The sequence below is a fragment of the Lactuca saligna genome, chromosome 5, assembly GCF_052625555.1.
Source record: "Lactuca saligna cultivar CGN05327 chromosome 5, ASM5262555v1, whole genome shotgun sequence".
Classification (NCBI taxonomy): Eukaryota; Viridiplantae; Streptophyta; class Magnoliopsida; order Asterales; family Asteraceae; genus Lactuca; species Lactuca saligna.
The window spans coordinates 133,531,164-133,603,252 of record NC_136421.1 but is presented as its reverse complement, the minus strand read 5'-3'; the positions used below and the strand labels follow the sequence as shown (position 1 = coordinate 133,603,252).

Sequence of the window (72,089 nt, the reverse complement as noted above, 5' to 3'; positions counted from 1 at the left end):
ATCAAAGTTAGACTCACTCCTGCTATCCTTTATCACTCTTTAGAGTTTTTTTGAGTGTTTGGAGCCCAATATACTCAAGGAGTGAGTGTTAGGAAGTACATGCTAGAGCCATTAAACAACATACATGCCTTAACCATCACCACCAAGAGTTCACGGCCACAACACTTAGACTTTATGGTCATAAACTCCAAGTGGGCCATAAACTCACCCCTATGTATATAAGATCACCTCATTTCTTCCATTCTTTCTTTCCTTGGCCGATTTTCTTCAAATCCTCTCAAGTATCATCCAACTTTTTCATCCTAGATCTTCATATATGTAAGTGTTCTATCCTTGATTAGTTAATACACCTTCTTAACTAGCTTCATTCATTGATTTCATCCATGGAAATCAACTTTTGAATAGATCTTCAACATTCACCAAGAAAACACACTAGTGTTTTGGCCCGAAATCAACCCTTTTAGCTTCCATATCGTAAGTATCCTTTCATTATACTTCATATCTTTTAGCAAGCCTTGAAATACACCATCTAAACATGATTTCCCCATCAAGATCATGAGTTTACGACCCAAGATCTCCCTTGTCCGTAAACTCCATAATGATTCATGTTTGGACTTTAAACTCTTGTAATAACCGAGCCTTAGACCTTGGACCCTCATTGGATGTTGTAGGATCTTAAAACACACATATGTATAATTGACCATGAGTTTACAGCCATAAACCCATGGCCGTAAACTCCAAGTTAGTTCCATTCACTTCCTTTTTGATGAATCACATATGATTCAACACTTCAAGCCAATGTTCCTTAGTCCCTTAGGTTGTTTCCTTCATGATTAGTTGTATAATACACTAATTATATACATATATCTACCAATATATGTCATTAGGACTCATTTGTGTTCCGAAACTTCATCCATGGAACTTCTCATCCTTACTAGACTCATTTGGATCACCAATCATAAGGTGAGTTCATACCCCTACATTTTTATCACTTTTCACTGTTTTAAGGGGGGAATACAAGTCTAAACACAAGTAATTATGTTTATAATAAACAAAGCTTTTTAAATGTTGTAAATGACATCAAGTCATCAAAATGCTTTTAAATTTAAATAAACTCTTTTGAATATTGTAAAATGCTTTTAAAGTCTTTTAAATATTGGAAAATGCTTTTAAATGTTTTATAAAATCTTTTAACTTATATTATGTATAATTGATGTATATGTAGATATACTTATATAAGTAGTGTTCAAAGGACTTAGGACTGACTACCACCTCTACTTACTTTCCTTGTTTGGATGTGGGCTTAGAGTGAGGTTGTTTGTCTGAATGTCGTTTATATATTAATTATATATTATGTATATGTATGTTGATATAAAAGTTCTAGAACTCAGTTTAGTACCTTGAGTAGCAATGGTATTCTTTCATGTTAAGTCAGTTCATTTCAGTCAGTCAATTAAAGAGAACTTACTAGTAAACTATAGGGAGTATAGTTAGAGAGTCAAAGCTCATTACTTGGTAGATCAATACTTATCACTTGGTAGTTCATTGAAGTCATAGCAATACATAGAGATCTAATACTTGGTAGTCTTATCTATTCAAAAAGTATGAACAATAATACGAACTAAACATAAAGAACTCAAAAAGGTACATCTTTCAATGTACCATACGTATAAAAGGGGTACCCAAGCACGGTATTGTACCTTCAGTTAACATGGGTATGCGAGCATAGTATCACAAAACCAATCATAGGCGGGTACGCACGCATAGTACCAACACCCAAACATAACAAGAACATAGGTAGTAGTTTCTGTGATTGCTTAGTATATACATATAAGTTATGTACAATGAGAAATTGATAGACGGTTGACCGTGTGAACTCTGTTTTGCTTTCCTTTTCCTTGTTTGGATGTGGGGGTACGACAGGATCGCAGAATCAACTGTTCGCCCATTTCTGATTATGTATAATAATTATGTACTAAGTGAATCATAGCATAGTCTTTTCAAATAGTATTCAGAGTACTATTCAGAGGAACATAACAACCGCACTATAGTCTTTTCATAGCATATTTATTATACTATGAACTGAGACTGAACTTGCTATCTTAATAGCATAATATCCAACACAAGAATGGTTTTATGAGATCTAAGTATACTATTCCATAGTGTATTTATACATTCGTTAAGTCGTACTTTTGGAGAGTTACAAGTTAACTATTCCAGAACACAGTACGCCAACCTTCAGTGTAACGGTTTTCGGAGATAAAACCATAATTCGATAACAGTTAGAGAATATGGGTTTTCCTAGGTTCAAAGGTAACATTTTCTAGGTATTCTAGTAACATTAACTAGGCATTCTATTTCATTATAAAGGATTCATAAGAAGGTTATTGTTATGATTTCCTCACTTATACATTCTCGAGTTATATATAACGAAGTTCTGGTAGAAAATAGAATGTGAGATTTCTAACTTAGTTTCTTTTCCCTGTTTGGATGTGAAACTAGGGTAAAACCTCACAATTTATTATCTGCTCCACCTTGATTATATCATAACATTTATAAGCTAAGTGATCATAGATATTAACTCATCTCTTAGTCAGAATCAGTATAACATAGATTACTTTTAATTATAAATATAATCCTTCAGTTTATACGAAAGGTTATATATAATGAAGAGTATATAGATTGGAGATTGTGTGAACCCAGTTTCACTTTCCTTTTCCTTTTTTGGATGTGGTGGTACGACCGAATCACACAACCGACTATCCGTCTTGTATTGATTATATGCAATTAGTATAAACTAAATGATTATAGAGGAGTTTGTTTCGGTATTACTTTACTTTAAGGAAACATATGGTTTTCTTGTCATTCTTTCAAACTTGTTCAATAGTCAAAGAAGTTTCTTACCTTAAACTAAATCTTATGCACTCACCAGCTTTATAGCTGATACACGTTTTCAAAATACTTGTATTCTCAGGAATATATTAAGACAGGTAGCCACCCGGAGTTCATGAAGACGGAGCAGTAGTTTCTCATCTTATCTTTTGATACTATTATACTATAACAACATGTAATGTTTTGAACTCGATGTAAACACTTTTACATTTATACTAAAGAATGTTGTTTCTTTGATTAATATTATTCAATTGTTGTGATACTACATATGACGTCCTCCACCCCCGAATGTTTCCGTCGTTCCGATTTTGGGTTGTGACATATGTGTTGAGTGAGAGTATCCAACAAGAATCCTTGTAGAGAGGGATTTGAATAGATGGTAATCTGGGAAAGATACCTAGATGAGCATTTGTGGAGCCTATCGAGAGAGTAGCTAGATATCTGCGAGGGGTAGAGTTGCAGAGTCGGTGACATCTTTTGAGTATGAGTAAATCAAGTGGAGTTATCACCTAGAGTGGGTTTTACGTGTTTATTCGATGCCCAAATGTTGCTTGCTTCATGCTTTGTGGAATTCCCGATGATGGGAGTCAGCTACCAAGTCAATGTGACGATATTCAGGAGGTAGATGACTGGCATCATAAGGAATTTCTCAATAACTGATGGCGGAGAAGTGTGAAAACCTAGGAAGTAACCTTAGTTAGATGAGTACGCTGACAGAGTAGAGCATTTCACTGGGGAGCGAGCACGCGTGTTGTCACACCCATCTAAAGCGGAAACGCAAGGTATGACAGCGATAACGGTTTCATTGCAAAAGATAAAGATGCATCACCATAACAGTATTTAAAGTTTACAACCCATAGCTTCAAAAGAAACAAAATACAAGTTTTTCAAAATAACATTGTTCAAAATATAACTTCATAATAGCTTCAACACGTTGCAGCATGCTCTATGATGATGAATCTTTACATCCACTTACTAATTATTTCCGGAAAAAGCATGTAAAACGAGCGTCAACTATGAAAATAGTTGGTGAGTTCACAAGTTTATAAAATCGAGCGTACAATAAGGCTTTTCGTAAATACAAGTAAATTGCTTTAATGATAATCAAGTTGATTGCTATTAATGAATACAAGTTTATTGCTATAACGAGAAATGAGTTTGTATGTGTATGAGCAAACAATGAGTCTCAACCAAACCTATGACTGAAGCCCTATCGAGATCTATGCTTATCGTTTCATAGATGAATATGGTATCATGCACTCCAACGATTCGGGCGAGTGAGGAGTTGTCAATTCCTAATAGCGCTATCCATAATGACCATTGGCTCAAAGAGTTAATGGTTAGAGATAAGGGAAGGACCTTAGTACGATAAGTTCTCGTGTTCCGTGTTGCATAAACATACACAAAGATACATAGCAATACAATAGAAATCATGTTTGATAATAAACAATTTAAATACATCATGCAAACAATAGTTTTCTGGACATGCTTTTCCACCCCAAAACATAAAAACCGAAAATAGGGGAGTGCGTGAATACTTACGGTATTTCGTGTAGGCACAAGCGGTACTTCGGGATGCACCATCGTCTTACTACCGGGATCCTACGACATCAAACACACACTAGTGAGTTTCCATGTCGATATCTAATGCTAATATACTAAACTCTACATATAGGGAAATGCCAATTTATGTTTTAGTATTGGATTTTATATCAATTGGTTACACTTTTTCTGAAATATTGAAATTTTACAAGTCATGCGATTAATTACAACCTTGGAAGGTTAATTTTCCAAATTTTAAGTCTCTATAACAACATAAATTCACGAAAAATAGCATTCGAGGGATAAAAATTCTCAAACTTTTTATTTACTGTTATTACACAATACTAAGCTGGGAAAAATATAAAAATGGATTTCCAAGCTGTTTAATTATATTTTATGATTTATGGGCATTTATTCCAATAAAAATTAAAATAAATAGAAAATAGTTTCCAAAATTACCCAAACTTTTTATTTAATTGTTATTATACATAACTAGGCTGGAAAAAATATAAAAGATATTTTTCAGTGGGTATTTCTATTCTTCTTTGTTTTATTCCTTTAAATAGTCATTAATTAAAGAAATAATATTAAACAGTTAAAATAAATCACCATAAATTTTTGTAACATCATTTACAGTATAAATAACCTGTGAAAAATATCAAAAGTGGTTTTCATAATGTATAAACTGGTTTTGGGTATTTAAGTGTATTTTAGTGTAATTAACTTTAGAAAATATATATAACCTCCTACTGTATAATATGATATCCTGGTAAATTTTCATGAATTTTGGATAATCATAACTATTTTTCCCATTTTTAGACCATTATAATTACCAAAAAATTGGGAAAAATAGCTAGACATGATGAAAAATCTTGAAATTGTTTTCTGGAGTCACCCATCACAGGTAAGGTATGCGAAAATTGTTAGATACAATTTTCACATCCTCTAAAGTGGTTTTGAAATTTATCATGCCCTAAACAAAATAAAATTAGAAATCATATGAAACGGTAACAAAAATTGCTGAAATTTGGTGAGGGGTCATTATTCCCCATAAGGATCATTCATGAATTTAGTTAGGATTTATTGACCTCTGGAAGTATTTTATACGATTTATGCCCTTGGTTTTAGCAATAATTCTAATAAATCAAAGAAATAACAAAAGCTCTTGAAATTTTCCAGATTATCTCATGCATGCAAGGGCTTTCAAAAGGAAAAATGTTAAGAATGTATTCAGAAGAGAAATGAGGGTAATGATTCCAAACAATTTAAGAAAAGTTGCATGCAATAATGCATGAAGTGTAAATGTGGCTGAAGTTCATGAATTTGTGTAGCCCATATAGTGAGGTTTTAAGCCATGAAATTTCAACCATCATTCACTAGATATGTTAAGTTTCTAAGGTATTTTTCCTCATATTTATGGTTGGGTTTAAGGCCATTGTTTAAGCAAGATAAAAATAGTGATCACAAAAAAAAAAAAAAAAAAAAAAAAAAAAGAGCTGTATGCGCAACTTTTTTGTAAAATCTTCCAAAAATCGGATATTTAATATTTTACAGTGAGACCAGTTGGGTTTGAAAGTTAACTCGTGGAACTAACCAATACAAAAAGAAGATCATGATTTGGTTAAGAAATGACTGAGTTATGGCCGTTCAAAGTCGAACAAAGTAATCTGGCAGATTGCATGTTTGTTTATGTGCATTATTAGGGTATTTCAACAAGAACATCATGCATGCCTTTGGTAAGGTCCGATTTCTAACACATGCATGGAATGAATGAGCATCCAAGATGTACTAGAAATGGTTTAAATGCTTTTGGTCATGCATGAACACAAAATAAATGGAGAAGAACATGAAATATTAGATTTTGATGTCACATGATCATATGTGCATCTTTTTCACTCCTTGCATGGGTTTAATCCCGGATTTTCACCATTTCAAACACATGCATTGTGTTATGGTGAGAATCTACAAACCACAAGGGAAGAATAAAGATTTCTAGCCATGGAAAGGCATAGAATCCGAAAAGTAGAGAAAACTAAGAAGAAAAATAAGTTTAACCATGAAACTATCGAAGAAGATGTTGTTGTTTACCTTGGTTTTGACCTTGAGAGAAGTAAGAACACTTCAAGGGCTTCAAAATCTCGAAATTTTGCAGAGGATTGAGAGGATTTTCGTGAGTTTAGAGAGAGAGAGAGAGGAAGAGAGTGAACTGTGTAAAGAGTGGAGTGTAAGAGAGTGAAGAGAGAAGAGGTGGGGTGAGGGAATAAGTTTAATGATTGAATTTTGGGGAAGAGAGAGTGCATGGGGAGAGGGGATGGCCGGATCTTGCATGCATTTAGGCCTCCTCTCTCCTAAATTTTAAACTTTATAAACTTCCCTCCTATATTTTATATAAAAACATTCATTTTTATAAAATGTTTATTAAGCAATTTGATTTATTTAAAAATCTTGTTTTCAACAAATAAATTATGATTAATACTTGTAATTTATATTTCTATTTCATTGGTATAATCCATAATTTGATTAATAAAATTTGATATTAGGAAGTTTATAGCCAAATTTTATAAAGTTTTTAAGCTTTAAGATTTATAAATTTGGATTTTTGGCTCTTTAGGGTTTTTGGAATATTGTTTGATATTCAACAACATGTTGAAGTATAATTAGAATGTTTTAATTTATTTTTAGAGTTTTATACCCTATTTCAATTATAACAAAGCTTGAAGCTTTATTCTAATTATAGTATTGGCATTTCCTATTGTAGCTAAGCAACTTACTAGAATTGTAAGTATCAAGTATATTAGTCCTAGACCTTAGTTGGATCCTAGTTTATGCAAGATTTTTGACCTAATTTATACTACTAGGTCATGGCATGTTATGCATGAATGGTTTTTATAAAGATGCATGAGTCCGAGAATGACCTGAATTGACAGTTGTCACACGTGTTGGGATTAGTGATTGAGGAGGTGGAGCAGCTACTTAGGGAATCTGGGATGGTCCGTGTAGAGAGTATAGGTAAATGTGGTAGGTAGTATGGGCCTGTACTACTAAAAGCAGAGGACCCACACTCGATGTAGGGAGTATTCTGGAGGATCTATGTAGTAGGTCAAAAGGTGATGTCATGGTTCGAGTACCATGATAAGTAGCAGATCGAGAGGTGACATCATGGTTCGAGTACCATGATTTTTAGCAGATCGAGAGGTGATGTCATGGTTCGAGTACCATGATTTAAGGCAGATTGAGAATAGAGAACATGGTTCGAGTACCATGATTCGTAGTAGATTAAGAAGAGATAACATGGTACGGGTACCATGATTCATAGCAGATAGAGAGGTGGCCACATGGTTTGAGTAACATGACATGTGGCGGTTAGTGCTTCTGGTTTTACCGGTTATTTCGTGGTGATTGTCCAGACTGACATCGGATATGAAGGAGTATGGGGCCAGAAGGCCATGATGAACGAGTTTTAGTGAAACATCCCTTGAAATGGAAATCAAGTTAGCTCTAAGGGATTGTTGGTGATATGCCAATTGGAGTCGCAAGACTCAGGGATGAGTAGGGATGGTGTGTTATGGAAGAATACGGTCTAGGCTGGGCGACCGGCCGATAGTGGAGATATCACTTTCTGTGACCCGAGTGGTATTATTTCTGTTTCCTGTGGGAGATGTAAGAGGTATTGAGATTTCGGTTTCTGAGTTTGGGGGTGAGCCCTATGGGATTGCAATGATGGTGATATTTAATCAGAGTATATGGAAGTAGGTCTCCTGTGAGGTAAAGATATAGCTTGAACAGGTCATCAGTAGGACTTAGATGGTCAAGGACCAGGATACACCATATTTAAGTATAGTAGGGCATGTGTTAGCTACAACATCGGACGATCAAGAGGAGTATATCAGGGCAGCGGCTCTTATGGTCTTTGATGGGTATCGAGAGGGGAAATGTGGGTTCTGCTCTTATGATAAGTGACATGATGTAGCGTTGGTTGAGGAGTCAAGGATGAGGAGAATGACAGTTCATTATTTCCAGAATAAGAGTCAGGGTTAATATTGGACAGTTGGGAGGTCCGGTGATGGAATGGTGTGAGATTCTGAATGACTAGAGGCAGTCATGATGGGAAGTTCTGAGGATTTCATCTGAGATTCGGGGTATTTGGAGTTGCTTGATCTTTGTTGGGGAGATCATTAAGCATTGTGTAGCACCTTCCAAGTGTAGGTGCGATGTTACTGGTGGAAACAGTTTGTGGGATAGATTGTTGGTGCGCCAATTGGTGATGGTTCGAACCCTGAGTGGGGGAGAACTGGGTATTTTATTGAGGGGATCAGAGATTTGTTCAAGAATGGTTAGAGATCTGGATATAGAGACCTTAGGTGCGGATTCATGAGTCCAGGGTTATTGGTGATCGAGGCTAGGCACAGAGCAAGATGATGTATGTTGTATGTGTTCAGGAAAGGATGAGAGTCCCTATGACAAGTGGTCGTCGGTCAGAGACCTTGTAGTGGTTAGGAACTCTATGAGGTGGTGATAGTGAATTCAAGATGGTTGGCTCGTCAAATAGTTTCATTGGTTGAGAATTTCTAGTTCAGCGTATGAGTTGTTACATGAACTTTGAGAACGGAAGAAGTCGTTTGGGCAACCAATTTCAAAGTTGGGAATTGTTTGAGAGGAAGATCAATGATGAGATTCTGAGAAGGGGTTGTGATACTACAGGGAGCCGTAGTACTCACTAGTCAGCAGGAGGGTGTAGTGATACTGTGGGGAGCCGTAGTACTTACTAGTCAGCAAGAGGGTGCTGTGATACTGTGGGGAGCTGTAGTACTCACTAGTCAGCAAGAAGGTGTTGTGATACTGCAAGGAGCTGTAGTACTCACTAGTCATCAAGAGGGTGTTGTGATACTGCGGGGAGCCGTAGTACTCACTAGTCAGCAAAAGGGTGTTGTGATACTACGGGGAGCTGTAGTACTCACTAGTCAGCAAGAGGGTGTTGTGATACTACGGGGAGCCGTAGTACTCAATAGTCAGCAAGAAGGTGTTGTGATACTGCGGTGAGTTGTAGTACTCACTAGTCATTAAGAGGGTGTCATGATGCGGCGGGGAACCGCGTTATTCATTAGTCAGAGTATGACGCAGGCGAGTTCTTAGGCTTGAGTAGCCTTATTGGATTAAGTATTCAGGAGCCTGGTGGCTAGATCAGGAACGAGATGGAGGTCTCCATAATGATTGGGAATCGTTATACTCTGATTCAAGTCGTGGTTATCGCAACTGAATGGAATTGGAGAAGTGGTGTATGTGTGGATTGCGATTCTCGGGTTATTAGTTGAGTACCAAATTGTAATTGAGTGGTTCCAATTCTATTGTTGAATCCAACCCTAGAGCTTGAGTCCGGATTCGTTCATGTATTTAGTAGGCAAGATGAGGTTTCAGATTCATAGATGGATTTCATTTTGAGTGGTAATGGTTTCCATATGATGTTTTTAGACCCGAGGGGGTCAGTTTGTTGATTGGGAAGTGTGACAACCCGAAGTTCGTTCCATCATTTGTAACCCTTTCCATTAATAAAGTCGTCGTTTTTGAATTCGTTTCCGTTTACGTTATTTTATTTAAGTCATAAATTTGAGATTTCTATTATGACTTAATGGGTGTCCAAACATGTTTAGAACTCATATTATCACTCCATATTAGTAAACAGAAAAATTTTAGAATAGACCATATCGGGTTACGGCAACTTAATCGGGTGTGACCAAAAGCCACGTCTAACGTCGGTATCGGGTAGAATTCCACCGTGTCCCGAACTTAGGACCTATTTAAAGCTCAAAAGACTTCATTTGAAGCTTTTTCTCTCTCTCACTAATCTCTCTCTTACCTCTCTCCTCCAAGCCAACTTTAGGTCTAAAAATCATCAAATTTAAGCTCCATTTCATCAAGGTAACCTCCCTACCTTGTTGTACAACCTTTCTAGCTTCTAAATCCGAGTTCAAACTATGATTTAGGACCATTTTCATGTGTTAACATCCCTGGAAGATGTTTGGGTCGTAAACACACATATAAGGGGTTTTTGAGCCTTAAAACCATTCCAATCGAACTTTGGAGCTAAGATATGGCTAAATGGCTTAATGGACCGTACTTAGAAAACCTTAAACTTAAATTTTGAGGATTAAACATGAGTTTACTGCCCAAGAACATGCTTGGTCCGTAAACGCATCTTCATGGGGAGTAAACTCAAATCTGAGTGTTTAAATGCCACTTAAACACACCAATAGCCTTGGATTAAATTCTAGAATCAACCTCAATCGATTTAGGGGCCTTAAACATGATGAGAACCATCCCTTTGAGAGTTCACGGCCGTAAACCCCCCTAGAATGGGTTATTGAGCCGTAAACTCACATACACGTCAAATGATGCCCTAAATTCATTCTAAGGCTTGTAAAATTGGTTTGAATCACATAGGATTAATCTAGGGCCACCAAATCATGTAAGGAATGGTCACATAGGAGCTTACGGCCGTAAACTCCTATTTTATAGTCGTAAACTCCATTTGGTAATACCTTTGGTGGTTTAGCTCATTCCAATACCTTAGATTAAATCATAGCAACCCTTCCCAAGTGTTATTTGACCGTTTGACACCATAATACCCCATATTCATGAGTTCACAGCCGTGAACACATATGGTCATAGTCTTAGGGCTGTAAACTCCCTAAGGAGTTTACTCTTGAAGAGTAAACACATTATCCAAAGTCCTATACGTCCATAGATGTCACCCGGGTCACTCCAAACACTTGATTTGAAGTGTTTTCTCGTATTGGAGTGTATAATCATATCTAATTAGTGATTTAAAGTCTAATTAGATACATTTGTATTCCATTTCATATTACATAGGAACCTCACACATTATTAAGCCCCGAACCGACACATAGAATACCAAAACAACACGTTTTCTCGTCTGGTGAGTTCATACCCCTTCCCATTTTCAATGTTTTCACTGTTTTCAGGAGGGAATATAAGCAAGGTACAAGGGATACTTGTACTGAAAAATGGTTTTACATATGTTATGTTTCATATTTCATTTGCTTTTAACATTGACAGTCGTAACCAACAACCGTTTGAACTTGCAGAACACATTATCATATTATTTGTGAAAAACATTATAAATTGTTGTATTTTATATTTTCACAAATGGTTTCCCACATTATAACAGTTAAAAGCATAACATTTGAACTTTGAACATGAAATTTGTATATTGTTTTGTCCTCGGTAACACTCCACAGAGATACGCGAGTGGAGGATCGTCATTTGATCTTTCTATATTATTACTAGTAAATTTGTTATTCCTATAAATTGGAGACACATCCTCGGAGAACACTCCATAGATATACGTGAGTGGAGGACCGCCCCTGTAACCATAATCTCTTAGATAGGGAGCGTGACTTGAGTGTCTAGATCTATACGAGGCTGACTACCCCGCACCTGGCTGCTAGCTACAGCCGAACCGAAAGGTTCAAGGGTGACGAAAGTCATAAAGTGTGATGGATTACTTATTTCCATATCTAATCTATCGTATGGTTATGGAACTCGCAATTTGGATAACAGAGATTTACTATATAGTAATAATGGATTCAGTAACTAGTTTGCTTTGTAGTTATTAGTTTTATATACGTGCTAAAACTAATACATTTCAGTATACATCTTTTACATTACATTTCGGATTGGTAAACTAACATACACTTCACAAGGATAACCAGGTTTTCAGTATGCATCTTTCACATTACATTTAAGATTGGTAGTCAACTTTTAGGAAAATATGGGATTTTCCTGGGATAACAATTGTACATAACCAGAACCATGTAACATAACATATAACTAAACTTACATAAAAGAAAATATGGGATTTTCTTGGGTCGTAACTTTTTCAGAAACCGAAAGGAAACTCGTACATTTTCAGAAAACAAAACCACTTATGAACTCACCAGCTTTATGCTAAATTTTAAAAGCTTGTATTCTCAGGTCCGCATTAGACAGGTACTCGATGATCCTTTTGTCGAAGACGGAGTGCGTTGAAGACACGCCTTAACTTTTGTTCATATATATACATATGTATCACACTTGTACAACTTTACTTTTGAACAAATGTAAATTTTCATATGTAATGTAATGGTTGTTTACTTTTCTTACTATGTGCATTGGATTTGATACTCAACGTGCAGTCCGCCCCAGAAATATTTCCGCCTTGTTTTTCGGGGTGTGACAGATTGATATCAGATCCCTTGTTTATAGTGAAGTAAGTATACCAAACCTTACATGGTATAAAATTATAAACACTAAGGGGCCTAAGTGCTCTCAACTAAAAGTATACTTCAAATTATAAGTATTTTCAAAAGTATACAAGTATACCTAACCGTCGAGATCTGTAACTACAAGTAGAACAAAACATAAGTAAATGGGTGTTGTGCGTTGCGGTTAAACCTAGGCAGTTATGTAGTCGTGTCTAGGATCAATATAGCCTGGCCAACTATATTCATTCGAGACACGGCCAACATGTGCTTGGGAGTGACTGTGGTGTTCAGCATGCTTAAAACTTACCCTATTACCCCAAACATCGAACCATGGTCATAGCGAATCATGAAATACTATGGGAGTATTTCTCGAGCCAATCCTTTGTAGACATCCTCATTCAAGCGTTGTTCCCTGATCATTCCTTTAACGATAATTTATCTGTTTTGATAACTCTTTCCTGCTTTATCGCTTATTCGGAATATATATCTGTCATATCTCTTGATTCAATTCGAAGGACTTATCATCCTCTCTTTCCTGATCTTATTAGATCAAGATGCCTCCAAGAAAGAGACCCAGCTCAAAGACCAACAACCCTCCACCACCACCTTCTCCTCAAATTGATCTTGTAACGCTTCAGGAAGCTGTTACTGCCGCAGTGACAGCCGCCATGTCACAAATGAACCCCGGTAGTTCAGGAGGTGGTCCCCAACCCCAAAACCAGGAAGGTAGCCAGGGACACCGAAAGGAGGGTTCTTATAAATATTTCATGAGCGCAAAAACTACGTCCTTTGATGGCATTGGAGGTGTAATTTCCCTCACTCGATGGTTCAAGAAAATTGAATCTATCTTTGAAATTTGTGCCTGTTTGGAATATGACAAAGTGAAGTCCGCAGCCTGTACCTTTATCGATAAATCCCTGACTTGGTGGAACGGCCAAGTCAAATCCCTAACTCTACCTGTAGCCAATGATATGGGTTGGGAAGCCATGAAAGAACTTCTTCTAGCTGAGTACTGCCCTCGGGGCGAAATACAGAAGTTAGAGCACGAGCTTTGGAACCTGAAGATGAAGGGTTCCGATATTGCTGCATACACCTCGAGGTTTGATGACCTGGCACTACTCTGTCTAGGAATGGTTACCCCGCGGAGTAAGAAGATAGAGAGATTTATTTGGGGGTTGACCTAGCCGACTAAAGGAAATGTCCTATCTGCAAGGCCGGATACATATGACAGTGCCAAAAGCTTAGCCCAAACCCTGATTGATCACAGTGATGAGGTTGAGGAAACAACCACCACTCCTGAAGCGACCAAGAGGAGTGGTGAGAAAAGAAAGTTCTGGAAGAAGAAGAAAGGCCAACCTTCTCAGGGATCTTCAAAGAAATAGCAGACAGTAGCAGTCCATGCTGCTACTACCCCCGTTGCTGCTGCTTCTGTTATGGGATCTATAGCTCAACCACCTACTAGTAGATATGCTGGTAACCTTCCTCTGTGTGAAAAGTGCAAATACCACCATAACCCCGGCCCCTGCCGTGATCTGTCATGCACCAACTGTGGCAAAAAGGGGCACACGGTCCGATTTTGCAAGGCACCAGCCCAATCCGCAAATCAATCTTCTGGAGCAGGTGTTGGTCAAGCCTACTACAATTGTGGAGAAGTTGGGCATTTTAAGATAAATTTCCCCAAGAAGGCGACAGATGATAATACCGGGAGAGTCCTAGCCATGGGACGGGAGGAGGCAGTCGCCGATCCCACCGTTGTTTCGGGTACGTTCCTTCTCGATAACTCTAATGCTAGTATTCTTTTCGATTCGGGTGCTGTAAGAAGCTTTGTTAGTCATTCGTTCAAACATAATCTTAAACCTAATTCCCAAACATTAACCGAAACGTTTACCGTCGAGATGGCTAATGGTGAGAAAGAAAGCGCTCGCGATGTATTCATAGGTTGTACCCTTACCCTAAACGATCATTCTCTTCCCATTGATCTTATGCCAGTCTCCATAAAGAGCTTTGATATTATCATTGGCATGGATTGGTTGAGTCCCAATCATGCTGATATCCTTTGCTACAAAAAAGCCATTTGTCTCAATCTCCCTGCGGGTCAAACTCTCATGATCTATGGCGATAAGCTTAGTTCCAATCTTCGCATCATTTCCTGCATCAATGCTCAGAAACTCTTGCGAAAGGAATGTCAAGCATTCCTAGCCCATGTCACTAACGAGAAACAGGAGATTAAAGACCTCGCGAGCATCACCGAAGTCTGTAACTTTCCTGATGTCTTTCCGGAAGAGCTTCCAGGAATTCCTCCTGAACGTTAGGTCGAATTTTGCATTGACCTAATTCCTGGAGCTACCCCCATAGCCAAGTCTCCATATCGTTTAGCTCTAGCAAAAATGCAGGAGTTATCTAGCCAACTCAACGAGTTACTCAGCAAAGGGTTCATCAGACTGAGTTCCTCACCCTGGGGAGCTCCGGTATTGTTTGTAAAGAAGAAAGATGGATCCTTTCGGATGTGTATCGACTACCGTGAGTTGAACAAGTTGACCGTCAAAAACCGATATCCTCTTCCACGAATAGATGACCTCTTCGATCAACTCCAAGGAGCCAGCTACTTCTCGAAGATAGACCTTAGGTCAGGGTACCATCAGCTATGACTTAATGAGAGCGATGTTTCCAAAACAGTTTCAGGACTCGATATGGACACTACGAGTTCGTAGTGATGCCCTTCGGTCTAACCAATGCACCGGCAGTGTTCATGGACCTGATGAACCAGGTGTGTTGCCCTTTCCTGGACAAGTTCATCATTGTGTTCATTGATGACATACTTGTCTACTCCAGAAGCGAAGAAGATCACAAATAACACTTGAGGACAGTGTTGGAAACCCTTAGATCCGAAAAGTTGTACGCAAAATTTTCCAAGTGTGAATTCTGGATTCGGAAGGTGACTTTCCTTGGTCACATGTTAAGCGAGGAGGGTATTCATGTGGATCCTTCCAAGATTAAAGCGATAGAGAATTGGTCGGCACCGAAAACACCCACAGAAATCCATCAATTCTTGGGTCTCGCTGGCTATTATCGGAGATTCATCCAGAATTTTTCCAAAATCGCCAAACCCCTAACCACTCTAACACATAAAGTTGTACCCTTTTGTTGGAATGAAAAGAAAGAAACAGCATTCTAGACATTAAAGCAAGCCTTGTGCAGCGCACCAGTTCTATCCCTACCCGAAGGGACAGAAGACTTCGTTGTCTATTGTGATGCGTCTAATTAGGGCTTAGGTTGTGTGCTTACGCAAAGAGGAAAAGTAATTGCTTACGCCTCAAGACAGCTGAAGGCACATGAGGTCAACAATACCACGCACGACTTTGAGTTAGGATCCGTAGTCTTTGCACTGAAGATTTGGAGACATTATCTCTACGGAACCAAGTGTATGATCTTCACTGACCATAAGAGCCTGCAACACATCCTTGATCAGAAATACTTAAACAGGAGACAACGGCGATGGGTAGAGCTGCTCAGCGATTATGAGTACGAGATTCGCTACCATCCCGGCAAGGCCAATGTGGTAGCAGATTCCCTTAGCCGAAAGGAAAGTTCAAGCCGTAAAGTGAGGACACTGACGATGACTATCCATTCCCATTTATCCATGCAAATCCGAGATGCCCAGATAGAAGTCCTCAAATCCGAGTACAAATCAAGTGAAGCCTTGAGGGGAATGGATAAAAAACTTGAAATTAGAGGAGACGGAGTCTACTGTTTCATGGACCGAATTTGGACCCCAAAGTTCGGAGGATTCAGGGAGATTGTCATGGAGGAAGCACACAAGACCAGATACTCTGTTCACCCAGGTTCGGACAAGATGTACCTTGATCTAAAGAAACAATACTGGTGGCCAAACATGAAAGCCGAGATCGCTACATTTGTGTGAAAGTGCTTGACTTGCGCCAAAGTGAAAGTCGAGTACCAGAAACCCTCGGGTCTACTCCAGCAACCCGAGATACCCGAGTGGAAATGGGAGATGATTACCATGGATTTCATCACCAAGTTACCCAAATGTCCAACTGGGTACGATACCATTTGGGTAATTGTCGATCGCTTGACAAAATCTGCTCACTTCACTCCGATTAAAGAATCGTTCAAGATGGAAAGACTTGCGCGGATCTACATCCAGGAGGTAGTTCGACTGCATGGTGTACCTGCATCCATTATCTCTGATCGAGATAGTAGCTTTACCTCCAAATTTTGGCAGTCTCTCCAGAAGGCTCTTGGAACTAAACTAGACATGAGCACGGCCTATCACCCTCAGACCGACGGACAGAGTGAGAGAACTATCCAAACCCTGGAAGACATTCTTAGGGCATGCATCATCAATTTTGGAAAGTCGTGGGACACACATTTGCCTTTGATCGAGTTCTCGTACAATAACAGTTACCACACCAGCATCAAGGCTGCTCCGTTTGAAGCCCTCTACGGTCGCAAGTGCAGATCCCCTTTGTGTTGGGCCGAGGTAGGGGACACGCAGCTAGCCAAGAGTCGATTTCCCGATAGCGCTCTCATTGGTCCTGAAATCATTCGCGAAACAACTAAAAAGATCATTCAAATCCAGGAACGATTGAAAGCTTCACGAGATCGCCAAAAGAGTTACGCTGATATACGACGGAAACCTCTGGAGTCCCAGGTTGGAGACCGTGTCCTGTTGAAGGTCTCGCCTTGGAAAGGCATGGTACGCTTTGGAAAGCATGGGAAACTTAACCCGAGGTACATTGGACCCTTCAAGATCCTCGCTAGGATCGGTCCGGTAGCCTATAAACTTCGATTACCTCACGAGCTTAGCAACATCCACCCCGTCTTCCACGTCTCAAATCTTAAAAAGTGCTTATCCGATGAAACCCTCGTGATCCCTCTGGACGAGATCGAGATCAAAAAAAACTTGAACTTCGTGGAAGAACCAATCGAAATCATAGATCGAGAGATCAAACGCACGAAACAAAGTCGCATCCCGATAGTGAAGGTTTGCCAGAATGCCAAGCGGGGACCGGAATTCATTTGGGAGCGTGAAGAATCGATGAAACAGAAGTATCTGCATCTCTTCCTAGATCCATGATTTGTATCTTAATTCTGAATTTCGGGACGAAATTCCCTTTAACGGGGGGATAATGTGACAACTCGAAGTTTGTTCCATCATTTGTAACCCTTTCCGTTACTAAAGTCGTCGTTTTTGAATTCGTTTCCATTTACATTATTTTATTTAAGTCATAAATTTGAGATTTCTATTATGACTTAATGGGTGTCCAAACATGTTTAAAACTCATATTATCACTCCATATTAGTAATCAGAAAAATTTTAGAATCCACCATATCGAGTTACGGCAACTTAATCGGGTGTGACCAAAAGTCACGTCTAACATCGGTATCGGGTAGAATTCCACCGTTTCCCAAACTTAGGACCTATTTAAAGCTCAAAATACTTCATTTGAAGACTTTGCTCTCTCTCACTACTCTCTCTCTAACCTCTTTCCTCCAAGCCAACTTTAGGTCCAAAAATCATCAAATTTAAGCTCCATTTCATCAAGGTAACCTCCCTAACTTGTTGTACAACCTTTATAGCTTCCAAATCCGAGTTCAAACTATGATTTAGGACCATTTTCATGTGTTAACATCCCTGGAAGATGTTTGGGCCGTAAACACACATATAAGGGGTTTTTGAGCCTTAAAACCATTCCAATCGACCTTTGGAGCTAAGATATGGCTAAATGGCTTAATGGACCGTACTTAGAAAACCTTAAACTTAAATTTTGAGGATTAAACATGATTTTACTACCCAAGAACATGCTTGGTCCGTAAACGCATCTTCATGGGGAGTAAACTCAAATCTGAGTGTTTAAATGCCACTTAAACACACCAATAGTCTTGGATTAAATTCTAGAATCAACCACAATCGATTTAGGGGCCTTAAACATGATAAGAACCATACTTTTGAGAGTTCACAGCCGTAAAACCCCCTAGAATGGGTTCTTGGGCCGTAAACCCACATACACAAGTCAAATGATGCCCTAAATTCATTCTAAGGCTTGTAAAATTGGTTTGAATCACATATGATTAATCTAGGGCCACCAAATCATGTAAGGAATGGTCACATAGGAGCTTACGGCTGTAAACTCCTATTTTACAGTCGTAAACTCCATTTGGTAATACCTTTGGTGGTTTAGCTCATTCCTATGCCTTAGATTAAATCATAGCAACCGTTCCCAAGTGTTATTTGACCATTTGACACCATAATACCCCATATTCATGAGTTCACAGCCGTGAACACATATGGTCATAGTCTTAGGGCTGTAAACTCCCTAAGGAGTTTACTCTTGAAGAGTAAACACATTATCCAAAGTCCTATACGTCCGTAGATGTCACCCGGGTCACTCCAAACACTTGATTTGAAGTGTTTTCTCGTATTGGAGTGTATAATCATATCTAATTAGTGATTTAAAGTCTAATTAGATACATTTGTATACCATTTCATATTACATAGGAACCTCACGCGTTATCAAGCCCCGAACCGACACATAGAATACCAAAACAACACGTTTTCTCGTCTGGTGAGTTCATACCCCTACCCATTTTCAATGTTTTCACTGTTTTCAGGGGGAATACAAGCAAGGTACAAGGGATACTTGTACTGAAAAATGGTTTTACATATGTTATGTTTCATATTTCATTTGCTTTTAACATTGATAGTCGTAACAAACAACCGTTTGAACTTGCAGAACACAATATCATATTATTTGTGAAAAACATTATAAATTGTTGTCTTTTATATTTTCAAAAATGGTTTCCTAGATTATAACAGTTAAAAGCATAACATTTGAACTTTGAACATGAAACTTAGTATATTGTTTTGTCCTCGGTAACACTCCACAGAGATACGCGAGTGGAGGATCGTCATTTGATCTTTCTGTATTATTACTAGTAAATTTGTTATTCCTATAAATTGGAGACACATCCTCGGAGAACACTCCATAGATATACGCGAGTAGAGGACCGCCCCTGTAACCATAATCTCTTAGATAGGGAGCGTGACTTGAGTGTATAGATCTATACGGGGCTGACTACCCCGCACCTGGCTGCTAGCTACAGCCGAACCGAAAGGTTCAAGGGTGACGAAAGTCATAAAGTGTGATGGATTACTTATTTCCATATCTAATCTATCGTATGGTTATGGAACTCGCAATTTGGATAACAGAGATTTACTATATAGTAATAATGGATTCAGTAACTAGTTTTCTTTGTAGTTATTAGTTTTATATACGTGCTAAAACTAATACATTTCAGTATACATCTTTTACATTACATTTCGGATTGGTAAACTAACATACACTTCACAAGGATAACCAGGTTTTCAGTATACATCTTTCACATTACATTTAAGATCGGTAGTCAACTTTTAGGAAAATATGGGATTTTCCTTGGATAACAATTATACATAACCAGAACCGTGTAACATAACAGATAACTAAACTTACATAAAAGAAAATATGGGATTTTCTTGGGTCGTAACTTTTTCAGAAACCGAAAGGAAACTGGTACATTTTCAGAAAACAAAACCACTTATGAACTCACCAGCTTTATGCTGATTTTTAAAATGCTTGTATTCTCAGGTCCGCATTAGATAGGTACCCGATGTTCCTTTTGTCGAAGACGGAGTGCGTTGAAGACACGCCTTAACTTTTGTTCATATATATACATATGTATCACACTTGTACAACTTTACTTTTGAACAAATGTAAATGTTCATATGTAATGTAATGGTTGTTTACTTTACTTACTATGTACATTGTATTTGATACTCAACGTGGAGTCCGCCCCAAAAATATTTCCACCTTGGTTTTCATGGTGTGACAGGAAGGAGCATGGGATGCATGCAACTACTAAGTGGTAGATGACAGAGGTCGGAAGTGGAGCGACAATAGATGGGTTAAAGTATTCCCTTGAGGTAAAGAGAACTTCGTGACTTTATGTTTCATATGATGGGCTGAGATAGCTATTGTGAGAAGGAGGATGGTAGAGTCATTTTATTGGGTATGCAAGGGGTAGCCCTTAGAGGTTCAACCGTTGGGTTGAGAGCTAACCTGGTACTCAGAGTTGGAAGTGTTTTATCCGAGTCTGTTATTCGATGAGCGATTATCAGGTTGATATTGTGCATGGGTAGTCTGTTAGGGAGACAAACCGCTATAGTTTCAAGTTCTGGAGAGTTAAAGCAAGTACTTCCACGGAAAAGGGGTTCGTCCTTCTTTGTCTTGGGAATTTCTATTTGGTTTCAGATGTCTTGAGAGAAGGATTGTTGAATGTTAAGAGATTTTCCGATTGTGCTTCTCGGGTTATTTGTTTCGATCCATGTGAAGAAAAAGAACGATTTCGAGGGCGAAATCTAATTTAAGTATGGGAGAATATTAACATCCTGTTTCGTATTGTTTTGTGATTTAAGGCCTGTGGGCCTTAATCCGAGTATGAGAAGGTTTTGAGGCTTTGAAGGATAAAGGTTTAGGTTTTTTTGGGATATGGGTAAGGTCGGTTGTGTAATAAAAGAGTTCGGTTTGTGATTTAGAGCCCAAATGAGTTGTTAAAGGCATTGGTGCGGGCTTTTTATGAATTTTGGATTTGAGTTCAAGTGGGCTTCAAGAGTAATAAAGTTGATAAGAGTGTAGAGCTTCTCGTTACCTTTTCGTGGATATAAGGATCATCGGAAACGGATCTATAACGAAGACGTTATGGCCTTCAGAAGTTTGGTGGTTGCAGGCTTAGCCAATTATGTTGGGCGTACACAAAGTGTACGTTGGGCGTACTAGTGTAGAAGGAAGTATGTTTGGCGTACTTTGGAGTACGTTGGGCGTACTGACCAGGGGTGGTCGCGAATATTCTTTGGAGTACACTGGGCGTACCAAATGTACGTTGGGCGTACGCTGATCAGACCTGAACCCTATTTTAAGGTCTTGAACCCTATTTATGCCCCTTATCTCATAGCCTAACCCTAATATCTTCAGCTTCCCTCCCTCTAAACCCTAGAAATCGACCTTAAGTGTCCATTTGAGTGATTCTTGAGCATTTTGATAATTTAGTGAGTTTTAGTGCATTTTGGTGATTTACATAAATGATCTCTAAACATTAGAACGTCTGTGAATTATTAATTAACTTTTATTATTATTAGAAAAAGAATTAATATTAGTAACAATTTGAATATTTGTCAAGTATTCAAATATCTATCTATTATTCAAGTAGTTGTATAAATTCAAACACTTGTATAAATCTGGACAATTCTTTGTATAAGACAAAAACAAATATTATAAGAAAAAAAATATTAATATAATAATAATAATAATGAAAGACAAAACCAAAAAAGTTAAAAAAAAAAAAGCCAAAACTGTTTTTAATGTGATTAATATTAGAAATAATCAAGGCTAATTAGAATTTTGGAGGATTCAACTAGTATTGAGAGGTGCGAATAAATTTAAAATCAAAATTGTGTATTGACATTTTATGATTAAGCCGCCGCAAGAAAATGTTCGAGTTTAAAATAAGGTCGCCACAAGAGAAACGAGAGACTAATCTATTTTAATTAGTTCAAGTACGTTATGCCTAATGAGAGCTAACCTTGCTCGGAGGGGGTGGGTATTCCAAGTACATTATGCCCGATGTCTAATGCGTTTGAGGAGAATGAAGATCGTATATTTAAAGATTGTTCAACCACTAGGGAGTTGGGAGCACTTCTATGTTTGTGGTGGAAGGATGCTCTCAAATGAAAATGACTCTTTGGACAACCTCATTATAGTAAACTCAATCCACAAAAAAGGCAATAGAAAGAAAGATATCATGGACGCGATCTCTAGGGCCTTCTTATGGGTTATTTGGATGTATAGGAACGATTTGATCTTTAATAGCAAAGTGAAAATTCATTCTCTTCTTACTTTTGATGTAAAAGCTTTAGGGTTTTTGTGGCTTAAAAATAGAGCAAAGTGGGGGAAATCTTTGTCTTGGACTCATGGGTTGATAACCTTATCTACTCTAGCTTGTAATTCCATTTTCTTGTATATATATATATATATATATATATATATATATATATATATATATATATATATATATATATATATATATATATATATATATATATATATATATATATATATATATATATATATATATATATCGACAATCAACAACCGAGATATAATAGGAATTTATATTTAACTTTAAAAAAAAAGGTTTTTCTAATAGGAAAAACATTATTTAATAAAATTTATATTTCACACAACTTTTTCTATTTTTGTGATAAAGATAAAAATCAATATTATTCAATATTGGTGTCAAGACAAATATTGTATTGACAAGATCTTTTATTAAATTTAGTAAGAAACGGTGTAAAAAATTCAAATTTTAAAATGTTTTGAAAAAAAAAAAAGTTTAGAAATGAAATAAAAGAAAAGTATGTAAAGTTTTCATGTAAAAAAATAATTTGAAAATTATTTAGAACTGAAGAAAAAAAAGTGGTAGGTAGGAATTGAATGGGTCACATGTGTATCAAGTACTTACGGTTGTAGGACTTTGATGTTATTTAACTATATACATCCCTTGCCCTTCGAAAGAGCTTGAACATCTTATTATAATCCAACTTATAATTACAACCCATTTGATCTCTATCAAATAATGGAGGCCTTTCTGGAAGCGTTTCATCATCTGAGACACTTCAACTTAGAAGAGATAAAGCCAATCACCAATAACTTTGATAACAAGAAAGTTATTGGAGAAGGTGGATTCGGGAAGGTGTACAAAGGAGTGCTCTCTGACTCTAAGGGGCAAACCATGGTTGCTTTTAAGCGTTTGGATAGCAACTGTGGGCAGGGAAATCCTGAGTTCTTCAAAGAGATCTTGATGCTTTCCCGTTACATACATGAAAACCTCATCTCTCTCCTGGGATTTTGTGATGGGGATGGTGAGAAGATACTTGCGTATGAGTATGCATCTCATGAAAGCCTTGATCGCCACCTGAGTAGCATGACTCTCACGTGGACACAACGTCTCAAGATATGCCTTGGGGCTGCAAGGGGGTTGTTCTACCTTCATGATCCCAAGGAGACACGAGAAAGAGTTATCCACAGAGATATTAAAAGTTCCAACATTCTGTTAGATGAGAATTGGAATGCTAAAGTTTCGGACATGGGACTCTCGAAAATAGGACCCGCTAATCGGTTGCAATCCTTTCTTGCCACAAATGTTGTCGGTACCTTTTTTTACATAGATCCGATGTATATGGAGACAAGTATCCTAACCAAAGAGTCAAACGTATACTCTTTTGGGTGGTCTTGTTTGAAGTGTTGTGTGGGAGCCTATGCTATGAAACTAAGACTAATCATCCTCAAAGTTTAGTGCGATGGTGGAAAAAGTGCTACAAGGAGAAGAAAATGGAGGAGATCATCTTTCATCATTTGAAGCAAGACATGGATTTGAGGTCATTAGAAACATTTTCAGAAATCGCCTATCAATGTTTGCAGAAATCCCGTTCAGAACGGCCAAAGATGTCTTACATTGTGGAAAAACTTGAGGTTGCGCTTGGGTTTCAGCACGAGATTTCTAAAAAAGAGAAGCTTTTTCAGGAGGGGGTCTCCAAATTCGTGGAGTTTAAAGAGATGGTTAACACTGTGGTCAACAAAGAGGAACTAGAGATGCTTCTCTCCGAAGGAATCATCATTAACGAGGGTAAAACGGTGATTAGCTATATCTATAAACCTATGCTTTAGATTATTACTTAGTATTTTTTTATGAATAGTTAATCGGGATCTATAAAATGTTAATTATATTATAGCTGTACAATATTGGACGACTTTTTTTTTCTTCCACAAGTTAGAATTAGATAATGCATGCTTGACGTATACATTTCAAATACAATGCATTGGGCCACCAATACCAGACATGACAACTTCAAAATCGACCCATCATACATATCTATTTACTCACATATGTAGATGATTTCCGTTTTAGTTTTAAATGTTTACAAACCATAACTTGAAAAAACAAGAAAATCTTGGCTCTCCAAATACTACCCTCATGATAAATGTACTGATCATAAACTTAACCTCTTAATTTTAATGGACAGTGGTTCTCCTTAAATAAGAATGGGGAACACATTGAAATGATATCAGCAGAATGTTTCGAACATACTGCGGCTTTTAATTGGGATTATGATCCATATGGTCGTGAAACTAAATCAAGGTTGATTGTCCTTCTCCTCCTAGCTTTATAGATTTTTTAGAGTACTATTTCATGTGTATATACTAATTAATTATATATATATATATATATATATATATATATATATATATATATATATATATATATATATATATATATATATATATATATATATATTCGTGCAGATTTGAAGGGCGCAAGCGAAGAGGATCGTATGGGGCATTCAAAACACACGTGAGAACACAATTATTGTCGCCATATATCACCTACAGGGTAAACCTGGTCTTCAAGTTTAGAGGCAAAAGGAGGGACTTCTTAGGCCTGTGGTACAAGTTGGCTGGGAGACAAGATTTTCGAACTCGTTTGTAGCACATGAGAGAGGAGATGGATGGTTTATGGTTGAATTTTGTCAGTTTATCAGCAACACGGAAAATGTTGATCTTCAAGTCAAGTTCTATTGCGTAACTGCAATTGAAGCAGAAGGCATAGAGTTTCAGCCCCTGGAGAGGGTAAGGTTATATAATTCAGATTGTTTATATTGTTTCAAACATTCTTGGAAGGCAACAATAATACTGTGTAAGAGAACTCTTACAATTTTAATTGTGGGAAACTTTTCAAGTTTTGGTTGTATCAAATAGAATACGAGTTTTCTTCCATTCTCGATCAAAAGGGCTAATTTACATGTAAGCTTTATATATAATAGGTGGAGGATGAGAAGGAGGACATGGACATGCAAACTATATCACATCCAGACACATACTGGGAACAAATATTGCCAAATGACTGGAAAGAGATACTTAAGTTGTCAAAGTACCATAGCCTCCGACTCAAAACCAAGAAGGAACTCTACTCTATTCTTTGCAAAGGGTTTGCAATCAACAATGATAAAGAGGTATATTAATATTATTGAGATATGAATGATTCATTCCTTTCGTTTTTGAGACATTCACAACTGTAGTTAGTTAAATTATTTCCCATATGATATATGAACATCAGTTCGAAGGGATCGAATAACTCCATAATTCGGAAACAAGTACTTACAAATTAATGTTTACTGATTGGCAGTGGTTTTTTCTTGCAAAAAATGGGAAGAAATGTCATATGCCATCAGCGGAACTGTTCTTAAGATATGCAGATAAGCATTTGGAGTCGCGATCTTTACCCAACTTAAGGTGCTTCCTCTATATGTCTCTAGATTTTCATATTGCATGAACATGTTGTCTTTTTCCATGTAACATTTTTATTAAACTCAATATGTCTTTTTGCAGATTAAGTGAAACAACTTTTGATCATGTTGACCTCTTTTGGATAGAATGCAGATCCAATATGCTATCACCTGAAACAACATACGCAGCTTACCTTGTTTACAAATTACAAGAAAACCATTCTCGTTTTGAACCTCCTGTGAAAGTGTATATGCCATTAACTTCGGGTGTGACTGATCCATGGTATATCTATTTACTTAGTCATCAAGCTCCACTTATTAGGGATCGGGTTTATCAAAAGAAACGCCTTCCACAGCAAAGGAGCGATGGTTGCATGGAAGTTCAAGTATATGAATTTCAAACTGACACTACCACCACTGCAAGGATTACGATACATTTTGAATCGATGCTATCTGATAACAGGTCATTTAAAGGGCTCACTGTGCAAGGCATGGAGTTTAAACCCATATAGCTTCTGTTTTTATGATTGGAAATGAATTAATTATAACAGGTTCTCTTATCTATCAATGAATAGATGAATTGGTTTACTTTTTGTTGAATTGATATATACATATAGGGTAAATAGGTAAAGGATTTGCTTTTCATCCCTTGACTTTGAGAATCATTGTTACTTATTCATAATAAACTAGGAGAATGCATATGCATTACACATGTTATAATTATGTAAGTTACAATTTTGACAAATATGTGCTCTTTAGATTATGCCATTAACACTAACAATGAAATTATAAGTTTTACACTAAGCTGATAGATAAAAATTTAAATATTTTAAGTATTTTGAACAATGTGATAACATAAACATCTATTAATTGAACTTATTTAATCGACAGTAATCTTCACTAAATGAGAATTAAGAACAAAGTGAAATGAAATGTAGAATAGAATGTTTGATTCAAGTTGCAATTCAATGTGACTTGTCCTCTTTTAGACTATTTCACATGTATATCATTCTTGGCTGTATCTTTATTCAGATTTCCAATGGGAAGCCATCCATCATTAAAAAAAAAAAAAAAAAAAAAAAAAAAAAAAAAACTGCATTCTGACATTGGCTTCAGTCTCAATATAACTTCTTGTGGGATGCTTAACAGGAAAACTATTTTAAAATATTTAGTGGTTGTGAGCTTCAACAAAACAGGCGCATGGTATATAAATGGTTATCCTAAGAAGGTAAAAATACAAATAATTTCACAAAATTGTATCAAAATCTTCAACTCTTGTTCCCTAATTGTCATTTGAATAAATGTCATCAGAGGGTTGACTTAGATCTCTGCTTTTGAAGCCACTTCACGTTCAAAGTGTTGAGTAGCTTCCTCACAAGACAGTAATTGTTGCATTAGCATTGTCAATTTGGCCATGTTTTCTTCTTTTATATGTTCCGGAACCTTCTCTTCATACCCTTTCGCACTCATCGCCTTATTCAAACTATCCTTTTGCCTGTTCAAAGTCAAACATTGACCCATACATCATTTGGTAATATATTTTGTTGGGGAAAATGACTTAAAAACACAACGAAGTTTTCAAACCGTTAAAAAAACCCCAATCATGTTTTGTCTGTTCAAAAAAACCCAACAAACTTAACATTTTATCTAAAAAGTCCAATTAAGTTACACTTTCTCGAAAGTCAAATAAGAGAAACAGATGACGTGGCTTATTACCGTATCGGAAAACTGACTTGTTAGACTAACGAAGTTTCCAAAACGTTTAAAAAACTCCAATCATGTTTTGACTGTTCAAAAAAAACCCAACGAACTTAAACAAAACAAAACTGGAATTTTCTGAACGGTTTGAAACATTGTTGGACTTTGTAGACAAAATGTTAAGTTCATTGGGTTTTTTTGAACAGACAAAACATGATTGGGGTTTTTTAAATGGTTTGGAAACTTCGTTGGGCTTTTAAGTCATTTTCCCTATTTTGTTGACTTAACAAAGAAAGTCAAAGAACAAGACTTCACAAAAAGTAAATGTTCAAGTGTTGTGCTTACTTTTGTAGTTCTGTCAACTTTGCATTGAGCTTTTCACGTTCCTTTTTAACATCAATGGCTCCTTGAAGCTTTAGATAAACAGAAAGTGATTGATTTACAACCGACACTGCACATCCAGCTGGAGCAGCATCATTTTCACTCAGAACCTGACAATTTTTAAGTTTTAACCCCAAAATGTCATAAAATATTACATGTTACATGCGAAGGGTATTTTCGTCTTTTTCACATACCGTGAATGAGGATAAGTTGGCTAAGGTTGAAACCTCCATTTCATGGCGTCTCAGAAGCTCTGTAGTTTGTTCGTTTCTAGAAACTGCAAATCCAGCACGCCTATCCAAAATATATATATATATATATATATATATATATATATATATATATATATATATATATATATATATATATATTCTTTATGAGAAAATACAAATAATATATTTACAATTATTGATTTTAATAAAATACCTTTCATTTCTTTCCTGTGCAGGGAAGTTTGCCCTAATTGATCTGAGTGATTTCACAGCAGACTCAACCACCTCCATCTCATATTCAATCTTTTCATTTCTCCATGACTATTTATATCCAATAAATAAAAAATAAAAATTAGTTACAATTATTTGTTTATTATTAATATATTTCAAGATCTAACCTCTACAACAGAAGGGTATTCACAGATCATAATAGACTTCTCTCTTTCACAATGCTTAGGTGAAGGAAGTCGTTGCCATAATTCTTCAGTAACAAAAGGCATAAAAGGATGAAGCAATCTTAACCCTGTATCCAAACACACCCACAAAGTATCTTGTGAATGAGCTTTTGAAGCTGCCATTGATGCATCATCACCAAAGAAGTAAGGTTTAATTACTTCAATGAAGATATCACAGAGCTGAAACTGCCACCATGAATAAACAGCACTTGATGCATCTGAGAATTCATAGGAGTTTAAAGATGATATGGTTTTGGATGTCGCTTTGGTGAGAACTGAAAGAATCCATTGGCAACTGAAGGGCATGTTCTTTGGGTCTATTGTTTTTGGAGGGGTATAATTGTCATTGAGTTTTGTCATGGCAAATCGAACTGCATTCCATAGTTTGTTACACCATTGTCTGTATCCCACCACTCGCTGTATGTCTAGATTGATTTTGTCTGACTGGAATCATGCAAAGAAACAATGTTATCAAGGGTATTTTAGACTTTTTATAAAAAAACAAAAGAACGAAATTGAATTTTGTTTATTGCATAGAGATAGTTCAAGTTTAACAATAATTTTTAGGGTTAATCTCAAAAAATACCTTCAATTTTGTGTTTTTTCCGGATTAAACCTCATTTTTTTGCCTGAAAAAGACCTTGTATTTTATCATTTTTTCCAAAAAAGCCCTCAACTTTGTATTTTTTCCAAAAAAATACAAAGTTGAGGGCTTTTTCGGAAAGAACAAAAAAATAAAAGGTCTCTTTCATCAAAAAAATAAATTGGAGGTTTAATCTAGAATTTTTTTATGGAATGGGATCTGTCAAAAGAATTGAAATTCTAACAATGCAAAATCTGTCAAAAAAATATAATGTTTTGAATTTTTTTTATTTCAAATTAGACGATAAGGGTATTTTGGTCTTTTTGCAAAAACAGAGAGTGAATTGAAGTTATTGAACTCCTTCCCCCATCAAACTTTGAAGGACTCGACCCATGTGGCAACCAAATAAACCATGGAATGGAATCTTGAATTCCAATTCCATGAATACAAAATCTTTTAGAGAATATATATATATATATATATATATATATATATATATATATATATATATATATATATATATATATATATATAAGGTGTAGAAGGGTATAATATAAAATAGATGATACCTGAGCAGTGTATGAGACAAGGGCAAATCGAAGGGCATCTGCCCCACATTCAGGAATACCATTAGGAAAATCCTTCTTTTGCCCTTCTTTGGCAACTTTTAATTCAGTAAGGTCCAAATTACCCTCCTCAAGTCTCTTATGAAGACCCTCTAGGGTTATTCCACATATTACTTCTATGGGATCCACCACATTGCCCAAAGATTTGGACATTTTTCTTCCATGTGCATCACGAATCATTGGATGTAAATAAACCTAAAGAACAGTTTTTAATATCAAGTATTATTGCATTGTTTTCAATAATATTAATTATTAAAGTTATAACTAACCTTTTGGAAAGGAACATCACCTCCCAATTTCATCCCAAGCATCACCATACGAGCAACCCAAAAAAATAAAATGTCATGTCCAGTTTCAAGAACAGCAGTTGGATAAAAAGTCTTGAGATCTTGAGTATTATCAGGCCACCCTAATACAGATAATGGGAAAAGCCCTGAAGAAAACCAGGTGTCTAGAACATCAGGATCTTGAGTTAACTGAAACTTTTTCCCTGAAAAGACTCTTTTAGCCTCCCCTTCAGCCTCTTTCTCATCCCTAGCAACCACCCAATGATCCTTGTATGCTCCAAGTTCCTTCAGTTTATCATCCTCCAATGTCACATACCATGCAGGAACCCTGTGGCCCCACCATAGCTGCCTTGATATACACCAATCACGAATGTTCTCAAGCCACCTGTAATTTATTTAAAAATGTTACAAAATGTTTTCAGGAAAAAAAAAAAAAAATGAGTGTTACTTTAAAGGTAAAGAAGGAAGGTGACCTTTTCCATTCAGCAGCATATTGTTTTGGAATGATATCAATTTTCTTGTTATTTTCATCCATAACAGCATCAAGAGCTTCTTTAGCAATACCATTGCAGTTAACATACCACTGAGGCTTAATCATAGGTTCAACCACATCATTGCTTCTAGAACAAACACCTAAACGCATCTCATTCTTTTCTTCCCCTTTATAAAGTCCCTGTATTGTATTGTATTTAATGCATACAGTTAACAGACAATGGATATTATGATGAGGATAAGAAGGGCATTTATGTCTTTTTTATACCTTAGACTTCAAAGCCTCGGTTACAGCCACACGAGCTTCAAAACGTGGTAACCCTACAAAACCTGAACCCCCATTACTATTTATCTTCCCATCATCAGTAAAAATGTTGATGAACTCCAGTTTATGACGCTTTCCAACTTCAAAATCATTCGGATCATGTGCTGGAGTTATCTGCATAAACAATTAAACACCATCAAATGTTTAGGGTTTAGGGTTTAGGGTTTAGGGTTTAGGGTTTAGATTACCTTGACTGCACCAGTTCCAAATTTAGGGTCAACAAGGATAGAATCACAGATTATGGGAAGTTTTCTTCCATTAAATGGATGACATGCAAATTTCCCATGAAGATGAGTGTATCTTGGATCTTCTGGATGAACAGCAATAGCAGTATCTCCAAGCATTGTTTCAACTCTAGTTGTAGCCACCACAATTTCTCCAAGATTTTCTTCTAAAGGGTAAGCAAAAGAGGTTAAAACACCGAATTCAACCATGTTTTTATACCCTGGGACCTTTAGAGGTGTCTTCTCTTTGATATCAACATAGTCCACCTATATAGGGGCAAAAATGTAAAATGAAACAAACTGCTGTATTGTATATAACTGTTGAGAAAATGGAAATGGCTTCATGGTGTACCTCAATATCAGATATTGCTGTTCTCAAGACACAATCCCAGTTGACTAGCCTTAGGTCTCTGAAGAAAAGTCAAAAGGGTATCCATGATGTTAATATATAAAATGAGATTTCAATTACCAAAAACTTGAGGGAAAATAAAGCTTTTGTTAATGATGATATTGAAACCTCTTGATGTGAATATTACCTATAAATAAGACCCTCCTTGTAAAGCCTGACAAAAGCTTCTGTTACAGCATTTGACCTTTTCTCATCCATGGTAAAGCACTGTCATTATTTAAGGAACATTTATAAACTTGTTATACATATATAAAATTAAACATAATGAAACCTCAGATAAAACTGATATCAAATATATTTCTTGTAGTTATCTTTTTTCTAGGTTTTACCTCACGTGACCAATCTAGAGATGCACCCAAACGCCTGAGTTGTTTCAATATTGTTCCACCATATTCCTCTTTCCATTTCCATACCTATCAATATCATCCATCATAAAATTAACACAAGATCTTTGAAGTTAAGTTAAACATATGAACTTCAAAGTTGATAAGCAAAGATATAACATGTGATGTGAAGTCAAACTCACTTCCTCTACAAACTTTTCTCGACCCACATCATGACGTGTCATTTTTCTCTCTCTCATGATTTTTTTCTCCACCACCACCTGTCAATGAATCTTTGTTAGATAAACATAAGAAACCTAACAGTATATGTATTATGTAATGAAAGAGAAAAGCAAGATAATCAGATTAAACCGTTCTTTCTGCATTAAGTCATATATAGCTAACAGGATTAGGTTAAAGCTCATTAAGTCAAAAAGAAACAGCACCCAAGTGTAACAACTAGTGAAATATCTATTCCTTAAAAGTAAATTCAACCTGAGTTGCTATTCCTGCATGATCCATTCCAGGCACCCATAAGGTATTGTATCCTGACATTCTCCTCCAACGAATAATTGTATCCTATAATGATAATCAATATCAAATAAAATTGAAAAAAGGAAAGAATTGTAAAACTCATAAAAGATGAGGGTAAGTCATGAAACCTGGATAGCAGCAGTTAAAGCATGACCAATGTGTAGAGCACCAGTCACATTAGGAGGTGGAAGAACCTGCATTTACACATAAACAAGACATCCATAACCAAATTACATTAATCAACGGCTTTATACAAACCACAAGCCACAATCCCAAAACCAATCTGTGTAAAAAGATCTATAGATAGTTAGATACATCATTGTTTATGAACATTTATAGACACGAAATAGTAGAGAAAATCACAAGACTCACGATAGTGAAAGGAGGTTTAGAGCTGCTGGAATTTGCCTCAAAGAAACCTGACTTCTCCCACCATGCATACCATCTAGCAATAAGTAATTAAAATTTTATAATAAGAAACAAGATTGCTGATAGAAGTATTATCAATGAAATTTGAGCTAGATGATGCTGTGAAAGAAAAAAAAATTCATAGAAAAACTAACGATTTCTCCACTGCAACAGGAGAGAACTGCTTTGCCATTTGTTGAGAAAGTTTTTTCTTATCACCAGAAGCTGTTTCTGGATCTATATAGTCTTCTGGATTTTCTTTACTTGCATCTGCCCTTACTGTTTTTTTCTTACTGGCTTTTGAGATAGAAGGTCCTTGTTGTGCCTTAAATGTGTATCAATGAAATCAATTGATCATTAAACTAATATTATGATAAATTCACTAAAGTAAGATACTACTTAACAACTTAAGATTACCTTAAGTTTGGCTGCTTCTGCTTTTTGTGCAGCCTTTAACCTTTTCATCTCTTTCTCTTTTGCCTACCCACCAAAGAAATAAAAAAAAACTTGAGCTCCTACTCCATACTAAATTGATATCAGAAAGCCTGAATAGAATCGAGTGAAGTTGAAAAAAGTAAAAGGAAATACCTTCTCTTCTTTCTTCTTCTTCCTCTCAAGTTCCTCCTCGGAAAGAGGAACCTCAGGATTTGTGTTTGTCATGCTGGTGGCTGCGGTGGAACTTACAGTAGTTTCTCCTCCTAATGCGGCTGATGAAAATCTGATTTGCGTTCTCTTTGCCCTAATGTTTTTATCGAATTAGCCTAAAGCCCCATTGGGATACTTTTCAACATTAAAATCGATTCGAATGTAATCCTTCCAAAGAAAAAGCAGCTAAGAAAATAAACATTCGCACAAACAAGTATTACATCTCACAATGGAAAACTCAATCTACAACTATTTTAGACATCAATTCTGCATTTTAATAGTTATGAGAATGAAATCAAAATTAAAAGTATGTGCTCACGTATATTCCATATCAAATATATTGTATATCGAAAGAGAGAGAATGACTTACTGATCGCAGAAGAATGAGAAGTAGGATTGCACTCTGCAGATATGAAGAGTGTGGAGGCTGAGAAAGGAAGAGGGGTTTGGGGTTTTTGTGCGTAACATACGAAGCGGGTGGACTCTGGTTTGCATACGATACGAGTTGAAAACTTACATTAAATTTTTGTCTTTTAAATATTTTTAAATTTTTTATTAATCAAATACTATTTTTGTAATTTTTTTTAAGCATATATGGAGTATTTCTTGAAGAAAATTTTGGGAAAATGGTACTATAATTTTTGTAAACATATGGAGTATTTCTTAGAAGAAAATTTTGGAAAAATGACACTGTAGCACATTAAAGTTTTAGCATTTGTCCGATTCGATATTTCACTGTAGTCACCTTCATCGATTTTAAATGGTTTCTCGGTTGTCATTGTATATGTGTCCATTAATATTTATTTTTTGGTTAATCTGATGACACGTGAGATATGTCATGTCAATAAATGATATACGATAGTTAAAACCTATCATCTTCACATGTCGACCTCCGTTCTTCATTTTTCACTTTAAACGAAACTGAGCTAGGGTTTGTGAAGGCTTTTTGTGATCGAGCTGAAGTACCAAAAAAGTCGTTGCAACGGCACAATTGGAACCTAATGGACTGTTTGCAATGGTGGAACTCAACTACCAAATGGTAGGGACTGTTTGCAATGGTGGATCTCAACTACCAAATGATACTTACTGGTAATCCTTTCTATTACATTGGTGGTGTAAGAACCATATTCAATGATGTTGACTTTTCTTCTATGACTTATTATGAGTGTGTGACCTTTTTCAAACGTTTCATGCATGAAGATTGTAAGAGGTTGTACTACTGTGAACCAGGCATTTCCATCATGGAATGGCTTAATAGCATTTCAGATGATGTGGAATATGCTACTTTTATTTGTGATGTTTATGGAACAGATGGTATAATTTTTGTTTATGTGGATCATATTGGGGTTGGTTTTGATGGATGGTTTGATGATGATGGATGTGAGTCATATATTAATGGTGAAAATGAAGATAGCATAGATGAACTCTGGAATGTTGAGTTGGTTTTTACCGATGATGTAGTGCATATGAATAGGACATCAAATGATCATTTCTTGGTTAAGTTATGTGTTGATGAGGAGGAGGATAACAACAAAATAATTTATGTTGGCTACTACCAGTGATCCATCAGAAACTTTTCTTTGGTAGCCTAACCATCAACTATGTTAGCGCCAAAATGAAACAAAGTCCAACTGGAAAGATAAGCAAGGGAATATATTCCAGAAGTTGGAACAACTAGGGCGTAACGCATCAATCCTATCTTTCTGAAAGAGAGAGAACTTGTTCGTATACGACAACATGAACATAAAGGATTGAGGCGCATATAGATAAATTGAGGCAAGGTTTTTGCCTATGTTTTTGGTTGAATAACATAAATGAGAAATTTGTTGTCATTCGATATCATTGTAATGAGAATTGGCATGGTAGCAAATGTCTTGAACTGAAATAGATGTACCAAACCCCGCTTAGTACGAGTACTAATTATGAATATCCATTCATAACCTATAGCTCATATTCGAGAAGTTTCACTCGAGACTATGAGAGAGAAAGGCTTCGTGAGTGAAGCTCTGTGAAGACCAGATGAACAGGTCAAGCTTAGGGATGATGGGACGTGATACTTTATGAAACAAATTTGTACCCCTAAGTACAGTGAACACGTGAGCATAGTTTTAGACAAAACTCACAGATAAAAATGTCTCATCCATCCAGGATCTGACTAGATGTACTTAGATTTGAAAGAAATGAAGTAATGAACATGCATGAAAGCGGAGATTACCATTGGAATGGACAAATAACAAACTTGTACCAAATGAAAAATGTCAGAAACACTCATGAATAGAGTGATGATTAAGAAAAACCCAAGTAAAAGTAGGAACCAACGTCAATAGACCTCATACCCAATCTATCCAAAGAAACATAATGGTTTCGATATTTATTTAGGCAGTGGTCCATATATTGACTAAGTCTGCCTAGTTTTCACTAATCTAAGAACCATGTGAAATGGAAAAGTTGACCAAAACATGACAAAGAAATCATCAGACTACACAAGATGCTGATCTCTATCATCTCTCACTATGATAGTAGATTCATCTAGCAATTACGACAATCATTGAAATCTTTGAGTGCGTGCTTGGCATAAGCATATCTATTCATCCCCAATGGTTAGACCGAATGAATCATCTCGGCATGAGTAATATGCCCTGAACATGTATGACCGACTTTAGATATTACATTGAATACTCATTTTCGTTAATTGAGTTTTTCTTGCAATGATAATAATCACACCAGCATCAAGGCCACACTGTTCAAGACCTTACACAGATGCAAGCGCCCATGCTCGACATGTTGAACATTGATTGGAGATACAAAATTGAACAAAAAGCTTGCAGGCGATACACTTCACTTTGATCAAAGAATAACTCAAGACATCGCATAAAATATTGTGTGAAGGTGAGAATGATTACATATTGTACACGAACGACAAAAGAGTTATGTGAACAAAAGATGTCAGTCTCTCGACTTTCAATTTGGAGACTCTGTAACTTTAAACACCTTATATTTTAGATGAATGATTCGGTTTAGAGAACGATTCAAGTTAAACCTGCAGCTCAAAGGACCTTAGAAATTCTTAACAGAATTTGGTCCTGATATTTATATCCATTTATCTCAAAAAAAAAAACTAAATGAAGTGCATGACGCCTTTCGTGCGCCAAAACTCGAGGAGTGTATGTTCGACGACACACTTACTATCTTTTTCTCAACGAAGTGTACTAAGAAACTGTGCTGATGTTTCATATTCGTGAATCTACACACAATTAAATTGTATGTAAGACTCGACAACCTTTAAAATATTTGATTCAATCTTATTTGATATTCCCTGTCTAACTGAGACTTGTGGTAAAGTCACATATTGGACCAGTTATCTAACCTAGAGCTACACGGCTTAAATCGACTTTAGACAGATCATGTATGGATCAAGCAAAATGAAAATGCCACCAATTTTTTTATGATATTTTATCTACACACTGAATTTCTAGACAAAATTCCTTTCAACGAGGGGATAATCTAACAGTTGGCAAACTGGGTCAACTATTGACAATCAATTACCGTAAGTGTTGCTATAATCTAGACCAAATGTACGTCACACTAATGTTTATTAATTAAGTTTAAATGGTATTACGTTTAATTGCTCAAAATTTATATATTTTGAGCCGAAAGAGTTATGATTTTTCATCCGAGTTCATTTTAAACGTTAATTTACAATAGGGAAACAGTGGCATGAATACCATAGAATTATATTTAACGTCTGCAGATTCGGGCTAGTCAATTTAAAGACAATAAGTGTCAAAAATGATTTTTTGATAGAATATTATTTAGAATAAATAATCTTAACCAAGTTATAGTATATGTCACAAGGGTTCCATGCATATAAAGAAAGTTGAAATCCGACTTATAACGAATAAGGTATGATCCGTCAAATTTTTACGGCTAAACCGACATAGTACCGCGTAATGTAATTGATAAGCAACTTTTTAGCCTTATTGATCTAAACAAAAGTCGTAGTAGACGTTAAACCGAAATCGTGCATATAAAGAACATCTAAATCTGACTTCATATAAGGAAGTTATGATTTTTCTAAGATTTAGCATAGCAATGCACATCCCGAAAATCGAATTTTAGATCGAGCGATATTTAGCCGACACAACCTAAATGAGAATTGAAGATCTCATTAATAGGAGCTCAACGATTAAAAGACAGACGAAAACGGACGCCGGATGACAAAGTTATGAACTTTTAACGGACTTTATCTGTCTAAGCATGTTAAAATATAAGTTTAAAAATAAAGTCAAAATTAGCCGAAGAAGTCTAAATGAAAGTTGTAGATCCTGTCGATACCTACACATGAATATAAAGAACGTCAAAAACAGAGCTCATATATGAAAGTTACGGGTTTTAGAAGATAACTAGTTTTGGGAGTAATTTGTGAGTGACACGTGGCGCGATCTAAGCGACTACTTCTTCCCCACACCTTGCCATCAGATGATGACACCTAGAACCCCAACATTATGTGTTAGGCTTATTAAGACGATGTGTTGAGCTATTTCCAGACTATAAATAGAGGTGCAAATCATCCCATTTCTTCACACATTTCCACTTCTCTTCTCCTAAACACTCCTAAAGCCTCAAGGCTTTTCTCTAGCCCTTCTTAGGAGTTACTAGTGAGTCCCGGAGTGCCAGAAGGCCCCGAGAAGAAGAGCTTTCGACTCAGAAGTTCTGCCTACGTTGAGCCAGATTCTTCGCTAATGTAACACCTTTTATTAATTCTTTAATATATTTTTCATTTTGGCCTTGGACTCGGCGAGTTGAAGGACCAACTCGCCGAGTAAAAGCATGTTGAGACGCGGGGTTTAAGCCGTGGACTCGACGAGTCGGGTCCCGGACTAGCGAGTAGGCCCTGTCTGGACAAAACCCTAACCCGAGGGTTTGCACCCTATTTAAACATCTTAACTCGGCCTCCTTCATCCTATTTGCTCCCAGAAGACCCCCATAGAAAACCCTAGCCGTTATTGAAGCAATCTAAGGCATTTGGAGTAATTTTAGTGCTTTTGTGATCCAAGGAAGGAAGGAAAAGCTTGAAGGATCAGGAAGAGGCTAGAAGGACCCGATTTTGAGCATCATTTGTAGTCTACAGAAGGTATAAAGTCTATACCTTGTTTGTTCTTTTGATAGATCCCATTTTGTGGAGTTCTAGGGCTTTTCTAAGCCATTTTGGTCACCAATCATGATTTCAAGCATGGTTAGGGGTTGATGTTTTGGATCTAGGTCCTTAAAGGGGTTACAAGGCAGAAAGGAGTGGCTTTTGCACTCAAAGAAGGCCTCATGCATTGTAAGAGCTTGTTTTAGGACCTTTTGAGCTCAAAGTCCCATGCAAGCACGTAAAGGTTCTAACTTTACGTGTGTAGATCGATTGTAGAAGCATAGATCTATCTTTTGATTAAGGGTTGTACGTCAGAAATCGAAGATTTAGTGAGAGGTTGTGACTGACTCGACGAGTCCAAGGTTTTGTCCTGTATCAGTTGAGGGTCAAAAAGGACCCAGTTTAGTGTGGAAAGGTTTTAGGGGGTCCCGGGAAGTGACCCAACGTTCTGGACTAAGCCATTGTTCTGGACATTCATGGGACTCGGTGATTGCACGAGTAGACTCGGCGAGTCCAAGGCAATCTTCTTAAGGAAGAAGATGAACTCGACGAGTTATTCATACAACTCGGCGAGTCAAGGATAGGACCTGAGTATCAGTTGAAGATGAACTCGACGAGTTGTTCATACAACTTGGCGAGTCTGATGAAGATTCAGTCGATGTTCAATTAGGAGGAAAACTCGTTGAGTCATCGCCTAACTCGACGAGTAGAGTTGGGTATGAGGACAAATGGAAGGATAGGGACTCGGTGAGTTGGCGAACCAACTCGACGAGTCAGGTCAACTAGAAGTAGACTTGGAGTTTGACTTTGACTTGGTCAAGGGTAAAATGGTCATTTTTGATGGGTTTTAGCTATAAGAACATCCTATGTGCTCATACAAACCCTAATGCTTGGATCTAGGTTTCTCTATTGTACATGAAATTCATCCAAGACTATAAACCCTAGATCTAGCATATGATAATCAATATAACATATAATTAGGGTTTAGATCATACCTTGATTGTTATGTAGCAATAACAATCACAAATCCTTCTTGTATTGACTTTAGAAAGCTTAGAGTCACAAATGTCACTCCTCTAATGGTTCACAAACACCAAGAGCAAGAGGATGAAGAGGAGGAGAGAAGGAGGCTCTCAAAAACGTGTGGAAACCCTAGAGAACTAGTTCACCACGTTTTTGGGGCATAAGGGCTCTATGTATAGTGAGGCTATTAGGGTTGTCTAACAAGGAAACCCTAATTTGGATGCTTAAGCCCTAAGCAACCCATGGACTCCTTTCCTTAAAGGCCTTGGACGATTTCTAATGGGTTTCCCCATAGAATTCGTCCAACCTTATAATATAAGGCAATCCATTGCCCAATTGCAATTATCTTATAATTACAATTCCAGTCCCTTAAGTTTAATTAATCTCTTTTTAGTCACAAACTTAATTCTTATTAATTCTTGACTAATATTAATTAAACAATATGATTTCTCCTTTAATATATTCTTCTCATAATATATTAATAAATCATATTTAATCATTTCTCTCCATAATTCATCCTATCAAGTTGCTTTGGTGAAGGCAACCCAAAATGACCATGCACCATCGGGTCAAGTACATACCAAAATAGTTATGGACTTAGACACTAATCCAACAGTCTCCCACTTGGATAAGTCTAATAACTATTATGCGTATGACTTTAGATCCTGATCTGCAATCGTAGCTTTCCAAAGTCGTTGTCAACTCTGATCCTATCAGATACGCGTGTCCAAGATAAGGGATCATATATTCCTGCATTCTAGATATCGTAAGACATTATTTCTAATCATTCTCTCTATACTATTTCTCGACTTTCGATTTATGACGACTGACTAATTGAACAAATCAAATTAGCCCTAGCCCGGCCAAGCATTTACGTTTGTCATCACTAAATCATCAAGGGGCCCAAAGATATCGCTTTTATCCTACTTTGGATAAAAGGAACGGATAAACTTTGATTCAATGCTCGCTTGCACTCACTCACCGAATCACACACAATAATATGTTTTATGACACCAAGTTACTGGTGCGTTTACATATTATCAATGTGCAACCGATTTGCAAGATACAACTCACACATCTTGGTTTCAAGAATATAAGATGTTATCGTCTCACCAATCACTCGTGATACAGTTAATGGAGTGATACGAGTGAGCGTGGGTTTAATCCAATGCTCAAATCATATTCATAAGCACTCATGAACGTTGCAGCAAACATTTGCTTTTGTCTAATACTCTTTAGACAATCCACACACCAATTCACAACAGTCTTCATTCATACCTACTCCCAACATATGAACGAATGTGGCCCGTTCGAATAATTTGATTGTTCTGAACCAATTAAATTATTCAGGAAGTCAAAACATGCAAAGTGAAACACAAGAATAATACTAATCCCATATGGCCTCAAACCTTTGAGCATAAATAAAACACCTTTTATTTATCACCATATCGATTACTCATTATGTGTTGTTTCGGGTAATCAACTTCTTACTTGAATTATCACACTTGTCCCATGCTCTTAGCATGCACACAATGTTTACCTATGGTTCTTACTTTGTGAAATAGATCAAATGAACACATTTCCAATCATACTCATTTCACAACTCCCAATCCTTTTCACAACTCCCAATCCTTTTCACTCAAAGTACATTCCTTTGAACATCCTTTTGCATAAAAATTTCTAATCTAGACATAGATTTTCAATATTCAATTCCCAATATGGACACATTTCCATATTTTCCATATGACAACTCATTCTTAATAGAATCTTATCTATTCATAATAATGTTGATATGGTCCATCCAATAATATATTTCCAACTACTCACAAGCAACCAATCCTCGGCGAACTTTGGATTGTCCTTTGATAGTTGTTTAATTATCTTAGTCAAAACCGATTCTTGTCCTTTTTCCCTCTAAATGCGCTAGACATTTGGAAAATTTTAGAATGGTCAAATATTATAACATTTGCAATCGATCCTATACCCTAAGCGTATGGGACACGATGCATAATGTCTTACATAAAGATTTGATACTTTATCAATCTTCTGCCATAATATTTTATGTGCTACGTTCTCAAAATTCAAACTATGAAGAGGAATGTCGTAATCATAATCGAATATTTGAGAACACACTATGTATCCTTGACTAAAATTATTAACATTTCACAGCCTAAGCCTTTAAATTTGAAATGAAGCATAATATTTTCTCCCTTAATTATAACAAAACAATTTATCAACTCTTGCGACTTTGCAAAGTATAACTCTTGTTTTCTATAATTAATATTGCTAACTTCCAATACTTTCCATAATAATCATACAATCATAACATTTATGCTCCCACTATCATGATGATTATTATAAACATAACACTTATGCTCCCACTAGCTTTGACATGTATTCAGAAACCAGCTTAACTTCCAGAAAAACAATACTTATTGAATTTCTTAAGTTCATGTTTCTAATACTTAATGCTTTGATAATCCTTTATCTAAGCTTATACACCTTTTCCCTTAGATAACTCATATGTGTGTCTAAACAATTCAGACTAATTGCCAAACCTCACAATTCAAATCATGGAAAGGGATACCGTAACCATAATCGAATTCGAGAATACAATTTTCACAATCACTATCTTCTTACAATCTTTCTTAGTGAAAGCATTTCCTCACAGTCACTTTCATGAAGGAGGGAATCTTATGACACTTAGATTTTAATGGTGTATGTGTTCCTATCCATGTGAATTTTTCAAAACCAAAGTTTACGACAAATTCAAACTCATATGGACCGAACTTTCTTAATCTTGATTTCTTGCCTTATGGTAGCACAGCTGCCCACCATGTCTTCCAAGTACTTAAGCAGCTCACCTTTTCCTATCAATGTACTTTTCATTGATCAAGGTCCTTGCCTTTTATGCATTCAAAAGAGAACTCATAGGACTCACATGCATGATTAACTCAATTGGAATGGCACAGAAACAAAATAGTGTCAATACAATAGGTTGTAAGCCTCAACTCGTGTGCTAGTGATGATCGATAAGGTCTATTTTGATTTGTTCTTGAAACCTTTCAAGACCATTAAGACTCCTACTGACTCCTTGATATATAAGATTCTCTTGTCAGTAAACATTTCTTGACAAACAAATATTCAAGAGTTAGTGTAGCTTTTATCAAAACACTTCATAAATTGGTCCCAGTTGGTCTTTGTCTTATCCAATACATCACAACTTTCCACATTTGATGAATGTTATAAACCTTATTAATACTTGTCACTCAATGTCACAATCTTAACTCTAAGACTTGTTTTGGAACGAAGTATGATTGACTTCTTGATTTAACCATTTCTTCGATTCTTGATTTCTTTTCTTATACATACAATTGTACTAAGACTCACTTAGAGGATCAATTGAGATATGGTTCTTAATCATTAAGACCTATCATAAAGCATAAAAGGTACTCTCCCTTATTCTTAGAATGGAGAAACTTTTATCTTTCTGCCTACTTGATTCTTCTTATTCGTTCTGCTATTGATTTAAATTTTTTCAATCAATTAAGAATTACACTTAATCTTATAAGTATAATCATATTTACTAAACCTTTAGTAAATCATGACGAATATCTTTGTTACTCTTATGGTGGACTTGATCAATACGCAACTTTGTGTGCTCGATCTCCTAGTCCTTCACTTGACACTTTGTCAATGAATTAGTCTAATTTCCAAATATAAAATTTCTCATTCATCGTGCAACCAAGTTGCATGATTCCAAGTTTCTGTCCAACTGAAACTTGGGCGATGAGAAACTCTCCCTATTTGGTAAATTCTCGACATTTCCACAAACAACATAATTAAGAATCAAATCCATTATTGCTAATATTAGAAACCCTCAAACATCAATTTTCATGCATGCCATTGCAAGGATAAATAAATAATATAAAATCAAAATTTATTTTATTGCGGAAAAATTTTATCCTTACAATGCAATTCATTGAAAAACTATGCTAATACATATTTCTTAGCAATCTAATTCTAACTCTAAGTAGTAGCTCAAGAATCTAATCTTCAAGTAATGTGATCGAAATCCATTCCTTCACGGTTAGATTTTGCTCACTTCTTCCCTTAAGCTTCCTTTCTTTTCTTTTCTTCGATCCTACAAAACATCAATTGTAATCTTATCACATTATGTAATAAGAATCTAGAATAGAAGCTTAAAAGAGTTATTCAATGGATTTTACCTAAAGTAGAGCCCAACGTTTTGACTCTCCCATCTCTTAGATCTCTTAGGTAAATAGGGCAGCTTCGTCTCCAATGCCCCTTCTTTTGGCAATAAAAGCAAATTGACTTTTTTGGAACAGGACATGGAACTATTTTAGACATTGCCTTTCTCTTATGATCAAACTTTTTGATCATAGCTTGTCTTTCATTGCCATTGTCTATATCCATAGAGGTCTTGAAGGCAGATTCACCAATCAACTTTGCTTCTCTATTGCGCCAAACCATTGCTGATTCAGCAGCAATAAGCATATAGGTGAGATCTATAAGGGTCACGTCGCGGTTCATCATATAGTACTCTCTTACGAACTCACTATACGAGTTAGGAAGTGACTGAAGAACCCAATCAACAACCATCTCCTCACAGACAACGGATCCCAACATTCTTAACCTATCAATGCATGACTTTATCCCTAGGACGTGTGCACACACCGACTTTCCTTCTTTGTGTTTACTTGCCAAAAGGGCTTGAGAAAGCTTGAAATTTTCAAGCCTTCGAACTTGTGGGTTAGGGAGAATAATTGGAGGAGGTGGAGGAAGAGAAGCATGATCTCTTGTTCCTCAATCGAAACGTGGAATATCATCTTCATGCGGAATGCTTGTTCCACGGGATTTAGGAAGACCATAGTTGTCATACTTTGACATCTACAAAATGGGAAAAAACTAATTCAAGTTAGTTGATTGATTGAGTCCTTAGTAAATCACCCAAATGAGATACTAAGGTTAGGACCCAACACAATACGCTACAACCTAGAAAAGGGATGCCGTAATCTAGTTGCAAAATATTTGAAGGTAAGTGAATGACGATTCACTAATTTCCACCATGAAAAACGAAAAAGAATTTTAAGTTTTAAATCTATGAAAACTCCTAGATCCTTTGAGATTCATTGAACATTTCAACGGCATGTTTAAATCTCGATATGCCCCTCTAGTTTGTGACTGGGATGCCGAGGATCACAAAGCGGGTGTGAATAACTATGCAAACTTACATGGTACCCTCACATGTTACAGTCACCTATTCGATGTGCCGGTAAACCACACACGCTCCACCGAACTATGACAAACATTGAGTCACCCTTTGATACCTTTGCTTAGAACCATTTAGTGTGCCGGTAAACCACACATGCTCCACTAACGTCTTCGCAAGGGCACAAAGTGAAATTTCATGGAATTGCATCAATTCACTTTTGCCTAAGTAACTAAGATTGGGAATTTGTAAAACATTTAGTTTCTTTTGTACTTCATTATACTTATAATGGAAGGTTTTGTCCTATCCTACTCGTTCGGCTTACGACCCTCCACTAGTCAAGAATGCGGTGGGTAAGAGTGGATACCCATTCAATCGCCATTTTATAGGCAATTTCCTTAAACACCCCTTATAGACCAGCTTCGTGAATGAGGCCTACTAACGGTAATACTGAATTTTACTCATACATATATATAATGTTAGACTTTTAATGTTATATATAATATAGGGTGTATTTTACACTTTTAAAATACTAGGTGGTCAAATTTAACAATTATACTTTTAATTCAATTAAATTGTAAACCTAAAATTTTATGGATTTTTATGGATTTATTAAACCTCTTTTGATTATACACCTTAATTAATTAATAAAACCATAAGTGTGTGATTTGAACTTTTCAAAACAATACTAGGGTTTTAGAATTTAACATTCCTAAATTAAACCTTTAATCAACTTTTAAATTCCAAAACTTGAGGACAAGTTTTGAAACATTTCAAAACATTAGGTTTAGAATTTAAATATACATCAAAATTAAACTTTTAATCAAAATTTAAATTCCAAAACATGAGGGCAAGTTTTGAAACTTTTTCAAAACATTAGGGTTTCAACGATTTAAATTTCAAAACTAAACTTTTGAGTTTTAAATTTAAACTATAAAACCTAAAGGGGAAAATTTGAAACTTTTCATAACACAAGGATCAAATAACAAATAATATAAATTAAACAATTAATTTCATCATTATCTATATTTGACCTAATTTTAATTTCTTGCAAAATAAGTTACCCAATTAATACAAATAATCTTATCTTTATCATATAAGGAAGATATTATCTAATCAATTGGTAATTATCTTGTGTTTTGGCAAGGATATTCATTAAGAAACAATAAAATTCGTATTTTATAGGTTTAAAACGAAAATGGTAATAATCCTTAAGAAAAACAGCAACAAATCCAAAATTTCCGCTGTCTGACGCTCCGACTCGCCGAGTCACACTTTGGAACTCGCCGAGTAGGGCTGACTCGCCGAGTCCAAGTAGTGACTCGCCAAGTTAGGTCGAATAGTAAGACAGAATACGATTTTCAGCTACAAAATGCATCAATACAATAGAAACCAATCAAGTCTCTAATACCACTGATGGGTTTTAGCTATAAGAACATCCTATGTGCTCATACAAACCCTAATGTTTGGATCTAGGTTTCTCTATTGTACATGCAATTCATCCAAGACTATAAACCCTAGATCTAGCATATGATAATCAATATAGCATATAATTAGGGTTTAGATCATACCTTGATTGTTATGTAGCAATAACAATCACAAATCCTTCTTGTATTGACTTTAGAAAGTTTAGAGTCACAAATGTCACTCCTCTAATGGTTCATAAACACCAAGAGCAAGAGGATGAAGAGGAGGAGAGAAGGAGGCTCTCAAAAACGTGTGGAAACCCCTAGAGAACTAGTTCACCACGTTTTTGGGGCATAAGGGCTCTATATATAGTGAGGCTGTGACAACCCGATATTTCAACTCTTTGTAACGACCAAAGTGGGTCAAGTATTGTAACCACTTCTGAGTAATAAAATTTACTTTCATAATAAAATGTACAAATAAGTCCTATTTAATTTCCTTCTATGATTAAATGTATTTGAACCATGATCGTACGTGAAAAGAACGCCCAAATCCGACTTCATTTAGCGAAGTTATGATTTTTCCAAGTTCGATTTAGCAACAGACAGCTAAAAACTCGAATCAGAAATCGAGCGACTTTTGGCCGGAATGACCTAAACGAGAATCGAAGGTCTCGACAATGGTATTCCAGCGGTAAAAAGTCTGGCAAAAACCGACATCAGATAAAAAAGTTACGAATTTTCAAAGAAATTCCTTAAACACGATAGATTTTATATTTAATAAAAAAAAAATTTCGGAATTTGCCGACGGAGTCTAAACGAAAGTTGAAGAGCGTAGTCTCACCTACGCGAGGATATAAAGACCATCGAAAACGGAGTTCGTATGAAGAAGATATGAATTTTTGAAGTTTATTAAATAAATTAATTATTTATTTTATTCAAAATTCGGATATTATCCGAAGGGGAGTCAGCATCCGAGTTACGCGCTGCGTACCCCTGTACGCCCCGCGTACCCGAGAAGCTCGGCCTCAAGCCGTCCACGTCGCACGATCCGAAGAACCCGACCCGCTGTCCCATCCGACCCGCGTACCCAGGGACCCGTCCCATCCGACCCGCATACCCAGGGACCCGTCCCATCCGAGGCCGAGGCAGTCGAGGCTTCGGTCATGCATGACGTACGCGTACGCGCTGCGTACTAGCGTACGCCCCGCGTACTAGCGTACGCCCCGCGTACTGAGGCAGACCAGCCTCCCTATAAATAGCATACAAGGGTTTCCAAAGAAAGGGCTCATTTCTCTTCTCTCTCACTCTACTTTGCCTCGTTTTCCGTGTCCGTTCAAACCCGAAGCTCTGGTCTTTTTGGCTCAAGTCCCGAAGGTCGATTTTACTCCCGAGATTCCCGAGAATCCCGAGGAAAATCCGTTTCCCGAGATGAAACTCTGCCCGGTTTTCCATCTCACTATCTCCAAAACTTTCAAGTGAGTTTCATACCCCTTAATCAACCGTTTTAATTATTCTAAATACTTTTATATGCTTTCAAAGGGGGAGATTACAAGTAAAACACACGAGTATTATCGTGTGTTATATAAAGAAACTCTTTTATATACTGTTAAATATTCAAATCACATGCGATTTATAAACCTTTAAAGGAACTTTTAATTATATAAATATATATCATATGTTACAATAGCATTCGATCTTTTAAAATATAAAGTTGTTGTAATGCAGGTATAAAACTAAACTGTTCTTAAATTATTCTTTTCTATCGTAGACTCTACACCAAAAATCTATGCTTTCATAAACAAATGATTCTTTTCCTAAGTATTTCTAAAAACAAACAAGGCACACTTTGTAAAACTATAATAGGTATAGTTTTACGAACAGATTTCTAACTCTTATGTACTAGAAACATATATTTCAAGAAGTTTACTTTCGTATACAAGAACAAACGTAACATTTTAACCAGTAGATCTGTTTTTATACCACGGGTTTGTGAGACACTAACTTCATGTACGTTCGAGTACACATTTCAAGTCCTGTATTATATACCAGAATCCCTTGGAGGGGGAGCATGGTGTTTGTGTATAGATCTATACGGGCTTGACAACCCGCGCCCTGACTGTTAGCTACAGTCCACCGTTTGGGGTGACAAACGTCATAACATTCCAACGCCTGAAGAACGTTGTGTATAGGCATTTCGAGTCAATAGTATGGTTATAAAACTCACAAGGGGTATTAAAAACGCATTGATTTACAAGGTTTTTAAACTCATTTATTATTTTACCTTTACATACATTTTGGAAACAAACATTGGTCTTGAATGAAGGCTACTTTTATGCTAGTAGAAAATATAGGATTTTCTAAACACATACAAACAAAGATAAAACATTTCATTTCATTTAAACATTGTCATTTAAATACTTATGAAATTCACCAGCTTAAATGCTGATCAACTCTTTCAAAATTACTTGTATGTCCCAGGGATTCAGTAAATTTCAGGTACTAATATGCTTTTGAAGAAGAGATGCTGCGGCGCCAGTTTAATCTCATATTTTGACATCATATTGTAATTGGTTTTGAACATGTAACTTTTGACAAATGTAAACTTTCAATTATATATATGATGGTTGTATTGCTTTCTTTACTATGTATTCATTTGTTACGCTACCACATGAAGTCATCCGCCCCCGAACGTTTCCGCCGTTCAGGTTTGGGGGTGTGACAGATTGGTATCAGAGCAATGTTTATAGTGAACTAAGTATATCGAACCACATAAGATATACAAACTATAAATGCTTAAGGGACTAATACTCTCTGGCAAAACAAATTTTCTTTTTACACTTAAGCAACATTTCGTTCAACTTAAATTGATAGTTCATTTAAGTACAATTACATGCATACCACAAACTATTTTCATGTTATACAATTATACAAGTATTTAGGCAAGTTGACATGCACGAATCGAGGAATGATCGTAGTAAGCAACAAGTTAAACCGTACCAAACCATTACAAAAATCAAACACAAGAATTTAAATACTATAGGAAGTATTTGCTATCTAAACTAGTTTAACTTACATGTTTTACATGTTCCGACTTTATTCAATTCTTATAACCCTAATTCTCGTATAGTCAAATGGCTGGATTTCACCACCCTGGCGACCCCTACTTTCCCAACCAAGGTAATGGAGGATGGATCGAAGATCATCCCGAAGAGGACGAGGAACCCATAGACGTGGGTGATGACTCCGGTACCGACTCAGAGCCGGAAGTTATCGATCCACCACCCATTCAACCTCCCGTCTTCGTAAGGAACTTTCAAGGACCGACTCCCGTCTGGGGAAGTCACCTCCACCATTGGAGCCAACAGCAAAACCTACGCCCTCCCTACGGCATGTGCCGGGACTTCTATGATGTCCGTGGCGGAGGTTCGGCTGATCGAGCACTCCCGATAATGGTGGGTAAGTTAGCCAATCAGTCCTATCAGTCTGGAGTACAAGCTAGTCGACTCCGGGATATCAACGTAGAAGTGCAGGTTCACACTTCTGACATCCGTAAGTTGAACAAGAGGCAAGACAACGCTCAGTTCCAAACCAAAGCGTTTCAAGCGCAAATTATTGCAGCCCTCGCCGAACTAAGGGAACAACAAGCCGCTTTGGATAGGCGTCTAATGGAGTCGAAGCAATCAGATATGGAGTCAAGCTCCAAACGCAACTTTCGACGCAAGTAGTGCTTGTCAAGAACTCAAATTTTGTTATAGCTTAGGACCTCGGCTAAAAGTCTTTAAATTTCTTGAACTTGGTAAACGGAGATCCTTATAGGGGACAAATTTTCTTGATCGTTGTAACAACTTTTATATTAATATAAGTGGCACTATTATTACTATGTTGAGTATTTCCTTCGAACCTTGAATGGTCCTTGGGAACCCAAATACTTGTTTCATACCTTCAGTCTTACAAATAACTTTCATTCTTCTATTTTAAGACTCATACTATCTTTTGTTGTTGAATTATAGCGATTTAATTCATGAGACACATACATTTTCCATTTCATGAAATTCTTATCATTGTTTTCTTTCCATCTATAGTTGAAGGATGCCTCCGCGTAGGAATCCAAGGCGAAACAACAGTGAGGAAATACCTATACCACCACCTCCACCACCCCAATTTGATGTTGTAATGTTTCAAGCAGCAGTCACCGCAGCAGTGGCAGCTGCCATGTCACAGATCAATAACTCAAGTGCTAATGTCTCGGGATCTGGCGCACACACGTCCAACCATGGCGAGAGTCATGGACCACCTCGAGAATGCACCTATAAGGACTTCACCAATGCCAAGCCCCGGATGTTTTATGGTACTGGTGGTGTGATGGCCCTGAGGCAGTGGATTGAAAGGACAAAGGCAGTCTTTGAAATCTGCTCATGTCCCGAGCACAGCAAGGTCAAATTTGCAACCTTCACCCTTCTTGATAAAGCTTTAACTTGGTGGAATGGTCACGTTAAAGTACTTACCCTAATCGTGGCAAACTCCATAAGCTGGGAGAGCTTAAAGGCCATGATGATGAGAGAATACTGCCCGCGGGGGGAAATTCAAAAGCTTGAACACGAACTATGGACTCTCGGAATAATGGGTACCGACATCGCTAATTATACCAACAGATTCTGCGACCTAGCAATCCTTTGTCCAGACATGATTGCTCCCGAGAGCAAGAAGATAGAAAGGTACATCTGGGGACTGACGCCGCAGATGCGGTCAAGCATGTTAGCTTCCAAACCTGACACCTTTGAAAGTGCTAAGGAACTGGCACGATCTCTGATCGACTACGGAGGTCATCAGAACTCAACCACTTATGCACCAGCACCACAGAAAGGAAACAACAACTACAACAACAACAACAACAATGGCAGGAAGAGAGCGTGGATCAAAGGAAAGGGTGGATCTTCCCAAGAATCCGCAAAGAAACAACTCGTGTCAGTAAATGCTGCTATTGTACCTGCTACAGTCCCTACGAATACCTACCCAACAAAGCCTTATGTAGGCAACCTCCCAAAATGCACCAAGTGCAATTTCCACCACCATGGACCTTGCCGAGATATGCAGTGCGCCAACTGCAACAGGAAAGGACACACGACTCGTTTCTGCAAAGAACCCGCAAAGCCGATCACTCAAATTCCGGGTGCGGGTGTAGGGCAGGCTTGCTACGGTTGTGGCGAGGTGGGCCACTACAAGAGAAACTGTCCTAAGGCAGCAGACATCGGAGGTGTAGGACGAGTTTTGGCAATAGGGCACGACGAAGCTGTAGCTGACCCCACTATAGTTGCTGGTACGTTTCTTCTCGACAATTCATACGCATGCATATTATTCGATAGTGGAGCGGAGAGAAGCTTCGTGAGTCAAAACTTTATCCATTTACTTAAACCTAAACCTAGCAAGTTAAAAGAATCATTCACTGTAGAGATGGCCAATGGAAAAACCGAAAGCACAAATTGCATATACATGGGCTGTACGTTAACATTGTACGGCCATTCTTTCCCAATCAATCTCATGCCGGTACAAATTAAAAGTTTCGACGTCATAGTCGACATGGATTGGTTGAGTCTCCTTCGCGCTGACATCATGTGCTTTGAGAAAGCAGTCCGTCTTGACCTCCCGAACAACGAAACATTAGTTATCTACGGCGACAAATCTAGTACAAACCTTCGCATCATTTCGTGCATCCAAGCTCGAAAGTGCTTACAGAAGGATTGTCGGGCATTCCTAGCGCACATCGTCGATACAAGTCAAGAACTGAAGGACATCAAGAGCATCTCGGTAGTACGCAACTTTCCCGATATCTTTCCAGAAGAACTACCAGGATTACCACCGCAACGCCAAGTCGAGTTCAGAATCGACTTAATTCCAGGAGCTACCCCAGTAGCGAAGTCGCCTTATCGCCTTGCACCAGTAGAGATGCAGGAACTTTCCAGTCAACTTAATGAACTCCTTCGCAAAGGATTCATAAGACCAAGTTTCTCACCTTGGGGAGCACCGGTCTTGTTTGTAAAGAAGAAAGACGGATCGTTCCATATATGCATCGACTACAGAGAGCTGAACAAACTTACTGTCAAAAACCGCTATCCTCTACCCCGTATCGACGACCTATTCGATCAACTTCAAGGGGCGAACTACTTCTCAAAAATAGACCTGCGATCGGGATATCACCAATTACGAGTTCTAGAGGGGGACATTCCAAAGACAGCGTTCCGAACTCGTTATGGACACTATGAATTCGTGGTGACGCCGTTCGGATTAACCAATGCACCAGCAGTATTTATGGACCTAATGAATAGGGTATGCCGCCCTTACTTGGACCAGTTCGTCATCGTCTTTATCGATGATATACTTATCTACTCTCGAAGTGAGGAAGAGCATGGTCAACACCTACGAAAAGTCCTAGAAACACTGCGAACGGAAAAACTCTATGCGAAGTTCTCTAAATGCGAATTTTGGATTCGAAGAGTCGAATTTTTAGGTCACGTTGTTAGCGAAAAGGGTATACACGTGGACCCCTCCAAAATTAAGGCTATTGAGAACTGGTCGGCACCAAAGACACCTACTGAAATTCGTCAATTTCTAGGTCTAGCTGGCTACTATCGCAGATTCATAAAGAACTTTTCGAGCATTGCGAAACCTCTTACTTCATTAACTCAGAAAGGTGTGGTCTTTGACTGGGAAGCGAAACAAGAGAAGGCATTCCAGACACTAAAGCAGGCCTTGTGCACCGCACCGATACTATCCCTCCCCGAAGGGATAGAAGACTTCGTGGTGTATTGCGATGCTTCAAATCAAGGACTAGGTTGTGTTCTTATGCAGAGGGGGAAGGTTATCGCTTATGCCTCCCGACAGCTTAAGACACACGAAGTGAACTATACGACACACGATCTCGAATTAGGAGCTGTGGTATTTGCTCTGAAGATCTGGAGGCACTACTTATACGGAACAAAGAGTACCATCTTCACCGATCACAAGAGCCTTCAACACATTTTCGATCAGAAGGAACTCAACATGCGACAACGACGATGGGTCGAGTTACTGAATGACTACGAATGTGAGATTCGTTATCATCCTGGAAAGGCCAACGTAGTAGCCGACGCCCTCAGTCGAAAGGAATACACTGGTCGGAGGGTCAAATCTCTGACCATGACTATCCATTCCCACTTATCCACACAAATTAAGGAAGCACAAATGCAAGCTTTGCAACCCGAAAATGTGGCAGGTGAATCCCTGCGAGGAATGGAGAAGAATTTAGAAGTCAAGGGTGGCGGAGCCTACTATCTCATGGACCGAATCTGGACCCCAAAACATGGTGGTTTCAGAAACATAGTCATGACTGAAGCTCACAACTCAAGATATTCCGTTCACCCGGGTTCAGATAAAATGTATCTGGATCTTAAGAAACTGTACTGGTGGCCTAACATGAAAGCAGAAATTGCTACCTTCGTGAGTAAATGTCTTACTTGCGCTAAGGTTAAGGTCGAGTATCAGAAACCGTCAGGACTACTACAACAGCCAGAGATACCGGAATGGAAATGGGAGCGGATTACTATGGACTTCATAACCAAATTACCCAAGACGACAAGTGGACTCGATACCATATGGGTCATTGTCGACAGACTGACCAAATCCGCGCATTTCCTACCCATCAAAGAGACTGACAAAATGGAGAAGCTTACAAGAACTTACTTAAGGGAAGTAGTGCGACTGCATGGTGTTCCGATATCCATTATCTCCGATCGAGATAGTAGATTCACTTCAAGGTTCTGGAAGTCACTACAAAGTTCCCTGGGAACTAGGCTGGACATGAGTACAGCCTACCACCCACAGACAGACGGACAAAGTGAGAGAACGATACAAACTTTAGAAGACATGCTGAGAGCCTGCGTGATTGATTTTGGAAAGGCATGGGATATTCATTTACCCCTTGTCGAATTTTCATACAACAATAGTTATCATACAAGCATAAAGGTTGCTCCGTTTGAAGCCCTCTATGGTCGAAAGTGCAGATCCCCTTTGTGCTGGACTGAAGTTGGCGATACCCAGTTAGCTGGAAGAAGAGTTCCTGAAAGCACTCCCACCGGTCCGGAGATCATACGTGAAACAACAGAGAAGATCGTTCAGATTCGTGAACGATTGAAAGCCTCAAGAGACCGACAGAAAAGCTACGCTGACCAAAGGAGGAAACCTTTGGAATTCCAGGTAGGAGACCACGTCTTATTAAAGGTCTCACCGTGGAAGGGTTTAATACGATTTGGAAAGCGTGGGAAACTAAATCCAAGGTACATAGGGCCTTTCGAGATTCTTGCCAGAATCGGCCCTGTGGCTTACAAGCTTAACCTACCGCGCGAACTTAGTAACATCCATCCAACCTTCCACGTCTCAAACTTGAAAAAGTGTCTATCCGATGAGACTCTTGTTATCCCACTCGACGAAATCGAGATCAACGAGAGCCTCAACTTTGTGGAAGAACCAGTAGAAATCATGGACCGAGAGGTCAAACAAACAAAACAAAGTCGCATACCCATCGTGAAGGTTCGCTGGAACGCCAAGCGGGGACCCGAATTCACGTGGGAATGCGAAGATCAGATGAAACAAAAGTACCCTCATCTCTTTCATGTTCACTAGTATCTTTACTACTTTAAATTTCGGGACGAAATTCTCTCTAACGGGGGGATGATGTGACAACCCGATATTTCAACTCTTTGTAACGACCAAAGTGGGTCAAGTATTGTAACCACTTCTGAGTAATAAAATTTACTTTCATAATAAAATGTACAAATAAGTCCTATTTAATTTCCTTCTATGATTAAATGTATTTGAACCATGATCGTACGTGAAAAGAACGCCCAAATCCGACTTCATTTAGCGAAGTTATGATTTTTCCAAGTTCGATTTAGCAACAGACAGCTAAAAACTCGAATCAGAAATCGAGCGACTTTTGGCTGGAATGACCTAAACGAGAATCGAAGGTCTCGACAATGGTATTCCAGCGGTAAAAAGTCTGGCAAAAACCGACATCAGATAAAGAAGTTACGAATTTTCAAAGAAATTCCTTAAACACGATAGATTTTATATTTAATAAAAAAAAATAATTTCGGAATTTGCCGACGGAGTCTAAACGAAAGTTGAAGAGCGTAGTCTCACCTACGCGAGGATATAAAGACCATCGAAAACGGAGTTCGTATGAAGAAGATATGAATTTTTGAAGTTTATTAAATAAATAAATTATTTATTTTATTCAAAATTCGGATATTATCCGAAGGGGAGTCAGCATCCGAGTTACGCGCTGCGTACCCCTGTACGCCCCGCGTACCCGAGAAGCTCGGCCTCAAACCGTCCACGTCGCACGATCCGGAGAACCCGACCCGCTGTCCCATCCGACCCGCGTACCCAGCGACCCGTCCCATCCGACCCGCGTACCCAGGGACCCGTCCCATCCGAGGCCGAGGCAGTCGAGGCTTCGGTCATGCGTGACGTACGCGTACCCGCTGCGTACTAGCGTACGCCCCGCATACTAGCGTACGCCCCGCGTACTGAGGCAGACCAGACTCCCTATAAATAGCATACGAGGGTTTCCAAAGAAAGGGCTCATTTCTCTTCTCTCTCACTCTACTTTGCCTCGTTTTCCGTGTCCGTTCAAACCCGAAGCTCTGGTCTTTTTGGCTCAAGTCCCGAAGGTCGATTTTACTCCCGAGATTCCCGAGAATCCCGAGGAAAATCCATTTCCCGAGACGAAACTCTGCCCGGTTTTCCATCTCGCTATCTCCAAAACTTTCAAGTGAGTTTCATACCCCTTAATCAACCGTTTTAATTATTCTAAATACTTTTATATGCTTTCAAAGGGGGAGATTACAAGTAAAACACACGAGTATTATCGTGTGTTATATAAAGAAACTCTTTTATATACTGTTAAATATTCAAATCACATGCGATTTATAAACCTTTAAAGGAACTTTTAATTATATAAATATATATCATATGTTACAATAGCATTCGATCTTTTAAAATATAAAGTTGTTGTAATGCAGGTATAAAACTAAACTGTTCTTAAATTATTCTTTTCTATCGTAGACTCTACACCAAAAATCTATACTTTCATAAACAAATGATTCTTTTCCTAAGTATTTCTAAAAACAAACAAGGCACACTTTGTAAAACTATAATAGGTATAGTTTTACGAACAAATTTCTAACTCTTATGTACTAGAAACATATATTTCAAGAAGTTTACTTTCGTATACAAGAACAAATGTAACATTTTAACCAGTAGATCTGTTTTTATACCACGGGTTTGTGAGACACTAACTTCATGTACGTTCGAGTACACATTTCAAGTCCTGTATTATATACCAGAATCCCTTGGAGGGGGAGCATGGTGTTTGTGTATAGATCTATACGGGCTTGACAACCCGCGCCCTGACTGTTAGCTACAGTCCACCGTTTGGGGTGACAAACGTCATAACATTCCAATGCCTGAAGAACGTTGTGTATAGGCATTTTGAGTCAATAGTATGGTTATAAAACTCACAAGGGGTATTAAAAACGCATTGATTTACAAGGTTTTTAAACTCATTTATTATTTTACCTTTACATACATTTTGGAAACAAACATTGGTCTTGAATGAAGGCTACTTTTATGCTAGTAGAAAATATAGGATTTTCTAAACACATACAAACAAAGATAAAACATTTCATTTCATTTAAACATTGTCATTTAAATACTTATGAAATTCACCAGCTTAAATGCTGATCAACTCTTTCAAAATTACTTGTATGTCCCAGGGATTCAGTAAATTTCAGGTACTAATATGCTTTTGAAGAAGAGATGCTGCAGCGCCAGTTTAATCTCATATTTTGACATCATATTGTAATTGGTTTTGAACATGTAACTTTTGACAAATGTAAACTTTCAATTATATATATGATGGTTGTATTGCTTTCTTTACTATGTATTCATTTGTTACGCTACCACATGAAGTCATCCGCCCCCGAACGTTTCCGCCGTTCAGGTTTGGGGGTGTGACAGAGGCTATTAGGGTTATCTAACCAGGAACCCCTAATTTGGATGCTTAAGCCCTAAGCAACCCATGGACTCCTTTCCTTAAAGGCCTTGGACGATTTCTAATGGGTTTCCCCATAGAATTCGTCCAACCTTATTATATAAGGCAATCCATGGCCCAATTGCAATTATCTTATAATTATAATTCCAGTCCCTTAAGTTTAATTAATCTCTTTTTAGTCACAAACTTAATTCTTATTAATTCTTGACTAATATTAATTAAACAACATGATTTCTCCTTTAATATATTATTCTCATAATATATTAATAAATCATATTTATTCCTTTCTCTCCATAACTCATCCTATCAAGTTGCTTTGGTGAAGGCAACCCAAAAGGACCATGCACCATCAGGTCAAGTACATACCAAAATAGTTATGGACTTAGACACTAATCCAAAAATTTTACCCTAAGGACAGTTAGCAGTGTATGACTAAGTGTTTTGTGGGAATTATAGCCGGAGGATTTCCGAAGCAGCAGCGGCAACAGTCAGAAGATTCTCACACAGATCAGCAGCTACTACGAGGTGAGTTACCTTCCAGTAGCGGTGGGTCTACGACCATAATGTTGGCCCACCAGTAGGAGTTGTATGTTAGATGATTGTCTTTGTGATATCATCTAGGTTTGCTACTACCTGATATGTTATATGTTGGCATGATATGTTATATATGATAGTGGTAGAGTTCGGTTGTTAGGACCGAAGGATAGGTCAGGCACCCTAGATTTGTCTGATAGTCTGTGATTATATTTGTTTATATGCTGACATGATATGTTAAATGTGATAGTGGTAGTAGGAGGGGAATAGCCCCCAAGTTCGGTTGTTAGGACCGCAGGGTAGTTCGGACACCCAGATATGTCTGATAGTATGTTTATATTATGATATATGTGACAGTAGCAGTAAGGGTGGAATAGTCCCCGAGGGTCGGTTGTTAGGACCGATGGGTAGGTCAGCACCCCAGAATGGCTTGACATGGGTAGGTCAGCACCCCAGAATGGCTTGACACAGGTCGGTCGGCACCCCAGAATGGTTGTACGGGTAGGTCGGCACCCCAGAATGGTCGTACCGGGTAGGTCGGGCACCCTATAATTGCCCGACAGTATGTATGCTATGTGATTGTATGGTATGTGGTACGATGAGGGAACTTACTAAGCTTTGTGCTTACAGTTATAGTTTTGGTTACAGGTACCTCTTCAGCGAAGGGGAAGGAGCTGGCACGGTAGCGGCACATTAGACACACATTGTTTTCCACACTATGAGTTATTCCGGGATTTGTACTCTGACATTATTATGTTTTTACGATTCGGTTTTCAAACACGAGACATGTTTTTATGAAACGATATGATCAGTTGATATTTTGTTACAAATTTTTTGCAAATCACTTAATCAAAAATGAAATTTTTGGACGTGAAAATTGGGTCGTTACAAGTTGGTATCAGAGCCCTGGTTTGAGGGATTCGGACACACCTTCGGGGGTGTCTGGACTCAAACCAAGGGATTAAAAGATTTTTACAAGGAAAATGACTTTCTAAAAGCTAAGATAAGAGAGTTTGGAGAAGGAACAAGTGTGTGATGTGCGCAACCGGCCGAGCTCAAGTAAGTATTCCCCATAATACCCATACAAGTTATCTTATGTTTATCAGTTTCAATATAATAGCATGCTAGAATAGGACTAAGGATCTAGGCATGATGCCTTATGTGCCTACTTTATGTGCTTCAGCTTATGAGAATTACATGCTAGTATTAAGTAGACAGTGTAACGCCCGCAGATCCGGGCTAGTCAATTTAGAGGCAATAGGGGTCGAAAATGACTTTTTGACAAAAGATTATTTAGAATAAATAATCTTAACCAATTAGAATATGTCACAAGGTTTCCGTACATATAAAGAACGCCGAAATCCGAGTTATAACGAAGAAGTTATGGCCCGTCGAAGTTTTACGGCAAAACTAGCACAACACCGGGAGACGTAAATAGTGAATTTACGATAGAAGACTTTTTAGCCTTAGCAATCCAAACAAAAGTTGTAGAATATGTTAAACTAAGAACATCGATAAAAAGAACGCCCAAATCTGACTTTGTATGAAGAAGTTATGATTTTTCTAAGATTCGGCTTAGCAGTACACGGCCCGAAACTCGAATTTTAGTTTGAGTGGTTTTTGGCTTACGCGACCTAAATGAGAGTTGAAGGTCTCATTAATAGGAACTCAACGGTAAAAAGACAGACGAAAACGGAGTCCGGATGAAGGAGTTATGAACTCTTTGCGGTCATTTAACAGTCTAAACGCCTCCTACTGTTAAATTTGAGATCGGTCGAGAATTAGCTGACGGAGTCTAAACGAAAGTTGTAGATCTTGATTTTACCTACGCGTGGATATAAAGAATGTCGAAAACGGAGCTCGTATGCGAAAGTTATGATTTTTCTAAGTTTGAAGGCTGATACGCGATAGGGGGTGACGTGGCACCACCAGAATTGGACACGTGGCACCACCAGAAGGCCACCACATGAACCAACTCGGCGAGTAGGTCCCCCCTACTCGGCGAGTCCATCAGATTCCACCCCTATAAATAGAGGTGTCGGGTTCCCTCATTTCCTCACCCCTCACCTCTCTTCTTTCTCTCTCTAAACTCTCTCTAAGCTCCCTAACCCCCCTAAAGCCTAGGGTAACTCCCTAGCACGAGGCGGAAGCCCCGGAGCGCCCGACGGCTCCGAGAAAAGAGCCTTTCGGCTCGGAAATGCTGCTCCAGCAAAGCCCGGTTTTCGAGAAAAACCCGCTGTAAGTGAGCTATGCCTACGCTATCTTTAGTATAGCTTATGTTTTAATATAGTAACATTATTAGGAAGTTATAATGAGTATTTGGGCTATTATTATGAGTTATATTGAGTGTTATTTAACGCTTATATAATAATAATAATAGTCATACTATTAGTTTGTCTCGGTTATCGTTAGACTAAACCCTAGTGGTATTGATACTAGGTTTTATCGAAGGAAATTGTTTTGAGAGTATCGAAGCGTTGTCCGAGTGCTGAGTCACCACCTTTCAGGTGAGTGCATGGTCCCTTTCATCTTACACATAGATATGAAGTATTTTAATATAAATTACGTGCTATGTGTACATATTGTCTGAATACTTGTTGTCTATGCTGGATGAATGATTTATACATGTTTTAAATGATTTAAACTGTATATGTATTTTATATCTACAAATATGTTGGGATAAAACATGGGTAGATGAAATAGTTGGTGAGTGATGAAATAAAATAATGAGAGATAGGTGATGATAGGAAGGTGATGATAGATAGGTGATTATGAATCGGTGATGTAGGATACTACAACCTTGTTCGACAATTTGGAGATGTAGTCATCTACCAGAGTATAGATGGCGACCGCGGACTATTATAGACAACCCCGTGGAAACACCAGCAGGCTAGTAACCTGTAGGTGATGAATTACGAGTCCAGGCGATGTTGTGGCTACGTATTCATGCGATGATAGTCTAACCCATATTATGAATTACGAGTCCAGGCGATGTTGTGGCTACGTATTCATGTGATGACAGACTAACCCTTATCATGATTAACAAGTCCAGGTGATGTTTTGGCTGTGTAATCATGCGATGATACCCTAAATCTTGCTAGACACATATTGAGGGAGTAATCCCCGGAATAGTATTGTCTATGCAATGTAGGCGATGATCCTTAGGTAAAGTTCGTAGGAACAATCATATAAGGAAATACGATGTAAGGAGATGAGAAGTAAATATGATATAGGAGATGACCCTTGAGATAATATCTTTAGGGAAGACTAAAAGAAGATAATGGGGATGGGTAATTGGGTTGAGTGTTTGATTGTTTAAACATAATAACTATATTATTGTGGGTTGAAAACCCTATGTACTCACCAGGTTTCCCAACCTGACCCACTCAGTTTATGTATATTACAGGTGACGAAATGAAGTGACTTTACACTGATAGATTTAAAGAGATGTAGATCACTAGTGTAAATAATTGTAAGTTCTGTTTATGCTTATGTTTCTGTATTAACGATGACATCCCAAACATTTTAAGATGAATAAAAATACGTTTCTTCGAAAATGTTTTAATAACGTATTTATCGTGTTTTTCTGGGAACAAATTCCGCAACCTTTTTATAAAATGAAGTACTCTGATTTTTATAAAGCATAAACAAAATCGGTCTTTTCTGGCCGTGATTTTGGGGGTGTCACAGACAGTAGTAGGATAGCCTGTTTAGGTTATGCCTGGTAGTATGAGCTAAACATTATATGCTAGTTCAGCTTCTCATTATAAGGACAAATTTGCTTGAGTAGTTTTCCTGCATCCGAATTCCGCTTGCTTTGTGCTTTATGGGACTCTGAGTAATGGGAGTTAGTCATCAGGTGAATATGTCATGTCGCATGTGATCAGGGTTGAATAATCTCAGAGTGCTGGATTTGTCCCTATTGCGCAGCTCTTGTCTGAGTCTAACTGTTGTAGGGACGAGTCTTTTACTCGAAGGATTATCTGAGCCTCATCACATGTGGTGGTATTCAGGTAATGGCTAATTGGCATTACACGGAGGCCTTTAGCAGCTGAGGACCGGTTTGGGTGGAGTTAGAGATTTTCCCTAGGGTAAGCCTAGGATGGGAATAGTAGAGAATCGGCAATGGTGAAAAGGGACCTGGTGGAGTCAAGGCAGTCCTTGAGGAAGATACGGATAGATGTGGAAGGTAGTATGGGCATGTACTACTGAAAGCAGAGGATCCATACCTGAATTGAGGAAGGCTGAGAAAAGACCAGGGAACTTGTAGTGGATGTGCTCCCTCTAGATGTATCGGTATCACTAACGATTGGTATTATATTTTGCAGAATGGTGGTACTACGACAGAGGCCAGTAGCTGGCAGCTCAGGAGAGGGATCGGGTTCGGGTTCGGGCTCCGAACCAGTAGATGAGAGACTACGTGAGTTCATCGCGTCTGAGATCACCAGAGGCATCCTTGATGCGACCCAGGTTATTTTTGGGTCGATCAAGGAAGGAATTGTGGAGCTGATGGAGGATTGCCTCAGAGCATTCAGGAGTGATATGGCGACCAACCAGTCGGCTTCCCACACACTATCCTTTAAGGACTTCAGGGGCAGTGGTGCACCAGATTTCCATGGGGTGAAGTGTTGGATAAGGTGTCTAAGTCCATAACTTATTTGGTATATACTTGACCCGACCTGACATGGTCCATTTGGGTTGCACTTCACCCGAACAATTTATATGGATAATCTTATGAGAATAGTATGTTTATGATTTATTAATATATTATAAGTTATAATATATTAATATGAAGTCATATTATTTAATTAGTTTTAGTCTTAAATTAATTATGAATTAATTTAGTGATTAAAAGGAAGACTAATTAAACATGGGCTATTGCATTTTATATAATGTTGGCTTAAACTCATTAGGAATGGGCTAAGCATGCATGGGGGTCCATGGATGATCCATGGAGCTTTTAACCCATGGATCCTTGTAAAGGAAGAGAAATGGGTTATTAGGGTTTACCCTAATCCTCCACACTATATAAAGATGCACATATTGCAAGAAATGGCAACTAGTTGTGTGAGACTTTGTGGTGGCCGATTTCTACATAGCATATTATTCTCTCAAGGTTTTTCCAAGTTTGTGGTGATTTGTGATTCCACTTGAGGCATTCACATTATTGGTGCTAGGCTCTCAAACTCCAATCAATCAATCACTATCAAAAGGTATGTCTTTCTACTAGTAGTTTTTATGATTCATAATCCTTATGCTATGCTAGTTAGGAAGAAACCTTGGAAATTATTATTTGCATGTATTTTATAGAAAACATAGATCCAAGGTTATTAGGGTTGCATGTACACCTTAGGAGCGTTAGAATGCTCAAAACCCAACAGTGGTATCAGAGCCTAGGCTTGTTTTCTTGAATACTTGATGCAAACTACTGAAAAATGTCGAAAAACTGCATTCTGCACAGCTGACTCGCCGAGTCCTTCATGGAACTTGCTGACTCCATGTGTATATTCAACCAACTCGCCGAGTCAGTTCATGCACTCGACGAGTTGACAGGTCTGAGTGCAGGTTTTCGCGTTTTGGTGCTGGAATTGGTCTAGAATCATTACCTTAAATTGTTTTGAACTTATAAAACCTGTTTTTGATGTGGTGATGATGGTGGTGGACCAATTTCAAAGTTAGAATCAAAATTTCAAGTTTATATATGTTTATGTTTTCTTGAAAGTTGTTGATTATGAATGTTCATGTTCTTATGATTTTTGTTAGATCATAGGAATTATTTGGAAATTGATTGTTAGTTAATTCTTGATCTTAATGTGTTTTAATGGAATTCATAATTTGTCCTCAAGTTATGGAATTCCAAAAGTTTTTTCTTTTAAATGTTTTTTAAGAAGTCATAAGTTACATTTTCTTGAAGAGTTTTCTAATAAATGCTTTTATGGACTCCATAACTTGTCCTCAAGTTATGGATTTCCAAGAGACTCTTCATTAAAAGTTTTAAACATTTTATTAAAACTCATAAGTTATGAATATCCAAAAGTTTTTGAATTGTTCAAAACTTGCCCTCAAGTTTTGGAATTTGTAAAGTCTCACACAAACTTTAATTCCATACCCTAGAAGTTTTAAAAGTTAAAATTCTACCCTTATACTATTATAAGATTAATGATTAATAATTATATATATATATATATATATATATATATATATATATATATATATGTATAAGAACAAGTTGTTTTACCGTTAGTAGGCCTCATACACGAAGTCATTCTATAAGGGGGTATAAGGTTGTTGCTTATAAAATGGCAGCTTAATGGGTGTCCACTCTCACCCACCGCTTCCTTGATCGGTGGAGGGTCGTTAGCCGAACGGGTAGGACAATGACTTTAAATTCTCAATTAAAATATAATGACTATTATAAAGTAACTAAATATTTTTTTAATTCCCAATCCTAGTTACTTTAGGAAAAATGTGAACATGGTGCTAACCCATGAAATTCACGCTTTGTACCTCACCAAGTCGTTGGTGGAGCATGTGTGGTTAACCGGCACACTAACTTGGACTAGTAAGGATTACAAAGGGTGACTTAATGTTTATCATAGATCGGTGGAGCGCGTGTGGTTAACCGGCACATTGATTAGGTGATAATATTAAGGATACCAAGTGAATTTGCATGGTTATTAACACCTTGTTTTGTGATGCTCGGCATCCCAGTCACAAAATTTGAGAGGGCACACTCGAGATTGAAACATGCCATTGAAAAGTTCAATGAATCTCAAAAGATCTAGGAGTTTCAAATTCAATTAAAACCTAATTTTATTTTATTTTTGTGGTGGAAATTGGTGAATCGTCATTCGCCTACCTTCAAATATTTTATAGCTTGGATTACGGCATCCCTCTTCCAAGTTATAAAATATTGTGTTGGGTGCTAGCCTTAATATTTCATATTGGGTGTTATATTAAGGACTTAAAAATCAACTAACTTGATTTTCTCCCATTATATATGTCTGGTTCAAACAACGATGATCTTCTCAAATCTCTTGAAGATGGTATCCCTCAACATCATGCTTTACTTCCTCCACCTCCTCCAATTATTCTCCTTAACCCACAAGTTTAAGGTCACTCAAGCCCTATTGGCGAGCATAGTCTATGTGTGCTCACATCTTGGAGATAAAGTCACATATTGACAAGCCGGGAGAGTTGGGTGTCAAAGTCTTGTGAAAGTTGGATTTTCAATCACTTTCTTAGTAACATAGTGAGTTCCTTTGGGACTAATATGAGACAGACTATGACATGACCCTTAATGATATTATCTATTTGCTTGGTGTTGCGGAATCAGCAATGATTTGGAACACTAGTAAAGCAAATTTGATTAAAAGATCAACTTCCCAAACCTTAAATGGACATTGACAATGGTAGCATTGGATATCTAGAGAAAGTTTTCTCTTCCCAATGGAAAGGGATCGGCCATAGTCAACTCGGTTGACCAAATGGTAAAGAGAAAGGCTAAGTCTGAGATAGTCTCATGTGCCATTACCAAAGGGTCCATATGTTTTATTGCCAAAGGAAGGGACACTGATTGTAAAGCTGCCATATTTACCTGAAAGATCATAAGGTTGATCAAGTCAAGAAGTTTGACTCTACTTCAGTTAAATTCCATTGTTTAACTCTATTAAGTTCCTATTTGGAGATTCTTATTACATAATGTGAATGGGTCACATGTTGATGTTTTTAAGAATCAAAGAAAAGATAGGAAGCTTAAAGGAAGTATATGTTGATTCTGATTGCGAAGATGGGTTTCGATCGCATGGTTCGGCGATCAAAATTTTGAGCTGTTGCTTAAGAGTTATGATATATTGCTTAGGAATAGATAACAACAAGGTTTTCATATAGATTGTAAGGATAAGTTTTTCCGCAAAGTTTTAAAATAAAAGAAAAAAAGGTTTTAATTTTATTTATTTTAAAAATATCCTTACAATGGCATTTGTGAAAAATTGTTGCTTATATGTTTCCAGTAATATCAATGTTGGAAAGTGAATTTGATTCTTTCATTTGTGGTAGTGTCTGAATTTACCAAATGAGGAAAAGTTCTCATCACCCAAGTTTCAATTGGACTGAAACTTGGAATCATACAATATGTATTGTATGATGGATGAGAATTTTCATCTTTGGAAAATTAAGACTGATTCCTTATGTGAACAAGGATAGGACTAAAGGGATCGAGTACACATGCTTGTGCACTGGTCAAGTCCACCACAAAGATTGATAATACTATTCGTCATGATTTGCTAATGCTTAGTAAATATGGTTATACTTACAAGTTTAAGTATAATTCTGAAGCATTGAAAAGTTTTCAATGTGTGACAGAACGAATGGGAAAGAATCAAATTAGACAGAAAGATAAAAGTTTCTCAAATCTGAAAAGATGGGAGAGTACTTTAGTATCGTGTTATATGATCATCTTAATGATTAAGATACCATATCACAATTGATTCTCTAAGGACATCTTAGTGCATTCTTATGGCTAAGAAGAGGAGTCATGAATTGTTGGATTGGTTAAAATCAAGAAGATGAATCATACTTCGTTCCAAAACAAAGTCTTAGAGTCATACTCCAAGATTATAACCTTGAGTGACATAAAGTAAGGTTTAAAAAACTTATCAAATGTAGTGTAAAATGTTTTCTACTCTTCTACATTTGAAATTGGTAGGTTGTGATGTCTTGGATAAGACAAAGACCAACTAAGACCAATTGTGTGAAATGTTTATCTTGATAAGAATCCGCACTATCCCTTGAATATTTGTTTTGTCATGAAATGGTTCTTGACAAGAGAGTCTTATATGTCAAGAGGACAGTGGGAGTCTTAAAGGTCTTGAAAGTTTCAAGAGCTAATCAAGGATAAAACCTATAGTTTATCACTAGCACACGACTTGAGGTTTGTAACCTATCGTGTTGACATAACTCTTGTTTCTGTGCCTATTCCGGTAAAGTTGAGTATGTATATGAGTTATGTGAGCTCTTAATTGTGTGCATAACAGCTTGGAAGCAATGGTGGGGCCTTGTGTTGGATAAGGTGTCTAAGTCCATAACTTATTTGGTATATACTTGACCCGACCCGGCATGGTCCATTTGGGTTGCATCTCATCCAAACTATTTATGGATAATTTTATGAGAGTTATACACATACGATTATTAATATATTATAAGTTATAATATATTAATATGAAGTCATGTTATTTAATTAGTCTTAGTCTTAAATTAATTATGAATTAATTTAGAGATTAAAAGGAAGACTAATTAATTGTGGGCTATTATATTTTATATAGTGTGGGCTAATACTCATTTGTTAATGGGCTAAGCTAATATGGAAGTCCATGGATGATCCTTGGAGCTTTTAACCCATGGATCCTTGGAAAAGGAAAGGTCATGGGTTATTAGGGTTTCACCCTAACCATGCACACTATATAAGCATGCTTATGGAGCATGAAATGGTGCCTAAGTGTAACTAGTGAACTAGTGTGTGTGAGCTTGTGTGTGGCCGAAACATACAAGTGTATATACTCTCTCAAAGTTTTCCAAGAGTTTGTGGTGTTTTGTGATTCCATTTGAGGCATTCACACTATTGGTGCTTGGCCCTCAAATTCCTTAAGAATCAAACTCATAAAAAAGGTATGTAATCTCTTCTAACTCTTTTATGTTTAAAAGTACCCCATGCCATGTTAGATAGGTTATGAACCTTGGAAAATTATTATTTTGCATGTATTTAGACAAACATAGATCCAAGGTTTATTAGGGTTGCATGCACACTTAGGAAGTGTTAGATTGCTCAAAACCCAATAGTGGTATCAGAGCCTAGGTTTGCTTGTTTGAATACTTGATGCAAATTGCTGAAAATCGAAGATTTTATGCTGTCTGCACAGCTGACTCGCCGAGTCCATGAAGGGACTCGACGAGTCCAAGGCAAAACTCATCCAACTCGGCGAGTTGGTTCATGCACTCGACGAGTTGGACCCCCAGACAGCATATCTTCGAGTTTTGGTGTTGGAATTGGTCTAGAATCATTACCTTAAATTGTTTTGGATTCATAAAAGTTGTTTTTGATGTGGTAATGATGATGGTGGACCAATTTCAAAGTTATAATCAAAATTTCAAGTTTATATGTGTTCATATGATTCTTGAAATTGTTGATGTGGATGTTCATGTTCATATGAGTTTTGTTAGATCATAGGAATTATTTGCAAATTGTTTGTTGGTTAATTCTTGATCTTAATGTGTTTTAATGGAATTCTTAATTTATCCTCAAGTTATGGAATTCCAAGAGTTTTCTTTTAAATGTTTTTTTTAAGAAATCATAAGTTACATTTTTGAAGAGTTTTTCTAATAAATGCTTTTATGGACTTCATAACTTGTCCTCAAGTTATGGATTTCCAAGGGACTCTTCATTAAAAGTATTAAACACTTAATTAAAACTCATAAGTTATGAATATCCAAAAGTTTATGAATTGTTCAAAACTTTCCCTCAAGTTTTGGAATTTGGAAAAGTTTCACACACTTTAATAAACTTTAATTCCAACACTTAGAATTTAAAAGTTAAAATTCAACACTTATACTATTATAACATTAATGGTTAATTATATATATATATATATATATATATATATATATATATATATATATATATATATATGTAAGAACAAGTCGTTCTACCGTTAGTAGGCCTCATTCACGAAGCCGGTCTATAAGGTGGGTATAAGGTTGTTGCCTATAAAATGACGACTTAATGGGTGTCCACTCTCACCCACCGCTTGCTTGATCGGTGGAGGGTCGTTAGCTAAACGGGTAGGACAATGACTTTAAATTCTCATTAAAAGTATAATGATTATTATAAAGTAACTAAATATTTTTTTATTTAATTCCCAATCTTAGTTACTTTAGGAAAAATGAGAATTTGGTGCTAGCCCATGGAATTCACACTTTGTACCTTACCAAGTCGTTGGTGGAGCGTGTGTGGTTAACCGACACACTAACTTGGACTAGTAAGGACCATGAAGGGTGACTTAATGTATGTCATAGATCAATGGAGCGTGTGTGGTTAACCGACACATTGATTAGGTGATAATATTAAGGGTACCAAGTGAATTGGTATGGTTATTCACACCTTGTTTTGTGATCCTCGGCATCCCAGTCACAAAATTTGAGAGGGCACACTCGAGATTGAAACATGCCATTAAAAAGTTCAATGAATCTCAAAAGATCTAGGAATTTCAAATCCAATTAAAACCTAATAAATTATTTCGTTTTTCATGGTGGAAATTGGTGAATCGTCATTCGCCTACCTTCAAATATTTTATAACTTGGATTACGGCATCCCTCTTCCAAGTTATAAAATATTGTGTTGGGTCCTAGCCTTAATATTTCATATTGGGTGTTATATTAAGGATTTTGAATCAACTAACTTGATTTTCTCCCATTATAGATGTCTGGTTCAGACAACTATGATCTTCCCAAATCTCTTGAAGATGGTGTCCCTCAACATCATGCTTCACTTCCTCCACCTTCTCCAATTATTCTCCCTCACCCACAAGTTCTTGAAAAGTTTAAAGTCACTCAATCCCTATTGGCAGGCTTAGTCTATGTGTGCTCACATCTTAGAGATAAAGTCACATATTGACAAGCCGGGAGAGTTGGGTGTCAAAGTCTCGTGAAAGTTGGATGTTCTATCACTTTCTTAGTAACATAGTGAGTCTCTTTGGGACTACTATGAGACAGACTATGACATGACCCTTAATGGTCTTATCTATTTGCTTGGTGTTGTGGAATCAGCAATGATTTGGAACACCAGTAAAGAAAATTTGATTAAAAGAAAAACTTTCCAAGTCTTAAATGGACATTAACAATGGTAGCATTGGATATCTAGAAAAAGATTTCTCTTCCCAATGAAAAGGGATCGGCCATAGTCAACTCGGTTGACCAAATGGTAAAGAGAAAGGTTAAGTCTGAGATAGTCTCATGTGCCATTACCAAAGAGTCCATGTGTTTTGTTGCCAAAGGAAGGGGAATTGGTTGCGAAGCTGCCCTATTCACCTGAAAGGTCATAAGGTTGATCAAGTCAAGAGGTTTGACTCTACTTCGGGTAAAGTCCATTGTCTAACTCTATTAAGTTCCTATTTGGAGATTCTTATTACATAATGTGAATGGGTCACATGCTGATGTTTTAAGAATCAAAGAAAAGATAGGAAGCTTAAAGTAAGTATATGTTGATTCTGATTGCGAAGGTGGGTTTTGATCGCATGGTTCGGTAATCAGAATTTTGAGTTGTTGCTTAAGAGTTATAATATATTGCTTATGAATAGATAACAACAAGGTTTTCATGTGGATTGTAAGGATAAGTTTTTCCGCAAAGTTTTAAAATAAAAGAAAAAAGGGTTTTAATTTTATTTATTTTAAAAATATCCTTACAATGGCATTTGTGGAAAATTGTTGCTTATATGTTTCCAGTAATAGCAATATTGGAAAGTGGATTTGATTTTTTCATTTGTGGTAGTGTCTGAATTTACCAAATGAAGAAAGTTTTTCATCACCCAAGTTTCAATTGGACAGAAACTTGGAATCATACAAGTTGTATTGTATGATAAATGAGAATTTTCATCTTTGAAAATTAAGACTAATTCTTTGATCACATGTATATGTGAGTCAATTGAAGGACTAAGGAATTAGGTACACTGGGTGTGCGTTGGTCAAGGTCCACCACAAAGATTGATTTTGTCACACCCCCAAACCAAGGATGGCGGAAACGTCTGGGGGTGGAGGACTTCATGTACAGTATCACAACAACGTGTATAATAGTGCTCAAAGTAAAAACAACCACCATATATATAATTGCAAAAGTTACACCAAAGTATATGTTTACATGTTTCAAAAGCAATTACATTATGATGACAAAATAATTTGTTGACGGTTTAGCGTCCCATCCTCAAAGCGATGAAGTTTTCCTGTTTCACTGATTTCCTGAGAATACAAGTAGTTTTAAAGAGTGTCAACACAAAGGTTGGTGAGTTCATAAGAGTTTTGTTTGAAGTAGAAACCGTTTTTCCTTGTAAAATCGATTTAGTTTGATTTCCAGAAAATCCAGTAATTTCTTAGTTAAGTATGAATAGAAATAATCCTACATGATGCTGTAATGAACCCTAGAGTAATCCGTAGAATTCCTCTATAATCGTCCAACATATAAAGTTATATAAGGTTTAACTTAGATAAAACGTTGAATATAGTGGGTCTGCCCTAGGTCCACAACCCAACGAGGAACAGGAGATGAGGCGGGCACCACCAATTCTAGGCCAATCAAGACTAAATTCTTATATGACTCAACATATACGCTCAGCGACTATAGTTGAAGTCTAACTATTTTAGAGGAAGTGTAGTTTTAATATCATAATAACTTTGTATAGAGACCCGGTACTTTGTATTTGTACCCCTTTTTGTATAGAGACCCGGTACTTTGTATTTGTACCCATAGAGATAAAAGGTGATTTTAAATCGACATAAAACTCATTTAGGTTTTAAAAATAAAATCCCGTAAACTTATGGATTGTTCCCTATGTGAGCCGTTATAATCATACTATGACTATGTGAACCTGCCACGACGTTCTCAGTGTCGCGAAAAATGAAATGACATTTGTCACCCGTAGACCTGCAGGTCCAACTGTAGCTAGCAGCAAGGTGTGGGGTGTCAATCCCAATATAGATCTATATACAAGTATCACGTTCTCCCTCAAGGAGATTCTGATTATAACTACCAGGAATTATATCCCGCACTCGGACGTACGGGGAGAGAGAGAGAGAGAAAAATAGAGAAACTCACAATATAGGATAACAAGTTTACGTGAAATGTGTGTGAATATAATATTTCTTGTATGAATGTACCCTTCTTGTACGAGTGCGTAGAGTGATGTATCATAAACTATACCTATTATA

General features: G+C 37.2%; 3 protein-coding genes across 9 annotated transcripts; 2 read left to right on the top strand and 1 right to left on the bottom strand.

Annotated features, from left to right (window-relative positions):
* The first annotated feature begins 23,317 nt into the window (after window positions 1-23,317).
* Window positions 23,318-26,736, top strand: LOC145048680 (putative F-box protein PP2-B2). 4 transcript variants are annotated; one of them, XM_078997263.1, is made up of 6 exons: window positions 23,318-24,434; window positions 24,832-24,947; window positions 25,112-25,435; window positions 25,630-25,818; window positions 25,992-26,098; window positions 26,195-26,736. In XM_078997263.1, the coding sequence occupies exons 3-6, from the start codon at window positions 25,322-25,324 to the stop codon at window positions 26,601-26,603; spliced, it is 819 nt and encodes a 272-aa protein (XP_078853389.1). In that variant the 5' UTR covers window positions 23,318-24,434; window positions 24,832-24,947; window positions 25,112-25,321; the 3' UTR covers window positions 26,604-26,736. The 4 variants fall into 4 exon arrangements, with proteins under 4 accessions (XP_078853389.1, XP_078853388.1, XP_078853391.1 ...); XM_078997262.1 differs by having other exon boundaries at window positions 23,318-24,442; XM_078997265.1 differs by lacking the exon at window positions 24,832-24,947.
* On the top strand, window positions 23,385-24,475 carry LOC145045728 (putative receptor-like protein kinase At5g39000). The gene is made up of 2 exons (XM_078994052.1): window positions 23,385-23,958; window positions 24,051-24,475. Exons 1-2 carry the CDS (start codon window positions 23,385-23,387, stop codon window positions 24,473-24,475), a joined length of 999 nt encoding a protein of 332 aa, XP_078850178.1.
* Window positions 26,737-27,209: 473 nt separating the features above from the next.
* LOC145048677 (valine--tRNA ligase, mitochondrial 1-like) lies at window positions 27,210-34,192 on the bottom strand. 4 transcript variants are annotated; one of them, XM_078997255.1, is made up of 21 exons: window positions 34,064-34,192; window positions 33,637-33,787; window positions 33,466-33,528; window positions 33,204-33,373; window positions 33,013-33,085; window positions 32,769-32,834; window positions 32,602-32,685; window positions 32,310-32,387; window positions 32,113-32,196; window positions 31,911-31,990; window positions 31,727-31,784; window positions 31,339-31,641; window positions 31,094-31,264; window positions 30,807-31,006; window positions 30,316-30,718; window positions 29,990-30,241; window positions 28,781-29,281; window positions 28,597-28,703; window positions 28,365-28,464; window positions 28,135-28,280; window positions 27,210-27,586 (listed from the first exon to the last, which is right to left on the bottom strand). In XM_078997255.1, the coding sequence occupies exons 1-21, from the start codon at window positions 34,186-34,188 to the stop codon at window positions 27,412-27,414; spliced, it is 3,390 nt and encodes a 1,129-aa protein (XP_078853381.1). In that variant the 5' UTR covers window positions 34,189-34,192; the 3' UTR covers window positions 27,210-27,411. The 4 variants fall into 4 exon arrangements, with proteins under 4 accessions (XP_078853381.1, XP_078853382.1, XP_078853383.1 ...); XM_078997256.1 differs by having other exon boundaries at window positions 33,637-33,809; window positions 34,064-34,181; XM_078997257.1 differs by having other exon boundaries at window positions 33,637-33,861; window positions 34,064-34,171.
* Window positions 34,193-72,089: the final 37,897 nt, after the last annotated feature.

Bases quoted from the DNA above. Each gene is read 5' to 3' on its own strand.
- LOC145045728 (XM_078994052.1), top strand. From the start codon at position 23,385: ATGGAGGCCTTTCTGGAAGCGTTTCATCATCTGAGACACTTCAACTTA. The intron at 23,959-24,050 runs GTACCTTTTTTT...TCTTGTTTGAAG, and splicing joins TCTTGCCACAAATGTTGTCG to TGTTGTGTGGGAGCCTATGC.
- LOC145048680 (XM_078997265.1), top strand. From the start codon at position 25,322: ATGGTTGAATTTTGTCAGTTTATCAGCAACACGGAAAATGTTGATCTT. The intron at 25,436-25,629 runs GTAAGGTTATAT...TATATATAATAG, and splicing joins AGTTTCAGCCCCTGGAGAGG to GTGGAGGATGAGAAGGAGGA. The intron at 26,099-26,194 runs GTGCTTCCTCTA...GTCTTTTTGCAG, and splicing joins CGATCTTTACCCAACTTAAG to ATTAAGTGAAACAACTTTTG.
- LOC145048677 (XM_078997255.1), bottom strand. From the start codon at position 34,188: ATGCAAACCAGAGTCCACCCGCTTCGTATGTTACGCACAAAAACCCCA. The intron at 32,835-33,012 runs GTGAGTCTTGTG...GTGTAAATGCAG, and splicing joins CTAAACCTCCTTTCACTATC to GTTCTTCCACCTCCTAATGT. The intron at 28,704-28,780 runs GTTAGATCTTGA...GGATATAAATAG, and splicing joins AATACCCTTCTGTTGTAGAG to TCATGGAGAAATGAAAAGAT.